Below are 63,085 nucleotides of genomic sequence, written 5' to 3'. Positions count from 1 at the left end.
GACCAGCTGCTATTGTTTCTTCAGTCCTCATTCTCTTCTGTATCAAAGCGTCATCCTTGTCACCCCTGCCTTCAAGGTGCAGAGATCATTCAAGGCAGTCTACCGCCTTGCTCAGCCTAGCTTTCCTCCCGCAGATCCCTGTATATCCATCCACAGCACACACTCCTCCTCTCCTCCCAGGCTATTCTTAAAATTCAGTTCAGTTCAGTTCAGTTGCTCAGTCGTGTCCAACTCTTTGAGACCCCATGGACTGCAGCACGCCAGGCCTCCCTGTCCATCACTAACTCCATGAGTTTACTTAAACTCAGGTCCTTTGAGTCGGTAATGTCATCCAGCCATCTCATCCTCTGTTGTCCCCTTCTTCCCCCGCCCTCAATCTTTCCCAGCATCAGGGTCTTTTCCAATGAGTCAGTTCTTTGCATCAGGTGGCCAAAGTATTGGAGTTTCAGCTTCAGAATCAGTGCTTCTAAAGAATATTCAGGATTGATTTCCTTTAGGATGGATTGGTTGGATCACCTTGCAGTCCAAGGGACTCTCAAGAATCTTCTCCAATACCACAGTTCAAAAGCATCAGTTCTTACAATTAGGGGAATTAAAAAACAAACAAACAAAAAATTCACAAAAAAATGTTATAAAAAGGGAGCATTAAGTAGGATTTTTCTAGTCTTAAAATTCTAGAGATAGCAGGTCACTACTTTCTCACATAAGAGAAAAGTGATTTAAAAAAAAAAAAAAATCTTTTACCAAAAAGATGAAGGCTTTTGAAAAGCCCTCAGGGTTTCTGGCCCTATCTTCCCACACTGTATCACATGGGGCTAATCTGAGCTTCTGCACATTTTTAGATCTGAGGTTAAAGACTGTGGCTGCCTAGGGGCATTGTCTCTAATCAGAAGGGAGGGGGGAGTTTAATGGCTTGTGAGCACCAGCCAGTGTCTCAACTTCTTCTGGTCTCATTTTGCTAATCCACAAAAAAGGAAGAAAAAGGGATTCGACCCAATGAGTTGGTTATGCAACTTAGACAAGAAGAGCCACTTAAAGGAGTCATCACAGGGAGACTCAAGAAACATATTGCTTGAATGAACCCGGTCTGTCAGCCAAGGAGATGCAACAATAGCAATCTAGGAGTTCCAGATTCCTTTTAGACTCAGGCACTAGATGTCACTGCTGATGTTTAGTACTTTATAAGTGGAGGCTGAAAAAAAACGTTCTAAAGGAAAAAAAGCTGGGGGGGGGGCGGCGGGGACTGCCTTCTTAAAAATGTAAGCCCGGAAGCATTTCTTTAAATACCATAATAAAAGTGAGTCAGCTTTAGAAAAATCATGACTTTAATCAACATATTTAGACATCAAGTAAGCCAGTTATGGTCTGCTGATTAACCAATTCAAGTTGGTACAAAAATAAATACTGATGCTATATTTAAGATGCCACTGCTTCTGATGTAAGCTTAAAGCAAAGGAATCAGCCTCAGAAATTAGAGGCTTGGATGAGACGATGGAGAGAGAATGTTAGCAAACAGATGAATAACAGAAGTTAGAAAAACAATAAGACATAGAGCATCCTACTGATTGTATTTATATGACATCTGTCATTTAAATATAGATCTTTCTCTTCCCACTAAATATGTAGTCAATGTACTTAAATATTGAAGCCTTGTTTCAAGTACCTTCTCTGGTCTGTATGTGTGTAGAACATCAGATTAAATGAAAATAATCTAAAACAAAAATTCCCCAATTCAGTATACACCCAAGAAGAATGAAGTTTCCTGCTGTGCTGATTTTGTTAACTGCATTAGAGGTTTGAGAAGGATATACAATTTTAATCGAGTATTAAAAAGAGGGGTGCTTGGAGATCTAGAAGCCTCTGCAGTGGTGGAGGGTCTTAGATCAGGGGCAGCCTTCCACAGTGAGCGTGGCAGACATTTATAGCATTTAGCAAAAGAGAAGGGAGATGGGCAGCTGGCTAAATCTGAATGCTTCTCTTTTGCTATCACTTCACCTCAGAAGTTTTACACTGGAATGCTGTTGTTGTTGTTCAGTCGCCAAGTCGTGTCCAACTCTTCATGATTCCATGGTACCCAACTTGAGTGTGCTGTGCTTGACTTTCCAGGTAAGAATACTGGAGTGGTTGCCATGCCCTGCTCCAGGGGATCTTCCCAACCCAGAAATCGAACCCAGGTCTCCCACATGGCAGTCGGAGTCTTCACCAGCTGAGCCATCAGTCCCTTACACCACTTGGGTGATCACTGATGATCACTAGTGATCACTGATGATCACTAATGATAGTTAATATCTATCGAGCCATTGCTTTATGCTCTGTACACAAATCAACCCATTTGAGGCTCACGGTAACCCCATGATTGCCATTTTACAGATGAGAATACTGAGGAAAACCACATTAATTGCCTAAAGCGTTAGGGCTCCTCAGTGACATTGATAAAATACATTTCTATTAAGTCTAAAACAACCTTGTAAGATTAGACCCGGAGAAGGGAATGGTAACCCACTCCAGTACTCTTGCCTGGAGAATCCCATGGACAGATGAGCCTGGGGTAGCTACAGTCCATGGGGTCGCAGAGCACATTTTATACACTGGTATGTACCTATGTGTACATGGTGTGCCTGAGTTCCCCTCTATCATTTATCATAACTTGGTAGCACACAGAGCACATTTTATACACTGGCATGTACCTGTGTGTACATGGGGTGCCTGAGTTCCCCTCTATCATTTATCATAACTTTGTAGCACGCAGAGCACATTTGATACACTGGCATGTACCTGTGTGTACATGGTGTGCCTGAGTTCCCCTCTATCATTTATCCTAACTTGGTAGCACGCAGAGCACATTTTATACACTGGCATGTACCTGTGTGTACATGGTGTGCCTGAGTTCCCCTCTATCATTTATCATAACTTGGTAGCACGCAGAGCACATTTTATACACTGGCATGTACCTGTGTGTACATGGGGGTGCCTGAGTTCCCCTCTATCATTTATCCTAACTTGGTAGCACGCAGAGCACACTTTATACACTGGCATGTACCTGTGTGTACATGGTGTGCCTGAGTTCCCCTCTATCACTTATCCTAACTTTGTGGCACGCAGAGCACATTTTATACACTGGTATGTACCTGTGTGTACATGGCATGCCTGAGTTCCCCTCTATCATTTATCCTAACTTTGTGGCACGCAGAGCACATTTGATACACTGGCATGTACCTGTGTGTACATGGTGTGCCTGAGTTCCCCTCTGTCATTTATTACAACTTTGTAGCACGCAGAGCACATTTTATACACTGGCATGTACCTGTGTGTACATGGTGTGCCTGAGTTCCTCTCTATCACTTATCCTAACTTTGTGGCACGCAGAGCACATTTTATACACTGGCATGTACCTGTGTGTACATGGTGTGCCTGAGTTCCCCTCTATCATCTATCCTAACTTTGTGGCATGCAGAGCACATTTTATACACTGGCATGTACCTGTGTGTACATGGTGAGCCTGAGTTCCTCTCCATCACTTATCCTAACTTTGTGGCACGCAGAGCACATTTGATACACTGGCATGTACCTGTGTGTACATGGCGTGCCTGAGTTCCCCTCTATCATTTATCCTAACTTGGTAGCACGCAGAGCACATTTTATACACTGGCATGTACCTGTGTGTACATGGGGTGCCTGAGTTCCCCTCTATCACTTATCCTAACTTTGTGGCACGCAGAGCACATTTGATACACTGGCATGTACCTGTGTGTACATGGGGTGCCTGAGTTCCCCTCTATCACTTATCCAAACTTGGTGGCACGTCTCAGAAGCGTTCTGCTTGCGTGGCCGCACGCTGAATTTTAGTGGCAACAGGTATGCAGTAGTAGTTTTGCGGTAGTTTTGCCCCATGCTCCGCGGTGCCCTGTGGGTGCCTCAGAGTGGTCTGGGGCCCTGTGCAGAGTGGAGGGTGGGTGGGGGCACCAGCAGGAAGGCCTTGGGTCCTCCCCTTCCTCCTGCTTCCCTCAGAGCAGTTGGTATTCAAAAATATCTTCCACCAACTTGCATATTGAGCTTATGTATAATGTTTCAATGAAGATGTTCCTGCTGCTCAACCAAGTTTAAACTAACTATATCATAGCTTATAATTCCCCTAGTGAGCATTTAGATTAGTTCTGTTTTTTATTGTTATAAAAAATACTCCTAAGAACATCTTCTTTTTCTATTTAATTTTTCCCTTTTTTCTTCTAAAATATGTAATTTATAATTCCTCTAGTGAGCATTTAGTTCAGCTCCATTTTTTATTTTTATAAATAATACTCCTAAGGGCATCTATTTTTCCTTGAATTCTTTTCCTGTGTACAAGCCTTTTAGGCAGCAAGCTTCTGGCTGAGGCAATTTACGATGTACCCTGCCAACCACGACGTGAGCACAAAGCCAGCCAACTCGCCACCCAAAGGTAACAGCTTTAAAGAACAAAGCAACAGCCACAGGAAAAGCAAGCAACCCCCAGACAAGCAAACCAAAAACCAGCAACCTGAGTTAGTGTATTTAACTAACCTGATTTAAAAGGCAAGCTGTGCCTCAAACGGGAGGTTGACTGTGGCTCGGTTGGCCTGGCTGAAAAGAATTTTAGCTTGCTGAGAAGCTGTGGGAGGTGGCCAGAGAGCTGAGGGAAAGCAGCCTGACTCTGAATAAGGGGTGTATTGAAGTAGAAGACGGTCAGGAGCCACTCACAAAGGGCTATTCAGGGGCCACAGGAAAGGTGAGAGACCCTGGCCCTCTGGGAACTGCGAGGGGCCATCCTGGAGGGGAGTCCCACTTGGAGAGCTGGGCTTTTCCAGAAGATATCTTGCCTCTGAAGTTTAGACAGGCAGGATTTAATTGGTGCAGCCCATTCACAGGTTCTACTGGGAAATGTTAATGCATTTATCACATGCAGACAGCAGCTTTAAAATATCATTTATTGAAGACAAGATAAAAAAAGAAAAAAAACACACTCATTTTCTTACTTCCACACTAATAACACTCTGACAATTTTGCCTTTTTTAGTATTGAGACAATGACTCTCTAGTGCATCTTGCTTTTATCAAGTTTTGATAGTTTGTTTTACTTTTTAGAGATCGGATAATGCAGTGGAAAATTGAAGGTATCAGATAATTGATTGTGACTCCATGCTTGTAAGTTCCAGATTTGCAGAAACTTACAATGTATTTTATAATGTGAAGGATAAAGGCTGTTTTTGTTTTTGTTTTTAACTCCAAAAGCTCTAGTTTACTTTCCTCAGTGAAACAGAAACCCTCCAGCTGGCATCTCTGCCTGCAAGCTCAGCAGAGAGAACGGAGGAAAACTTGTTCTGCTTCCTCAGCTCCACGTGACATCATCCGTGGCAGGGTGGTGGCAAACGGTAGAAGGATGTTGCACAGTGCCCCGCGGCGCTAATCTCTCTTCTCATAAAGCAGAGATATGCAGCCTATGCTGTCACACAGGGTCGGGATTAAGGGTGGAGCAAACAAGGACAGAACATGCCTTTTTCATTACATAGGCGTGCAAAGAACTGCCAGGATTTTGACTGGCAAAAGCCATGCGTTTGCCGTTTTGCACAGAGAAATCCGTTTTAAGTTCAGCTCTGTGAGATGCAGTGGGGACTGGACGAATGGGGCTGTTGAATGCCTGTCCTTCATGGCTTCACAAAGAGCCGCGAGCTGGAACGCCGTGCATGCTCCTGCTCAGGGTTTGATCATCCTCTCTGCCCCTTCTCTTGCCCTTGGCCCGAAAGCCTCCCCTCTGTACTGATCACTTCTCTGCCACGCAGACCTGCTGGTTCTACCCCGACTGCACATCTCTGATGGGGGCGACACAGCAGACAGAGCGGAGGCTTAGCATCAAGGCTTTTTGCCTTCAAAGGCTGCCCTCTGCCTCCGACCCCCTTTCCAGCCTCATTTCTCTCCACTTGGTGGCAAGCACCTCTCCCCAACTCCCAGTGTCTGGACTTCCCAGACAATTTGCAGAGCTCTAAGCAAGCCCTGTTCTTTGCTCCTTTTGTTTGGGCTCATGCTTTTTTTCTTTGCCACTGGATTCCTTTTCTCTATTCCTTTGTCCAGTAAGGACCAGCGCAAGGAGCCTCCTCTCAGGATCCTTCTGTGAGCATCTCTGTCTGCTGGGCAGAACTAAGAGCTTTTTCAACTCTGCTTCAGTCTGTTTCATTGGCTGCCCTCGTCCACCTTATAACACAGTTCTTTGTATTTGCCTCTCCCACTGCTGGGCTACTGCCCCAGGGCTGTGTCAGTTTCATGTTTTTATCCCCCAGTTTTAACACAGTATCAGACACATAGTGCTTGCTGAATGCTTTTGAACAAACTCATTTATTTATAAATAGGTTACAGTTACTGATGAATTAATAAAAAGTAAATGTTCAGTTCAGTTCAGTTCAGTCTGTCAGTCCTGTCTGATTCTTTGTGACCCCATGGACCGCAGCACACCAGGTCTCCCTGTTCATCACCAACTCCCAGAGTCCACCCAAACTCATGTGCATTGAGTTGGTGATGCCATCCAACCATCTCATCCTCTGTCATCCCCTTCTCCTCCTGCCTTCAATCTTTCCCAGCATCAGGGTCTTTTCCAATGAGTCAGCTCTTCGTATCAGGTGGCCAAAGTACTGGAGTTTCAGCTTCAACATCAGTCCTTCCAATGAACACCTTACCAATGAACACCTTACCAATGAGCACCTTTCCAATGAACACCTTACCAGTTGGTATATTCAACCATTCTTTCCTGGTCCCTACTATGTGTCAGTCATTGTGGTGGTGCTAGTGGTAAAGAATCCACTTGCCAATGCAGGAGACGTAAGAGACACGGGTTTGATCCCTGGGTTGGGAAGATCCCTTGGAGAAGGGAATGGCAAACCACTCCAGTGTTCTGGCCTGGAGAATCCCATGGACAGAGGAGCCTGGTGAGCTACAGTCCATGGGGTTGCAAAGAGTCGGACACGACTGAAGTGACTTAGCATGCAACCATTCTTTCCTGAGTCCCCACTGTGTGCCAGGCATTGTGATGTGCTCTGATATTGGAAGGTGACTAAGACATTGCTCCTGATTTGAAAGGGTTCACAGCCTTGTGAGAGAGAGGGCCGTATAAGTGTGGAGTCTATTCATTTATTTGTTTTGTAAAATAGAAAAACGTTCTTAAACTTGAATTTTTTTTTCAGCATGAATTTAGAGTCAGTAGTGGCATTTTAAGAGTGTAAGTAGCAAAAACGCATAAACTATATTTAACTTCTGGGCTGTGCTTCTCAGAAAAAGATATATTTGTGAGTAATTCCTCTTTCTTTTATCAGCAAGAGTGCAGTGCTGGGTGTTGGTACAGCCAGGGAGAAGACTAGTGGAGCTAGAAATACAGAAAGAGACCCAGAGAGAGAGAGACAGAGAGAGAAAGTTTTTATCCTTCACTGCCAGAGCCCTGTTGAGATTCTCTACTGTTCCAGGAACAGCAACGAAGCAACTGTATCTCCACAAACATCCCCGGCCTTCTCCTGGTAAAGTGAGAATTTAACAAGATAACTATAAAAGAGTCTTACACCAGGCGCTGCTTTCGGTGGAAGCCGGCCTCACAGGCTAGCAGGGAGGGCTTGCGAGAGGCTTCCTCTCTTTGGTCAAGCGGCAGGGGGAGTCCTAGTTGTTAATGACCCTTGACATGTGAAAGGACAGCCCGAGAGTCAGCTGGCGTTTAGGAAAGGTGAGCGGTTACTATAAAGGACCTATGACACAGCAACCCCACTTCTGGGTATATAGCTGAAAAAAAGCTGAAAAAATACAGGCTCCTTGTTGCAGATACTCAGACTCTGTTCATGGGTGCCGAATAGAAACACGAGACACAGTCTTGGGTGAAGTGGAAAAGAGTTGCTTTTATTGCTTTGCCAGGCAAAGGGGGCCCCAGTGGGCTGACGCCCTCCAGGTCGTGTCTGGAGGGGGCGGTGAGGGGTTTCACGGCATTACCGGGGCAGGGCATAATTAGTCGGTGGGCAGTCCTTGCACTGGTTGGCATCAAGGTGAGGTTCCAAGCATCACCACCCTTCGGGAGTCAGCCAGTCTAGGGTTTATGCTCTCGTGGTCAGAAGTTTCCACCTGGAAGTGGGCCTGCTGCCTGTAAAAACAGTTTCGGAATGTGTGTCCAGCCCTTATCTATTCTTTCAGGGAACTGGGATTCTGGTCATTCTGCTGTGTGGCTGAGTTGTGATCTAAATTGTTACCGTTCCCTTCTTTGTTTCTACATCCTCACAATTCCCAATCACTAATTCTTGAATCAGCATTGTACTTTGAAAGACAAGGACACAGGGGCATGTTTCATCCTCAATGTTCATCGCAGCATTATTTATATCTGGCAAGTTATAGAAGCAACCAAAGTATCCATCAACAGACAAGTGGAGGGCACTTCCCTGGCAGTCCCGTGGTTAAGCATCCGCCTTCTAATGCAGGGAGCTTCGATCCCTGTTTGGGGAACTAGGATCCCACCTGCTGCTCAGTGTAGCCAAAAAAAAAAAAATAATAATAATAATAATAGATGAGTGGATAAAGAAGATGTGGTATATTTATATCACGGAACACTACTCAGCCATGACAAAGAACAAATGTTTGCCATTTGTAACAACACAGATGGACTTGAGGGGCATTATGTTAAGTGAAGTAAGTCAGACAGAGAAAGACAAATACTGTATGATATCACTGAACACGTGGAATTCTGAAGTTTCAACAAATTAGTCAACATAATAGGAGAGAATCTGCCTCACAGATGAGGAGAACAAACTGTGGTTCCTGGTGGGGAGGGGCAGGGGCCATACGGGGCGGGACACTGGGAGGACCAAGTCGCTGGGCATAAGATAGGCTCAAGGATGTGTTGTACAATGTGGGGAGTATAGCCAATATTTTTTAATAACTGTAAATAGTAACTTCTAAAAATTGCATAAACAATAAAAAATTTAAAAGAGAAAAACAAGGACTTGTGCAGAGGCAACAGTCTTTTGCCCACTACACAGGGAGTAAAATTCAGATGCATAGACTCATTAGACTACAAGGGATACCAGAAAGAAAGACAGTTCAGCCCCTGCTTCTAACAAGGAGGGCATGCAGTCATTCAAAAAACCATGAGTAAAGAGAATGAACTCTATAAACCAGGTCCTATTTTTGGAAGCCAAATGTTTTTCAAGTAAATGGCTCAGTTAACACCTGTGTGGCATATCAGCCTGTGTTCTAGTATAGCATGGAACTCTGAAGGCATTTTACAATTTTCTTATCAGTGTTATCAGTTTTCTTGAGTGGGATTTTTTTAATTAGGAAAGATAATGCAAATCTGCGTCTCTTATATCAGAGCACAATACAATACAATAGTGACATGCATGCTCTTGAAGATTCCGTAGAAATAAATGTCACCCCACTGCAGGAGGAAGTGAGCTGCTCGTCTCCTGGGAGGAATGGGGTAAGAGTTCGCTCCAGGTGTGAAAAAGCAAAACTACAGGCCCAGAGTTACTGGAGCATCAGGAGAGTCTATTATAAAGATTTTTTTTCTTTTTGCATAGGCACAGTTCAGTTCAGTTCAGTCGCTCAGTCGTGTCCGACTCTTTGCGACCCCATGAATTACAGCATGCCAGGCCTCCCTGTCCATCACTAACTCCCGGAGTTTACTCAAACTCATGTCCATCGAGTCGGTGATGCCATCCAGACAGCTCATCCTCTGTCGTCCCCTTCTCCTCCTGCCTTCAATTTTTCCTCCTGCCTTCAATCTTATGGTGCATAGGCACAATAAGCTCTTTATAGCATTAGGTAATGATACTTATTAATTACCATTTCTGTGGTGTTATTTTCAACTGTTTTAATGTATTGTCTTTCTTCTCTCCCTTGTCAGCTTTCTGAGTTTAATACAGCTTCTAACAAAGTTTTATGCCTCTATCATTTTCCAGAAAAGAGTAAAAGGCACATTGGAAATTAAGTCCATCAACCTGTGATGTAAGAGTCTGTAAAAAATTGACCTGGGTAATGACAATAAGGTAGGTTTTGGTTTGGTCGTAGAAGACTGTAACTTAAACCAAGGCTTATTTGGACTAGGTTCTGCGTTTGAGATCAGAGCACCCTATTGGATGTATGGAGACGCACGCTCAGAGCAGGCGTTGCATGGAGGTGTATATCCTCACTGTTATAAAGTGACCCTGAAAGATGCTTATATCCAAATGCTCAGAAGCTGCCAATAGATTAGCTCACATGGCAACAGGGACTTCACAAATGTGAGTAAACGAACAGACATTGAGATGGGACAGTATCCCGGATAATCCAGGTGGGTTCAATCTGATCACACGAATTCTTAAAAACAGAGAACCATATCTGCATGTGGTTAGAGACAGAGATATGATCGAAGAAGAGATGCCACATTTTGTGATTTATATTAATTAAAATTTTAAAATAATTCCCTTCCCCAGCTTTACTGAAGTATGACTGACAAATAAAAATAATATATCTTTCAGTTTTTAAAGATGGATAATGTAATGACAATATATGTTATATACATGTGCATTGTAAAATGACTACCACGCTCAGGTTAATTAGAATATCCATCACCTTACATCATTATCTATCTTTTTTTTGATGGTAAGAACTCTAAAAATTTACCATTTTAGCAAATTTCAGGTATATAATGAAATATTATTAATTACATTATTAACCATGCCGTACATTAGATCCCCAATGCTTCTTCATCCATTCATGCAATGAAAAGCTTTCACTCTTTGACAAACATTTGCCCACTTCCTCACTCCTTCAGCCCTGGGAAGCCACCATTTAACTCTTGGCTCCTATGAGCTTTACATTTTTTCAAAATATTTTTACTGGAGTCTTGTTGATTTACAATGTTGTGTTAATTTCAGGGGTACAGCAAAATGAATCAGTAACACACGTCTCCTTTTATAAAGATTCTTTTCCCATATAGGCCATTACAAAGTATTGAGTAGAATTCCCCGTGGTATGCAGGAAGTCCCTATTAATTATTTATTTTATATATACTACTGTGTATACGTCAATCCCAATCTCCCAGTTTACCTCTCCCCACTTATCCTATGCATCCATAAGTTTGTTTCTACATGTGTGACTCTACTCCTGTTTTGTAGATAAGTTCGTTTGTGCCCTTTTATTAGATTCCACATATAAGCGATATATAGTATTTGTCTTTCTGTGTCTGACTTATTTCACTTTGTATGACAATCTTTAGGTCCATCCATGTTGCTGCAAATGGCATCATTTCATTCTTTTTTATGCTGATTAATATTCAGTTGTATATATGCACAGCGTCCTCCTCATCTATTCCTCTGTTTACAGACATTTACATTGCTTACATGTCCCGGTTATTGTCAACAGTGCTGCAATGAACATTGCACATATCATTTTCAAATTAAGGATTTCTTAGTATATATGCCCAGGAGTGGGATGGCTGGACCATATGATAGCTCTTTTTAAAAGTTTTTTAAGGAACCTTCATAATATTGTCCACAGTGGCTATATTGATTCACATTCCCACCAGCAGTGTAGGAGGGCTCCTTTTTCTCCGCACCCTCTCCTGCGTTTATTGTTTGTAGATTTTTGGATAATGGCCATTCTGACTGGTATGAGGTGATACCTCACTGTAGTTGTGATTTGTATTTCTCTAATAAAAAATCTGGAGAAGGAAATGGCAACCCACTCCAGGAATCTTGCCTGGAAAATCCCATGGACTGAGGAGTGTGGTAGGCTACAGTCCATGGGGTTGCAAGGAGTCATGACTGAGTGACTTCACTTCACTCAATAAAAAAACGAAAAAGATCTTCATGACACAGATAATCATGGTGGTGTGATCACTCACCTAGAGCCAGACATCCTGGAATGTGAAGTCAAGTGGGCCTTAGGAAGCATCACTATGAACAAAGCTAGTTGAGGTGATAGAATTCCAGTTGGGCTATTTCAAATCCTGAAAGATGATGCTGTGAAAGTGATGCACTCAATATGCCAGCAAATTTGGAAAATGCAGCAGTGGCCACAGGACTGGAAAAGATCAGTTTTGATTCCAATCCCAAAGAAAGGCAATGCCAAAGAATGCTCAAACTACCACACAACTGCATTCATCTCACACACTAGCAAAGTAATGGTCAAAATTCTCCAAGCCAGGCTTCAACAGTATGTGAACTGTGAACTTCCAGATGTTCAAGGTGGATTTAGAAAAGGCAGAGGAACCAGAGTTCAAATTGCCAACATCTGCTGGATCATAGATATAGAGAGTTCCAGAAAAGCATCTACTTCTGCTTTATTGATTAAGCAAAAGCCTTTGACTGTGTGGATCACAACAAACTGGAAAATTCTTAAAGAGATGGGAATATCAGACCACCTGATCTGCCTCTTGAGAAATCTGTATGCAGGTCCAGAGGCAACAGTTAGAACCAGACATGGAACAACAGACTGGTCCCAAATCAGGAAAGGAGTACCTTAAGGCTATACATTGTCACCCTGCTTATATAACTTATATACAGAGTACATCATGTGAAATGCTGGGCTAGATGAAACACAAGCTGGAATCAAGATTGCCGGGAGAAATATCAATAACCTCAGATGTGCAGATGACACCACCTTTATGGCACAAAGTGAAGAGGAACTAAAGAGCCTCTTGATTAAGGTGAAAGAGAAGAGTGAAAAAGCTAGCTTAAAACTCAACATTCGAAAACTAAGATCATGGCATCTGGTCCCATAACTTCATGACAAATAGATGGGGAAACAATGGAAACAGTGACAGACTATTTTGGGGGGCTCCAAAATCACACTGCAGATGGTGACTGCAGCCATGAAATTAAAAGACACTTGCTCATTGGAAGAAAAGCTATGACCAACCTAGACAGCATATTAAAAAGCAGAGACATTACTTTGCCAACAAAGGTCCGTGTAGTCAAGGCTGTGGTTTCTCCAGTAGTCATGCATGGATGTGAGAGTTGGACTACAAAGAAAGCTGAGTGCTGAAGAACTCAGCACTTTTGATGTGTTTGAACTATGATATTGAAGAAGACTCTAGAGAATCCCTTGGACTGCAAGGAGATCCAACCAGTCTATCCTAAAAGAAATCAGTCCTGAATAATCATTGGAAGGACTGATCAGTTCAAGCCCAATTCAGTCACTCTGTCGTGTCCGACTCCTTATGACCCCACGGACTGCAGCATGCCAGGCCTCCCTATCCATCACCAACTCCCGGAGTTTACTTAAATTCATGTCCATTGAGTCAGTGATGCCATCCAACCATCTCTGTCGTCCCCTTCTCCTCCTGCCCTCAATCTTTCCCAGCATCAGGGTCTTTTCCAATGAGTTAGCTCTTTGCATCATGCGGCCAGAGTATTGGAGTTTCAGCTTCAACATCAGTCCTTCCTTGGACAGCAAGAAGATCCAACCAGTCCATCCTAAAGGAAATCAGTCCTGAATATTCATTGGAAGGACTGATGCTGAAGCTGAAACTCCAATACTTAATACTCTGTTATGACCTACTTGGGAAAAGAATCTAAAGATGCGTGGATATCTGTATATGTATAACTGATTCATTTTGCTGTATGCCTGAAGCCAACACAACACTGTAAATCAACTATACTTCAATAATGACTGATGTTAAAAACAGTTCTGCTGGAAAAAGGAGAAAATAAAACCTTTAGCCACTGCTTGAGACATTTAAAAATGATCAAACAAATCCGCATGAGCTGATTCTTACATGGTGTTCCTTGTTCACTGCTGAGAATAACATGCTATTGATCACTTTACAAAGTATTTCATTTAATCTTCACGACTACCCTAATTTGTATTATTCTTTTTTTTTGTATTATTTTTATTTCATATAAGAAAGACTATGGATAAGAAGTTAAGCAAAACTGAAAAATGTTAGATGGTCCATCCAAAAAGTAGGAGAAGAAGGGTCCAAAGCCCATCATGATGCCCTGCAGATTGTCTGTCCTCCTCAATGTAGATGTTTTTCCCATACATTTGGGTCAGTCTTTTTCCTAGTCTTATTACATATCCTTGGGTATTGAAACATAATAAAGATTTCCTCCAAAAGTTGTGCTTTGTTTTCTGTGTCTGGTGCAAAAATGGGTAAATATTATTTTCCCCAAACTAGTTTTTGAAAATATTTCAAGAATTAAAAAGTGGGAGTTACCTCCTCAGCCTTAGGTCAGCTGATTTTTGCTTCCATCATTGAGAGTGGTTTTCGCCCTTTTCATAGCACAAAGTCTGTGTGCTTAGTCACTCAGTCGTGTCTGACTCTTGCGACCCCAGAGACTGTAGCCTGCCAGGCTCCATCCTTGGAATTCTCCAGCACGAAGCCGAGCTCTGATGAAAACCATCCGTATCAGATGCTGTGTTACTCAGGGCTTTCCTGGTGGCTCAGTGGTAAAGAACCTGCCTGCAATGCAGGAGACTCTGGTTCAGTCCTGAGGTTGGGAAGATCCCCTGGAAAAAGAAATGGCTCCCCACTCCAGTATTCTTGCCTGGAGAATCCCATGGACAGAGGAGCCTGATAGTCCATGGGATTGCAAAGAGTTGGACATGACTGAAGTGACAGAACATGAATGCTCCCGTAGCCTAGTGCAGATAAGGCGTTTTTCTGTACTACTGGGAACTGTAGGTAGGACAAAAAAAAATAAGCCACTGAAACCTAATTTTAAAAATATGTTCCAATCTGCCTGTGCTTTCTTAACAAAAGTAATTCAGATGCAAAGAGGGAGAATTTTTATAAGAGAACTTAAAAAATAACACTATTTGGATATAGTCCACATACCATTACAATTCACCCACTTCAGGTGTAAAATTCAATGTTTTTTGGTGTATTACATTTTGACTTCTTTCATGGCAATAAAATATACAGAATTACCATAAAATCCAGGTGGCACTAGTGGTAAAGAATCTGCCTGCCAAAGCAGGAGACGTGGATTCGATCCCTGGGTTGGGAAGTCCCCTGGAGAAGGGAATGGCAACCCACTCCAGTATTCTGGCCTGGAGAATTCATGGACAGAGGAGCCTGGCGGGTTATAGTCCATGGAGTCGCAAAGATCTGGACACTGTTGAGTCACTCAGCATGCACTCAATTTGTCATTTTAATTGTTCACTTCAGTGGCATTAATTACATTCACTATATTGTGCAACCATAACCGCTATTTATTTCCAAAATATTTTCATGACCGCAATAGAAACTCTGTAACCATGAGGCAATAACTCCCCATCCCTCCCTCCTCTCAGACCCTGTAACCTCTAGTGCTTTCTGCTTTTACAAATTTGTCCATTTTAGATAGTCCATGGGAGTGGAGTTCTTTTGTGTCTAATTTGTTTACTCAGCATAACATTTTCAAGATTTATCCATGTTACTGCATGTATTAGAACTTCACTGAATAATATTTCATTGCATATATGATGCATTGATCTGTTTATCCATTCATCTGTTGATGGACACTTGGATTGTTTCTACGTCCTGACAATTGCAAATAATGTTGTAGTGAACATTGGCATAAATATCTGTTTGAGATCCTGCTCTCAATCCTTTGGGTATATACCTAATTGTGGAATTGCTGGATCACATAGTAGTGTATGTTTTGCTTTGTGAGGGACAGTCAAGCTGTTTTCAATGCTGCTTTACTATTTTATATTCCACCAGCCATGCACAAGCATTCCAATTTCTCTGTACCCTCATCAATACCATCCTGGGAGATGTAACATGCTATCTCATTGTGGCTTTGTGTAAATTAACTTTTAACTCAAAGCAATTGCTGAAAATTTTGAGTACAATCAGCAGGAAGTGTTTATGTTGTTTTCCATGATGCTTGCTAGTACTCCCCAGGTTACCCCCAGATCTTTAGCGATCCCGTTCCTCCCCTTTCTCAGAAAGACTCGGGTCCTCTGGAAGGAGACTCACGAACAGGGATTAAATATAGATGTAGGAATTTTGTGCAATAGGGAAGTGCATGTGGTAAATAAAAGAGGGTGAGAAGGGAGTGTCCACAGAAAGGTTTATAGTTTAGAAAGGATTATAAAAATTACATAAGAGAGAAAGCATGGGTGGATTCTTGGAAGCATGATAGAGAAAATGGTAAGTATAATGCAGTTGCACTCTGTGAATATAAGTCACAGCTGGGAGAACCATGCTCCAAAGCTGGCAAGTCTGTGATCTGAGGCTCTATTGTAGAGAGAAGATGGATTTGGATTTCCTAAATCCCACTTAATGGAGAATGACAATGTTCCCTTTTTCTCCCCTAGGGCAGGCAGGTAGTTCCTGGCACCTTGTTGAAGATAGGAATTTCTCATTTCTCCAAGGCACCTTCAACTACCACAGGTGGTCAAACCTGGCCCAATGGGTACGCTGAGGGTGCCAAGGCTAGTCTGCAAGGTTTAGGGAAGCTCAGATTTCCTTCGAATGAGGCAGAAGCCTGAAACATTTTTTCTAAGGAGATTCCCCATTCACCATATTTGGTTGATTGTTCCTGAGCGATGGCAACTCTGGTCCTAGGACACCAAGCATGCCTCTTAGAGGAAATGATGCACCAAAAGCTTGAAATGGCCCTATTCTTCCAGCTTTTGTAAATTTACACCAAGGAAAAAGAAGCTAAGTGTGTAAACATTTATGTACATGTTTTGCAATATGATCACCACACAGTCGCCTGTCAAACGAAACTGACAACAATCCAAATGTCTAACTCTAAAGGATTTGAGAAATGAATCATGGCACACGACATACTAGAAAATGGTTTTGTCATTAAAGATTACCTGATAGAAATGCATTAATTGATATGGAAGAACATTCAAAAATTACTGACAAATGAAGCAAGCAAATCATAGAAGAATGTCTTAACTTGTCCTCCTTCTCCCTCTTCCTTCCTTTCTTCTTCCTTCTCTCTCCTTTCTCTCTCTCTCCAGTTGACTTTGCACATCTAGAGATTGTGTACCAAAATCTGAGTACATGTCTTTGGGTAGTAAGATTACTATGGTTGTTCAGTCACTCGGTTGTGTCTGACTCTGCATCCCCATGGCTTGCAGCACGCCAGGCTTCCCTGTCCTTCACTACCTACTGGAGTTTGCTCAAACTCATGTCCACTGAGTCAGTGATGCCATCCAACCATCTCATCTTCTGTTACCCCCTTCTCCTCTTGCCTTCAATCTTTCCCAGCATTAGGGTCTTTTCCAATGGGTCAGCTCTTTGCAGCAGGTGGCCAAAGTATTAAAGCTTCAGCTTCAGCATCAGTCATTCTAATGAATTTCAGGGTTGATTTCCTTTAGGACTGACTGGTTTGACCTCCTTGCTGTCCAAGGGATTCTCAAGAGTCTTCTCCAGCACTACATTTCCAAAGCATCTATTCTTTGGTGCTCAGCCTTCTTTATGATACAACTCTCACATCCATACATGACTACTAGAAAAACCATAGCTTTGACTATATGAACCATTGTTGGCAAAGTGATGCCGCTGCTTTTTAATATGCTGTCTAGCTGGATCATGGCTGTTCTTCCAAGGAGCAAGCGTCTTTTAATTTTGTGGCTGCAATCACCATCTACAGTGATTTTGAAGCCCAAGAAAATGAAATATGACACTGTTTCCACATTTTCCCTGTCTGTTTACCATGAAGTGATGGGGCCAGATACCATGACCTTTGTTTTTTGAATGTTGAGTTTTAAGCCAGCTTTTTCACTCTCCTTTTTCGACTTTATCAACAGGCTCTTTAGTTCCTCTTCACTTTCTGCCATTAAAGCGGTATCAACTGCATATCTAAGGTTATTGATATTTCTCCTGGCACTCTTGATTCCAGCTTGGGATTCATCCAGCCCAGTATTTTGCATGATGTACTCTGCATATAAATTAAATAAACAGAGTGATAATACACAGCCTTGACATACCCGTTTTTCAATTTTGAACCAGTTTGAAGATTATGGATAAGTTTTATTCATTCATTAGGATGATTTGCATTTTACAAAGTGAACCTGTATTACGATCCTACTTCCTGCACATCCTGGAAAATGCCAGAGGGTGGCAACTTCACAGTTCTGCTTAAGAAAGGGAATGCTTCTCCTGCACGTATATAGCATCACATTTCCTAGTCTCCATATGTTCAGAAGACTAGCATGGTATTCTGGGTCTCATTTAAGAGAGATCTAAATTCTTCTTAGAGAAGACCGGCAAGCTACCATGACACAAGGCAGCAAATGCTGATGGGGAGAGCAGAAGTGGAGATGGTTCAGCAATGACGAATCATACTGTTTTGGTTACAGAAAAGGGTAGCATTGCCAGTCCTCTAGTCAGGATGCCTTTTGTGTTCTGCATCGTGTTTTTAGCTCAGGGATTATCAGAGTAAGGTTCCCACGCCAGAGCATTCAACACGGCATACCCACCCAGATTCAGAGCTCACTGCTATTGCTACCAGCTTTGAAAAACTTTGCTAGATACGGACTAACTCTTGCCAACAGACTCCGTTCTTAAGGACAATGTTTGTTCAGGAAGTAAGCAAACAGTATTATGGTGACTTTAATGCACCACAAAGGCATTTGTTCCGAGTCAATTTCAGCAGAGTATAATCTTTCAGTTGCTTTGCTACTAAAAGGTCCAGATTGTCTTTTCCACACTGACACTTTACATACTCAGCTCTCAAAGTCTGTGGGTGTCAAGGAGACACACAGGACCTACTGATCTAATTACGGTTTATGCTACCAGTAAGGCGCAGTAGTAGAAATGAGCTCAATATCCCTTAGTTCACCTGATACTCATTTTTAAGATCTAGAGAAAATATCACAACTCAGTTTTTAAAATGTTACACCACAGAGCGGAATGTATAGAGTTTTTAAAATTAATTTTGAAACTACTGGTGAAATGTCCCTTGAAAGAGGCTGGGTTGAGCCGATGTTTAGTCTCAAAACCTGTTTTTCCAGAGGTTCCCATTAAAAGGGCTTCCCTGGTGGCTCAGATGGTAAAGAATCTGCCTGCAATGCTGGAGACCTGGGTTTGATCCCTGGGTCTGGAAGATCCCCTGGAGAAGGGAATGGCCGCCCTCTCCAGTATCCTTGCCTGGAGAATCCCATGGACAGAGGAGCCTGGTGGGCTGCAGTCCACGGGGTCGCAAAGAGTCGGACATGACTGAGCAGCTAACACTTTCATCTATTAACAAGCTCCTGAAGGGAACCGTGACAAATCTCAGACCATCAGGTCAGAGATTGAGAAGGATGTTCCAAAATGACGCTGCACAGATAGGAGCGAGGGTCTTAACTCAGGCAGGTTGAGTGTGTGAGGAAGCATCTTTATTCCAGTAAACTGGAAAAGGATTGGAGAACTTTCCTCAGGGAGAGTGATCTGGGAAGTTCCTTAGCAAGCACTTGAAAATGGGGATCTTGGAGTTTTCTATATTCTAGTTCTCATGTAAACTTCAGGCAACTTTCTCTCTTCCTCCTGGAAATATTTCTTCTAAAGGACAATACTTGTACTCGTTAGATTCAGTGAGATTTATTGAATGTGCACTATGCATCAGTTTCTTTTATACCTGAATATATATATATATATTATAATCTAAAATTTATTCTTTTAGAATAGCCTGTAAAAATCACTGCTGTCTCAGAATAGTCTCAAAAAATTATCACCAGTTTGCAGCTGAGAGAATGAGGGGCAGAGATCTGTCTGCTAAATGGTTTTCCTTCCTGCTGTCTTTGTTGTTGCTTTAGTCGCTAACTCGCGTCCAACGCTTTTGCGGCCGCACAGACAGTAACCAGTGAGGCTCCTCTGTCCGTGGGATCTCCCAGGTGAGAATACTGGCGTGGGCTGCCGTTTTCTCCTCCAGGGGATCTTCGCGACTCAAGGATTGGACCTGTGCCTCCTGCATTGGCAGCTGGATTCTTTACCACTGAGCCACCAGGGAAGCCTGTCTCGCCCAACTCCAATCCATCCTTTTCTTGCTGGTCATTTTCTTTCACTGGACTTGTTCCACATGTGCAATTTAGGAAATGGAAGAGTTTGGAAGTTAATAAAGAAAACCAGGATGTTCTCTGTGGAAGCCTTGCTACCACCATCCTAGAATTCTGGCAGCCCTTTCCTGTATAATTTCACAAATATGCTTTTTTTCCTCCACCAAGAACAATAAAATTTCATTCAGGACAAACACAAAACAAATTTACCTACTGGCAAACAAATTGCCTACATCAATGAACAAATATTTGTGGAGTAACTACTATGTGTCAGGCAGTTGGAATGTGTCAGCGAAATGACAAACAAGGCCCCTGACCGCACGGGAATCTCAGACATCACCGCATAATCATACGTGTGATGAGTGCTGGGAAGGAGGGCAACGTGGGACCATCTATTGCCTTTTCTCTTTCTCCTCCTTTAGTGGCTCCCCTTAAGAATTAATGCTGCGTCTTATGCATCTGTGGTCTAGGTTCTACACTCACTTTGTGCAGCAAATGAATTCTTAAAGAACATAAAAGGAGCTTATAACTATTGTAGAGTGACTCTGAGAATGTAAGGGTAACAGCCCAAGGCAGGAAGAGTACCTTTTATTTCTACAATGGTGGTATTGGGTGTTTCTACTGTGGCATCACCATCTTGACCAAATCTCATTCATCTGGACGGTTCTTGCTTCAACAGGGCAAGTGGCTTGTGCTGTTCCTTCATTATGATTCCTCTGTTGCCATTGGCCTATTTCTTAGTGTGTTTTTCTGACTATATTATTTAGTTCATCCTGCCAGGGTAAACACAGAGTAATGCAACATCACTATGTTTATACGTTTAAATTTTTCCCATTTCTGGCCATGTTAGCAGTACACTTTATGTTTATACTGCTTGTTTCCTTTTTAATAAAACCTCTGCCTGGCTATTTTGCCATCCTATTACATTATAAAGTCATTAACAGTAGAGAATACCTCATGTCATGTTTATAAGCTTGAGCACATAAAACACAGTGACAACACCCTCAAATCTCATAAAGTCACTTAGTAATACAGACCTATGGTGTTAGAGCAATTATAATTCAAAGCTATTCATTCAAATTCAATTCATTGTCTAAGCTCCAAAGATGACCTGACAGAAATCATTGCATTTCATTTTTTTCCACCAGGAAACTATCCGTAATTCTTATATACTTCCTGTACCACAAAATAAGCATGACAGTGCTCATAAAATCCTTCAATATCCAAGGTCTTTTAGGCGGAGCATACTGCATTTCTAAAGACTAATGACATAGATATTTAAGCTCATTTCTTTTATTCACATTTAACAATAAAATATATTACCTTCTTTGACTTGCTGCCTACTAAACTTTTATTGATTTGTTGTTAGAATTTTAAAAAACTTTCCTTTTGAAATCTTTTTAGAACATCATGACAATTAAAAGATTAAATAAAATTTGGTTTTAAGAAAGCAGTTTTCTTAAATTTTCATAATTTATATATATATACATATATATATATATATATATATATATATATCTGACTCTTTGCAACCCCATGGACTGCAGCACGCCAGGCCTCCCTGTCCATCACCAACTCCCGGAGCTTACTCAAACTCATCTCCATTGAGTTGGTGATGCCATCCAATCATCTCATCCTCTGTCGTCCCCTTCTCCTCCTGCCCTCAATCTTTCCCAGCATCAGGGTCTTTTCTAATGAGTCAGTCCAAATCAGGTGGCCAAAGTATTGGAGCTTCAGCTTCAGCATCAGTCCTTCCAATGAATAGTTGGGACTGGTTCCCTTTAGGATTAACTGGTTTGATGGACATGTATTTCTAAGTGATCATACCTGGAAAGAAAATTCATTTGGTAGTTAAAGGTTCAGGCTTTGCTGCCACAAAATTGGAATTCCAATCCTAGTTTTGCTAGTTTTTGGTTTTAACAAACACCTAAAGCCCATTAAGCTTCAGTTTCTTCATCTGTAAATAAGGATAATAGCTGTACATAATTCATAGGATTGCTGTGATGAAATGAGATAGTATGTCTAGTGAAACCTAAGCAAATGTTATTTGATTTTATTTAGGGATTGATTTTGCAAATCCTACCTAATGTGCAGCCACAATTTTAAGTTTTTGTAAATAAGAACTCATTTATCATTGCATTTACTACTTCAATGCTAATAACAACCTTATGAAGTAGGCACTCTTGTTATTTCTAATTTGTAGGTGAGGAACTCAAGGAGATGACGGGTTGAGAGGTTACTACTCTGAATTAAGAGACAATATCAGAGTTGGGGTTGCAACCTGGGCGGTTAGGCTCAGTAATTTGTGTTCTTGGAAGATGCTGCCTTGTTTTGCTTATATATTAATTCAACCTATTTATTTAACTTCTAGGTCCTAACACAACTGGGTTACAAAAATGAAGTCTCTGCCCTGAGACTACCACAGTTAGAACCAAAAAGAGGTTTGTGAAAAAAGAAATTGTAATACAATGCTGCACATCCATAGAAAACAAATGGGCAGCCTTTGAAGAAGCACAGCAAAGAGAAAGCTTAACCCAGGCCTGCTTGGAACATTTGCTGGGCTGGGAACAAGGACAAACGGAGAGCCACACTCCTTATGCCAAAATATTTAAACATTGAGAACCAAGTTTCACAACGCTGCTTTTGTGATGAAAAAAAATGGGAAAATGTTTAAATCTATGCATTTTTATTACTAGAAGCTGGCACAATATCAAAATCAGCTGAATTAAATATTAGTGGGCATGTCTGTGTATTCTGCAGAAGAGCTGGAAATATTTGGATGAGTAATAAAATAAAAATAAGCACAATTAGTAAATAAAATGCATATTGGTTCAGTTCAGTTGCTCAGTCGTGCCTGACCGTTTGGAACCCCATGGACTGACAACATGCCAGTCTTCCCTTTCCTGGTCTATAATAAATACTATATTCATATATAGTCCATGAATGTATTTTTGGACTTAAATTTAGCAAAATAACTAATGATAATTTGATGATTGAGATTTTCACATACTTTGTATACTGTTGATGACTTAAATGTCTCAATTTACACTGTTTTTAAATTGCATAAAATTTGCATATTTTCACCAAATTGTATGTTTAGGGCTTCCCTGGTAGTGCAGCTGGTAAAAAAATCCACCTGCAATACAGGAGACCCTGGTTTGAATCTAGGGTCGGGAAGATCTCCGGGGGAAAGGATAGGCTACCCACTCCAGTATTCTTGGGCTTTCCTGATGGCTTAGATGGTAAAGAATCTGCCTACAATGTGGGAGACTTGGATTTGATCCCTGGGTTTGGGAAGATCTCCTGGAGGAGGACATGGCAACCCACTCTGGTATTCTTGCTTGGAGAATCCCATGGACAGAGGAGCCTGGTGGGCTATATGTCCATGGGGTCACAAAGAGTCAAAAATTTGAGTATATTTTCATCAAATTATATGTTTAAACATGTACAAAATTTAAATTTAAACCATTTCCTTTCATATTTTTTTGAAAAATTATTTTCCATGTATTCTAAGTTATCTATTAAAAATAAAATAGAAAATAAAAGCATTAAAGTTTTTATTTAACTACAGCTAATATTTCTTATTCATTTTTTGAAAATGCAATGAAATTGTATTAAACATTTTTATCTATAAAAATCAAAGGAATCCCCATTCTAACAATCAATAGTCACGTAGCTGCTAATTGGATTGATGAGCCACACATATTACATCTAGACTTATTTATATACAAATTTAAGAGTGATATGAATTGCAAAATTTTCGCAGCTGTCATGTGCAACTGCTGTGAATACTCACTAATTTTTGAGTAGCTCTGGAAGCATAAATTTGAGGCCACAGACAAACAAGAAAATGGGTCTTTGGCTCTGCTGGGAACAGCAGTTTGTTTTGCAAGGACGAATGCCATCTGGAAAAAGCAATTGCGGTGGCCTTTCTCTTGTCTAAGCGTGGTCGCTGCTCAAATCCTCCCCACACTGCAGCAGTGGTAGAACCCACAACCCCAGGGACGTGTCTTTGGTTTCAAGGAAGCAGAGCTAGAGCTGTGGAGGTCTCCTGGGGGCCGAACCGTGTTGGGCAGGAGAGTGGACACCTAGGGCTGTGGATCTTGCTGTGTCAGCGCTGAGTCGCAGACCCCAGGGGACAGAGGTGTCCACACGATCTTTCATAAATTTATTTTTTTTGTGATGTCTGTAGTGTGTTAGTCATTCAGTCATGCCCGACTCTTTGTGACCCCACGCACTGTAGCCCGCCAGGCTCTTCTGTCCATGAAATTCTCCAGGCAAAAATACTGGAGTGGGTTGCCAGTCCCTTCTCCAGGGGGTCTTCCCGACCCAGGGATCAGAAGACCCTGGCCTCTGCAGGCAGATTCTTTACAGTCTGAGGCACCAGGGAAGCTCTTATGATGTCTAACGGCCTCCAAAGGACAGGGCCCAGCCCAGGGTCCTTCCAGCTTGGGTCTAAGGATGGCATGACGCTGTGTAACTATTACCTCTGGGCCCAAGGCCTGTCTTAGATGAGGGAAGTATCTGGTTGAATCTTGAAGGAAACAGCAGCAGGGGGCATGCTGCTGGCAGCAGGGGCAGAGGCGCTGAGGTTCGCTGTGTGGCCTCCGGGGAACTGCAAACAAGCCCGTCCGGCTGGAGCACAGAAGGCCTGAGGGGAGCGGCGGGCGGTGAGGCGGGAGAGACAGGTGGGGACGCCTCACAGAGGGCTCGGGGCCATTGAGAACTGAGCCCGAGACAAGGAGGACGCGTGAAGGATTTCTTACGGGGAGGGACTTGTTTAGCTTGTACTTGGTTGTAGAGAGCAGGTACCAACTGGGGTGGCAGTTATTCCAGTGAGAAACCGATGACCTTAAGAAAGCTGTGGTGGAAATGGAGATGATGAGAGACGCTGAGAGGGATCTGGGACTTGGCAAGAGGCCGGAGCTCTGGGTAGTCCTGGCACATCGTAGTGGTCTGATAGATGTCTGTTGAAGTGAAGTGTGCTCCCGTTTCCATCGCCTCCAGCATTTTAACTACTTACACTATCACACGCCTTTGTCTCCCTGCAAATTAATTTGAATATATTATTTTGATACTTTGAATTGCAAAGTGGGTGCATTCTTACTAAGAAAAGACGGATTCCAGGGAGACTCAGAACCAAGAAGTTCTCAGGGAAACTGGTCTGATGCTGTTACGCAATTGTGTTCAGTCCCAGGATGAGCAGTTTCTTGGCTGCTGTCTCCTTGAGTCCAAGATGTTCATCTCACAGGCCCGTCAGGTCAGAGATAATTGGGTTTTAATATAACCGCTCATCAAAAAGTTTTCTGCACGTACGACATTGCCCCTCCGTTAGTTACTTTTGGTAAGAGTCTTTGTCTGCTTTGCTCAGTGGGAAGTAGTTGGAATCCTTCTTGAGTTTTCTGAATAGACTAGCTTTAGAGAATGTTCCTTTGTTCTTAAAAAGTGCTGAATCATGTATTTACAAATCCAGTTTAACCTAAAATGACTCTTTTGGGTTGTTTCGTTGTGTTTTATTTGACTTCATGTAACTGTCAAAGGGATTTCTCTGGCAGCTCAGTGGTAAGGAATCCACCTGCCAATGCAAGAGATATGGGTTCGACCCCTGAGTTGCAAAGATCCCCTGGTGAAGATACTAGCAACCCACTCCAGTACTTTTGCCTGGGAAATCCCATGGACAGAGGAGCTTGGCAGGCTACAGTCCACGGGGTTGCAAAAGAGCCGGACACAACTTAGTAACGAAACAACAACAACCTTTCAAAACTGACTGGGAGCAGATTTATGATACATGTAGCTTGAAGTTGGCCTGGAACTTTGATAGTCACAGGCAATGAGGATTATGCTATTTATCTCTCTTTAAACATTCCTTCTTATCCGTGCTTAGTAAGTCTTCTCATCATAGCTGGAACCACTGGACCTCTTGATGCAAATTTAATTCTGCTGGTCTCTAAAACTTATCCTGACCTTAAGTAGAGGGATATGATAAATCTAGCCTTAACCCGGCTCCCCACACCTACAGGCCTGCTACTGACCTTGTTACTACAACCTCAAAACTACTGCTTTTCCCAGACTCTGTAGAGTGAATTCCAAGCAATGATAAGACAATTCTCTTAGGATATGGATAATAATTGCTTTAACCTACTTTTTATTTCACTCAGGAATTGAAACCTGGCTTCTCAGTCTCTGGTTTCTGTATGGGGATCTTGATTTTGTGACTGTGTTCTAAGTTATCCAGCTGGTTCTGGATGGCATGGCACTAGCTCGTGCTTTATCTTTTAGCACAGGTCCATTACTTTTCGTCTGTGTCTTATCTTTCACATATTTTACTTTGTGTGACGAGATGCATCTCTTCATTTCACTGAGTTAGTCTACTCTCTCCTAGCACATTCTTCACTCCAGAAGACAAGACTGAAAATAGATTCTAAACCCTTCTATTATGTCCAGCTTCTTGAAGTGGGTGCCTTGGTGGTGCCTGGAGGTTGGTGGTGCCTGGAAAGACATGCAAATTTGGACCTGATACATGTTCAAGCTGGATTTAGAAAAGGCAGAGGAACCAGAGATCAAATTTCCAACATTCGTTGGATCATAGAAAAAGCAAGAGAGTTCCAGAAAAGCATCTACTTCTGCTTTGTTGACTAGGCCAAAGCCTTTGTGTGGATCACAACAAATTGTGGAAAACTCTTAAAGAGGTGGGAATTCCAGACCACCTGACCTGCCTCCTGAGAAATCTGTATGCAGGTCAGGAAGCAACAGTTAGAATTGGACATGGAACAAGAGACTGGTTCCAAATAGGAAAAGGAGTACGTCAAGGCTGTATATTGTCACCCTGCTTATTTAACTTATATGCAGAGTACATCATGAGAAATGCTGGGCTGGGAGAAGCACAAGCTGGAATCAAGATTGCTGGGAGAAATATCAATAACCTCAGATATGCAGATGACACCACCCTTATGGCAGAAAGCTAAGAAGAACTAAAGAGCCTCTTGATGAAAGTGAAAGAGGAGAGTGAAAAAGTTGGCTTAAAGCTCAACATTCAGAAAACTAAGATCATGGCATCTGGTCCCATCACTTCATGGCAAATAGATGGGGAGACAGCGGAAACAGTGGCTAACTTTAATTTTGGGGCTCCAAAATCACTGCAGATGGTGATTACAGCCATGAAATTAAAAGACGCTATCCCTTGGAAGAAAAGTTATGACCAACATAGATAGCATATTAAAAAGCAGAGACATTACTTTGCTGACAAAGGTCCATCTAGTCAAAGCTATGGCTTTTCCAGTGGTCATGTATGGATGTGAGAGTTGGACTGTGAAGAAAGCTGAACGCCAAAGAACTGATGTTTTTGAACTGTGGTGTTGGAGAAGACTCTTGAGAGTCCCTTGGACTGCAAGGAGATCCAACCAGTCCATCCTGAAGGAGATCAGTTCTGGGTATTCATTGGAAGGACTGGTGCTGAAGCTGAAACTCCAATACTTTGGCCACCTGATGTGAAGAACTGACTCATTGGAAAAGACCCTGATGCTGGGAAAGATTGAAGGCGGGAGGAGAAGGGGATGACAGAGGATGAGATGGTTGGATGGCATCACCAACTCAGTGGACATGAGTTTGAGTAAGCTCTGGGAGATGGTGTTGGACAGGGAGGCCTGGCGTGCTGCAGTCCATGGGGTCACAAAGAGTCAGACATGACTGAGTGACTGAACTGAACTGAACTGAACTGATAAAGCAGAACAATCTTGCTAGATGAAGCAATAGGAAGTTAAATCATTCTTCCTTGTCCTTCCCATAGCATTTTTTTGTATTTATATCATATTATATATTTAAACCTACTTTGATTTATGGTTGTTTGCATAGATGTCTCCTCCAATAGACTGTAAACTCCTCTCTGACAGGGTCTATTTTGCTTATTTCTGTATTTACCCAGCATACACAGTGTTCTCCAAGTGGTAAACACAGAGTAGATGGCTGAAGATAAAATAAACACAAAATTAGACTTTATAAGATGTTTATTAATAGGATCTGTGTTCTATTCATTTCTTGATCCCCCACACGGTGAGTGTAGTGCTTTCAACATACTAAAATACTTTGTAAACATTTGAAATAAGAAGGAATAAGAATTCTAATTCAAATGTCTGAGTTAATAATTTACTGTTTTATATTTTTCCTGCATAGAAATCAGAAACCATATCAAATTGACTATTTGTGCTTAATTTTCACAGGCAATGTATTACTCCTTTTTTATTGCCAGAAGAACTACTTTTTGTTCAAATCAAGTGCATTAAATATGCATTATATGCTCTAATGTTTTGAGTTCTTCAGGGGACACAAATGAATCACTGCCTTTTTGCTTTATTTTCTCTCTTTCTTTTTGTGAGGCTATAGTCTAGGAGATAAATAACGTGTAGAGAAATTACCAAACAAGACAAGAAATAAGAATTCATGCAAGTTTTTTGAGGAAATCCATACCAGGGAAGATGTGTATCCAGCTGTGGCAACTCAGGAGGCTTTCTAGATGAGTGACATTTGAAGTCAATTTGTAAGTATGGGCAGGATTGTAATGGTAGACAGTCATAAGCCATTGGAAAAGGGAAGGGCGTGAGCGGAAGCAGGGAAGCAAAATGTCTGGAGAGTGTCACCTGGGTTTACCAGGCTAAATCGTAGTGTGCAAATAGTAAACACGTGGGGGGTAACCTTACAAGCTAAGGTGGTGGTGTAGCAGGGGGTGGCTGGGTAACATGATGTGAACTTTAGGGGACTTGCACTTTGGAAGACAACGGGGAACCACATGCAGTAACAGTAGCAAGTTATCATAATCACGTGGGGGATCTTTGAGAAAGATAATGCATCAACTCAGGTCCGTAGAATGAGAACATTAGGGTGACTTACAAAACAAATGAAAGCTCCTCAGATGGTTAATATTTTCCAGATTTGGGAGTCACTTTTGAATATAGATTCCCAGCTAGGGAATTCTATTCTTTCACTCATGGAAAGTCTATTAAGTGCTTATAATGTAACAGATACTAGGCTAATAACTGGAAATACAGAAAGGAAGTCAACAGATACTGTCATTGATCTCATGGTTTGTGGTCTGGTCAGGTTAACCAACACAAGATGAATAATTGCGCACATTACAACTGCATGAAGTACTGTCAAGAAGTCTAGGGTGCCGTGAAAGCGTGTAACGAGTTGGCCTGACAACTCTGGTTTGGGGAGAAGTCACCCTCAGGAAGAGCAACTTGAACTAACCTCAGGGCTTAGGTAAGGGAAAAGTTTGGAATCTGTTTTGATAATTTAGGGTAAAACAATAACGACCTGTGTTACCTGCGGGCTTCCCAGGTGGCGCTAGTGGTAAAGAGCCTGCCTGCCAATGCAGGAGACTCGAGAGACATAGGTTCAATCCCTGGGTCGGGAAGATCCCCTGGAGAAGGAAATGGCAATGCGCTCCAGTATTCTTGATTGGGAAATCGCATGGACAGAGGAGCCTGGCAGGCTACAGTCTTTGGGGTTGCAAAGAGTCAGACATGACTGAGCATACACATGCATGCAATACAGACCTGAAATAGGAAAGGAGGGGATGGGTGTGCTTCAGTTTCTGTTTGCTTAGCCTTGTGAAACCAAGGGAAAACTATTACAAGAAAGGAACTGGGAGGTAAAGCAAAAAAAATAAATAGAAAAGCATGAGCAACAGGCAAGTGAGCCAAATTCCTCATGGGACTATAGCTTAAGCAGGTCTTTAAAGAGAATTGATACCATTGTCTGAGTGCTTAAATTTTGACTTGGGACTTTGCTCTCTGGAACTAAGTCCTTTTTTAGTGCAACAGAAAACTGCATGCCTACTGGAGTTAGGAATTAAGAGTTTACAAATCATTCTTGCACAATGCAGATTTACAAAAATACAAAAAAGGAATACATTCCTTTTCCAACTTTAGAAAGGAAAAAACATGGCTAAACAATCTCTTAGTTTTGCGATTTTTCTCTAAATACCTCTTTTCTCTTTAGCTTTCATTGCGTCTTAGCCATCTAAGAAAGTGATAAGTGTTACCAAGGATGATTCCTGTTTCTTTACTTGTTTTTCAAGTTACAGAACTTTATGTGCTCTAAATTTCTGTGGAACCAAAAAGGCCCCTGTTTGATCTATGTTCCGTCTGAGAGCTTAGATTTCCCTTTTAGTTAGTTTTCGGAGGATCATAACTTGGTGTGGTTTTTTTTTTTTTTTTGGACCTGGCTTAATGATTAGCTCTTGCACTTACAAAATAAACATAATTTCTTTACCTGCTATTTTATTTTTATTCATTTTTTTCATTCTATTTTTATTCATATGGTGAGTGACAGGAAATTGCTGCTTTTGATGCCCAAATGACGTGGTAAGTTTCTGACATTGCATATCTTAGGGAACATTCGAGATTCCGAGTTGGAGATGTCTTTCTTTCCTTTTTTTTTTTTTTTTTTTGGAGATGTCTTTCTAAAGTAAAGCCAGTTTAAACTTTACCTAGAGTCTAAAGTTTTCTTTTCTCTGTTCCTAACATTCGGAGCAATGGTAACCCATTTTGGGGTTTCCATTTGGCTCACAATGATGTTCTAAACCGCATCTGCTCCCAAAGCCTATGAGTTCTTGGAAGCCCCTGAATTCAATGAGAACCTCACCCAGTGCCCAGCCAGAGTTTACAGGAACAAGGCTGAGCTCCATCTAAGCTGGGTCAGTTGGAGTCCTTTTCCTAGGAATCTGGAACTGGGACTAGAAAAATGCAGGGAATTTAGCTTTGTCTGAGAGCACTTTGCTTTCAATGACAGTGTTGGCCTAGAACAAATAGAATTCAAGCTATTTCTTCAGAGAAAAACGAGCGGTTATTTGGGATCAGCAGAGAACTACATTTCAGGGTCTGCAACCACAGTGAGTCTTGTGCAAGTCCCCACACAGCAAAGGAAGGAGAATTCTTTTATAAAAAGGAGAAGACAGTTGGGAGGGCTACGGTAAACAAGAAGTTCATGGTTTTCGTTGGCTGAGTTTCTTCAGAGAAGGAAGAGGTGTCGGTCTTCTTTCTTGCTGGGCTCTCCCTTCTGATCTCCTCATTCTATTTGATAAGGTTTCTATTAGTTCATTTTTTACATTTCCCCATTTGATCAAGAGCTTTCTCTGAAAGAGCAGTGTTGACCAAGTGTTAGGATTCCTGGTGTCAGTAACCTTCTGTCCCTCAAGAATAGAAACACCATTTCCTAGTGTAGCGTCTCATGTTGAAGGGAAAGTGCACAGATTGGAAACTTACTGAGGTCACATTTGAGTAAGAAGGAAGGATAAGAGGGAAAACTCTCCAGCATGTTTTATCTAAAAATCCACACATTATCACGATCCAAGGACAGTGTCTAACTAGAGATCGCCTAAAGCACTATGTCATCATTGCAGGCCTAGGGACACCCTTCTCACAGGCCTGGTCTAGATACCCCTGGAAAGCCATGTCATCAGATGTCATCCACTTCAGTTCTGGATAATGTTTACTTTCAGGCCCCCAGATGGTGTACTGGTCCAGTTGGGATTCAGTACTTTCTCTAGGTGTGTACCTTGAATCCAGGTATCTATTCCGTGGAGTCTGATAGCGTAAGGGTGGGTTAGCAGTACCTGATAGGAAGCCTGGCTGGTAAGACTGAAGAGAGTTCTAGAGGTGCCTTTTCCAATAGACAAAAATCTACAAACTGTGTGGTTTACATCTCCTGAGAGCATCCTGTGAAAAGACTGCTCTACCAAAGCCTGGTTATTTTTAATAGAAGCAATCAGGCCTTTGCAATCACTGAAATGGCTCTCTTTTTATGGGTTGTGGGTCGAAGAAGGCAGGAGAGAAGTGCACTGCGCATTCTGTGACTATCTCAAAGTTTAAAAATTTACGAACTCCAAAAGGTGTGGATCCAAGACTTCTAAAGACAAATGACAATTCTTTCAGTTGAGGCATTTGGAAGGCCTCTGCAAATGTTGCCAATTGTGTTCTAGTAATGTTATTCGTGTATTAGACTAAACGAGGATTAAGCGTGGTAAGCACAGGAAAAGTGTTGTAAAACTGTCCAAACAGCACATACTTGTCAAAGTATCTGATCAGTAAAATGGTTCTTTGATCTCTATGATGTTCCAGAGGGTTTCCCCAAGTAGGGATAATCTTTTCTAAAAGGACTTTAGTCATATAAAAGGCTGTCTTTAAGGGAAGGCTTCAGACCAGTGTGAAAACATATAGACCATGACTCAAATATATCTGTTAGATAGAAGACAATGTATGAAACCCATTTGCCAAACCCCAAATTGTTCTTTAAGCAGTTTAAAATGTTTGGGAGCAGCAAGAACAGGCTTCCTTGGGTTTTACTTCAGACAAGTGGAACTAGTGTGTGCTAAGCTTCAGTCGTGTCTGACTTTGCGACCCCATAGACTGTAGCCCGCCAGGCTCCTCTGTCCATGGGAGTCTCCAAGCAAGAATACTGGAGCAGGTTGCCATGTCCTCCTCCAGGGGATCTTCTTGACCCAAGGTTCAAACCTGTGTCTCTTATGTCTCCTGCATTGGCAGGTGTGTTCTTTACCACTAACGCCACCTGGGACCTAGTGAGGTAGGCACTTTTTGTGGCTTTGTTAACGTTTTCCCACCAATATTGATTCATGAAGGCTATCACTTTGTAGTAGAACAATGATTTAATGCATGGACAGTTGTGAGGAGTGAGAATTTTAAGGTGTCCTGCAGGACTATGTTGTCATTTAGTCTAAAACAGAGTTTTCTCTTTTTATAAAACCAGCAATTGTTGAATTTTCATTTTTTTCCCCACAAGATGAATTGTTGAGCTTCTCTATTAAGTTTTTCTAGTTACTTGGGGAAACATCTCTTTGGAACATGACTGAGGTTTGACTGCTGTTGGTCACTTTAAGGGCATAATTCCTTGCAGAAATATCAGGAAGGTGATGTCCTTTAGCTTCCAGAGTCAAGTTGAGAATGCCCCCAGATCTTAATATCAGCTAAAGCAGCAGGTAAAAGTATTGGGTCTAAGAATTCCTGAATATGGGTGCTAATTAAAATTTTATTTTTATTGGAATTACAGAGCTATGCTGTTTCCACATTTCAAAGTCATGAGATACTCCAAAAGTATATCTACTATTAGGATAAGTGCTGGCAGTTTTGTTGTTGGCTAAAGCACAAGCCTGTGTAAGAGGGTATAATTCAGCCTGTTGGGCAGAAGTAATTATAAGTGAAAGAGCTGCCTCAACAGCATCAAAAGGAGTTGCAATAGCATGCCTGGCACAATAGTCACCATTGTCATCTTTTAAATAGGAGGCACCAGTGAACCATGAAAAGCTAGCATTACCCAGAGGAATTTCCTGCAGATCAACACAGAGAGTCCGGAGGTGACCTGTCAGTACTGAGCAATTGTGAAGGACTTCATCAGCAATTGAAGGGAAAAGAGCAGGAGAATTAAGGTCGTCACAATGTATGAGATTCATGTTAGGAGGTGTTAACAGAAGGACTTTGTAGAAGGTGAGGGGGCTGACTGAGAAACGTTGAGTGAAACTGAGAATTTGGGACAGCTTCTGCAGCGTGAGATACACAAATGACTAAAGGGGAGCTCACAATGATTTTCTTGGTGGCCATAATAAAAAGGGCAGAGGCCATAATGGTGATAAGGAAGAGGGCAGCCATATCTCACCAGCTCCATTTGCTGGCTAAAATACTATGCTGGTCAGTGGTGGTCCCCTCATTTTGGGGGTGAGTATCCAAGGGCATCCTCTTCCTCTTCATACACAAAATGTAAAAAAGGAATCTGATATTTGGGATGCCCAAAGACAGGTGGCTTCATCAAACTCTTCTTTAAAGGATTAAAAGTCGTGTTACCTAGTTTTTCCCATTAGATTGGGTCAGTGTTGCTACCATTTAGTAAAACCTGCAGAAATCAGGACAGGAGAGAGAAATTGAGAATACGATTTTGGCAACAACCAACCAGCCCAAGAAAGCCTTGCAGTCGCCACTTCGTTTCAGGTTTCGTGAAACTCGGGACACCGTGAAGTCTGTCTGCATCTGGGAGTAGCACTTGTTCTCATATCAGATGCCATAAATACTGAACCCGGGTTTGCAGTTTTTCTTTGGTGACTTTATGTTCCTTTCAGGCTCCAGGCTTCAGCAAAAGGATGCAGTCTTCCTGTGAAGAGGTCTGGAAAGGAGAGCAAAGAAGCACATTATCTGTATATTGCCACAAAGTAGGACCCCTAGGGAACCCTGTATCATACAGATCAGCCTTCAGGTCAGTAAGAAATGAGGGTTCTCAGGCCAGGTGAATTGTTTTTCTTCCAAGAGAAGGCGAAAAAAGAAAAAGTATTGGCAAGCTTCATGAACTAGAATACTAAAGAATGCACTGCTTAAATCAGTTTCAGTAAAAATTTTATTTCCAGTGGGAAAGGATGTCAGTAGCAGAATGAGGCTTAGGAATCGCAGGGTGTGAAAGAATAGCAATGTGATTTGCTGCTCAGAGGTTCTAGGCAAACTCCCACCATTGGCCCGCAGGTCTCCTCAGTGGTAGAATGGGAACATCACAGGGACTAGTACAAGGAATAACGTGGTCCTGCGCCTTGTAAGCTTCTGTTACCGGCTTTATGCCTTGAAGAACTCCTATATTCACAGAACATTGATTAATTCTGGGGAGAGGTTTTGAAGGATGTATCGGACTCTTGAAGGGAAGTGAGCTCTGAACGTTGCTTCAGTCTGGGGAATATAAAAAATTAAAGGTTTAACCTCTGGATCCTCAGAAGGCTTAATTTTAAAGGGAACAGGCTCTAATAAGTTTAGAGAAAAGGGGAGTGGGGAGAGTTTCAGAGAAAAGGGTAAGTTTGATGAGCGAATTAGCACAGGGAAACGATGTCCAGAAGAGGTGTAGGCAGCACAGATGAGAAGGAGGGTGCGGGCCGCGGGACGGACCCCTGAGGTCGGGGACCCGGGGAGACCCGGCGGCCCCACCAGCGAGCCTGAGGGAGGAAGTCACAGAGGAGACGGCGGGAGGCTGCGGGAGCCATTTTCTCTTTCTCTAAAAGTGCAGTCGCCTCAGTCACTCTTAGAATCTTATTTTGCAGAGAGGCAAATTTAGGCTCCCGACAATGTTTGGACAGCTCCAAATACCAATCAAAACAAACATCCTGTTCAGTTCTGGAAATTTTAACACTACTCTTGTCCAATTTAGCTTTAAGGAATGCAAGCCTGGGGATTTCCAAAGTTCCCCGTCGCGGCCATTGATACGGTAAATTGGCTTCAGTCAGATACGTCCACTTAGCTAGAAACGCACACGCGGAAAGACATGTTTTTAAACATAAAACCCACTGGACTTTCTGTGAGAGGGGGGTGCACCTTCGAAACTGTGATTCCATTTCTCAGAGGTTTTTTTTTTGCTCAAGGAAAATAAGCATTTTCAAAATCTTCAACAACTCAGATTGAGCTTAGAGCTCAAACAACTCAATTCAAACAGCTTAAAATTCTAACAGCCTGCAGACCTAAAACCAGTCATTTCTAAGGGAACAACTTGGTTTTACAGGAGCCAAGCCAAAGGCTTTTCAGCTAGTTTCCATAGAATGGCCCCTATTTCAAAGGCCTGGGCTGATGGCTTAACCAGCACAGTCGCCCTTCAAACAGTCTTTTATCAAAATCAGACCAACGTGCCGGATGAGTTATCACATATAGAACGAAGTCTTAACCAGAAAGGATGAAACCTTGAAACAGATTCTGGATAAAGCCTGAAGAACTTCGAATACCCGAATTGTGTCAGCGTGGACCCAGGAGAAAAGCAAACCTTCATGCTCCAGGGTCAGCGAGACAAGCAGTGAGCTCAGTCAGCTCAACTGGGGGTGTCCTAGCTGTTTGCTCACGGGCCCCACAGCCTATGCGGGTCTTTTCTGGTCCCTGAATGTTGACCTAAACCAAAGAGACTGCCAGCTATTTCCCCACGAAAAAAAGAAAACAAAAGTTTATTTAAGATCAGCAGAGAACTGCAATTCGGGCTCTGCAAGCTTGGCAAGCCACATTCAAGTCCCCCCTGCACGGCAAGGGAAGAAGGCTTTTAAGGGGAGGGGAAGGCAGGCAGGAGGCTGCAGGAAACAGAACCCGCTGCCTTCCATCCACCGAGTCCTCGTCAGGAAGGTAGGCCTTTGGCTCCACTTCTTGCCGGGCTCTGCTACGGTCCCAGGATGCGAGAGCGCCCTATTCTGGTCTCCGGACTCCGTTCTGTTGAGGTTTCTGTTTATTAGCTTTTTGGAATAGACATAGAGGGTTACAGTGATAAAAGGAAAGGTGTTTGAAAAGTCAGAACCAAAGGAATCACTTCAAGCCCAGAGGTGGCACCGGTTGGTCAGGGCCAGGTTTTACCTTTTTCCACCCTGCTGGTGGCTCAGTGGTAAGAATCCTCCCGCCAAAGCCGGAGGTGCAGGTTAGATCCCTGGGCTGGGAATAGCCCCTGGCGAAGGAGATGGAAACCCACTCCAGTATTCTTGCCTGGGAAGTCTCATGCACAAAGGTACGTGGTGGACTGCAATCCATGGGGTTGCAAAAGAACTGGACAAGACCTAAACAACTAAACACCACCACCAACAACCGTGCAATTGGCCCCTGGGCTATGAGCAAATCCCCCTGTCTGTCAGCGCTGGCCCCACTGGGGCTGATAGGTGCCAGGTCTGGGGGCACTCCAAGGGTTGTGTTTTGAACAGGTTGAGATGTCCTTGTGACAACTATGTGGAGACAGAAAGTGAAAGTGAAAGTCACTCAGTCGTGTCCGACTCTTTGCAACCCCATGGACTATACAGTCCATGGAATTCTCCAGGCCAGAATACTGGAGTGGGTAGCCTTTCCCTTCTCCAGGGATCTTCCCAACCCAGGGATCAAACCCAGGTCTCCCGCAATGCAGGTGGATTCTCTACCAGTTGAGCTAAAGTGGAGACATCAAACAGGCAATTGGATGAGAGCATTCGAACCTTGATCTCAAATGAAAATATAAATTTGAGAAATCATAAATGTAAAAAAATAGAATTTTTATAGCCTTTGGAATCAGAGTAATAGAAAAGTTAACCACATTACAGCAAGTCTAGAATTCTACAATTTAAATTTCCTTTCCTACATTGAACCTACAGTTTACTTAATTTTTGGTCATAAAATTTCCTCTGGAATACAACTTTTGCATTATTCATGAATGGACTGACTATGCTCTTTCCAGCAATTTATGGCAGTTCTTATTTCTTTACATCACTGACAACACTGTGTTTATTTAAAAAATATTTACCAATATTATATGCAAAGAATCAGAGAACATTGTTAAAGCTATACTTCTTTGATTATTAAGATTGAGCATTTTTTCATATATTTGTAAGTCATTTGTCTTTCTTCTTTACAGAGTTGCCTGTTTATATAGTCTTGCTATTTTCTCTTGAGAATTCAATTTTTATGTCAACAAAAAATGAAACCTTTTTCTATAGCAAAGACCTTGTTCCTGTGACTGGCATTTCTATTGAAAACTTTCCTCCAGTTACCACTTTCCTTTTCATTAAAAATTTTTTTGTTATTGTTGCTTGACCTACATATTTGGGTTATTTCTCAGTTTGTGCCTTTGGTATTTGAGAAAAAAGTTCTTCTCCTATCATATATTTAAATATTTGCTTATTTTTTTTAGCATATTATTTCATTGAAACATCAATCCAGCTCAGATTTATTATGGTGTAGGAGTGAGATGCACCAAAGTAACTAATTTTCTAACTAATTTTTTCTGAGTAAGTAAACATTATTCCTGCATGGTAGGCTTGTTTGTTCTTTCTGGCAACTTAGGTGATTTAATAACATGATGGAAAATAACACATCCAAATAGCTTGGCATGTACTTGCTTCTAAAAGGGTATTCGAATATTGCTAATGGTTTGGGGAGGTTATATTCTCTAGTCTTTGAGGGGAAAAAATAAGGCCACTTAAACACTATTCCTCTCTGACATAATTGCTATTTCTACCTTCTCATACTAAGGGGATTAGCCCAGATGCCTTTCCGAGAAACCTCTAGCGAGTGCACTTGGCTCTGAGCACTCTAACGCTTGCAAACCTTACCCTTTGTCCATCAGTTTACTTTTAAGATAAAGGTACTAAAGATGCTTATAAAGATACAAGATGAGGGTATGCACATATATTTAAGACTCTAGTTACTCCTAAGAGTTACTTCTCTATTAAAAGTGGTATTTGTAAGCAGAAATACGTGAGGCCATTTCTCCTAACTTCTTTCAAGTATGTTACATTTCTATTAAGATCTTTTTTATTTTATACAGTTTCCCCTTAGCTTTATAAATGTGTCCATATAGGCCTAGGAACATAAAATCCACTATTTTCTTGCAGTAGGTTAAATATCCACATCCATGTTTCCTTTATGTCAAATGGAGCAGTCCTGGAATAAATGAAGTTTTTCATTTTTATCTATGCCTGTCTTTCTCCTTGTCTACCTTGTGAGATTTAAAATAGCCAAATCTAGTAAGAGTAATAAGGGAATCCTAGTACAATGTCTCATAGAGAACAGGTGGTAAATAAGTATTTGGTATTTATAGATAATCATGAAGATAGTGTTCAGAATATAAATAATTCCTTATGCTTTCATGGTCTTAGATACAAAGTGTTGATGACTTTCAGAGTGATTTGAACCCATTATTATCTGATGATATCTTCCTCAAAAGATTTTTTTCCTCCTAAGCCTTTTTACTCTCATTGTAATTCTTGGTTAGTCTGCCCACGAATAAATGAACAAATGCACGGAGGTTTGGATTATCTTTCTTTTTTTATTTTTCATCTCTTTTACAATGGGACCTCATACCAGCCCAAAACAATATTTGGAAAATAGAAAAACAGCAAAGGGAGCTATACTGGAAATACACTGTTATTCTATCTCTAAGGACCTGCTATAAAAAATGAAGCACAAAATCAAAAATAAATGTTAAGAAGCGAGATAAAGAGAGACCAGGAGTCCATTGTAGCTCAGTTTTGTTTTTTTGTTTTTTTTCAATCGTCTAGAGTCAGGATCTCATCCTGGGGTCCAGGATTGACTTTGTTATGAGGAACCAAAGAAGGGAATGAGTCCCTAAATACTATAAAAATCGATGTAAAATTTCAGATATATATATAATCCTTTTCATTTTGTGGGGAGGTAGGGAGAGGTTTCATAGCTTTACTCACATATTTATAGGAATCCATGATCACAAAAGGGTGAAGAACCACTAATATGGAACAACCAGAATTATAGTAAATGAAAATTTTCTCTTTTGAGTTCTGTCAGGAAATTAAATCTTTCAACATTTCCCCCCTCCCTTTCCTTTGCCCTAATTCTCTTTGATTAATTTAATGCTTTCAGAGCTATTTTGCTGAAGCTTATAGAAACGAATAATTTAGAAAACAGCTGGAGCTACCTGGGACTCACAGATGAACTAAAGGGTTTCATTAAAGCTCAGCATGGTATTTATGAAGAGGGTGGTCCTGAGACAAAAGCCACCAGCGAGTAGACGCGCCTTTCTACTCTTGAATCTATTGCTGAGCCCGTCAGCTGGCATGGTTGTTCTGGGTGGTTAGAGGCCCAGCAGATTTGGCAGAGAGAAAGTCAGTGGCCAAACATCGTGGAAGAGACAGAGAATCCTTGCAGGACATTCAAATCCTCCACCCAAGTTGGCAACAAAGGGAGAGGGCACAAAACAGGAACGTGAGTCAAAGAAACATTCGAGCTGCATGCTTAGGTGATCCGATGTCTTGTCCACATGTCCCCTCTCGGCAGCTGCTTTTATCGGCTACTTCAGAGAAACGTGGACAGCTCCCATAATGCACCTCGTGGGCTCTGCCAAATATGTGAAATTCTGGCAGAAGCAAGTAGCCGGGATCCACGCTTTCCACCTGGCATTTAGCTAAGGGATGAAGTTTGATGACCATCATATATCTTCTGTCACTTCTTTGCCCTTTCCATAATAAGACTTACAGATGTATTTAAATCCTGGAATCCATTTTTAACTTTCTTAAAAAAAATGTGGGTCATCAAGTCGAGTCCTTTATCTTATCCTTGCCTTGAGATTTATTTTTAAATTGTTCAATTTATTTTCGGAAAATACTTTCAAACGTTGTAGGTCCTGAGCCTCTTTTGCAAAGGTATTTCTTAAAATCATACTCCTCTTTCTTTGGCCCTCGTGATGACCTTTGATAACTTTAGATGAAAAATTTATCAAGCCTGTTTCAGGCCTCCTCAATATCTGGCAAATATATATTAGTACACACAGTCAAAGTACGCTTGCAAAGAAAGTATTTAATTCTTTAGAATGTTTATGGGGGCTGAGATAAATGAAGTGCTCCTTGGCCCTCACATTTTTAATAAAGAAGATTCACTTAAATTCTGAGCTCCAAATAAAAATTTCCAAAGATGTCTCCTAGGATTTTTAGGTACAACGATGTCTCCTAGGATCTTTATTGCCCTCAGAGCAATAAAGAATCTGGTTTGTCTGTCATTTTAACCATGATTACAGTTGTGAGGAGTTTTGACTGATTCTGTGACATTAGACAAGACTAGAACATGGGAATGGATGTGGGTTTTGATCACCATTACGATTTCTCAGAGAAGAGAAAGTAAGTAAATCACAAAACTAAACACCGGACACAAGATTTGTAGAATTCTGAGTGTAGATATGGCTTCAGAAAGAACTGACTTCAGGTTAAGTACACACCAGACTAAATGACTATGTGATGTTTCTATATGATTCTAAGTCAAGCGATTCCATCATTATTTTTATAAATAATTCACAGGTGATTTTTTTTTCCAAATTTGATGTACAGATTCTTCATGTAAGCTAACTAGTTATAATAATGGGACAACCCCCTTGGCTTTGCTAACGGGTGGAGGAATAACCAGAAGTGTCAGTTCTTATATGAGATGTATCATTTTTATAATAGAGCACACAAATGGTAGCAAGGTTGGGCCCTTTATTTTGTAATGATATAAAACCCAGTTGTCCTCTTAGCTGCATATTGGTCTTCAAGAGTAAGCAAATGAACTCCTAACATTTCATCTCAAGCTGCTCTTAGATCATCACATTTGAGTAATAGACCTGACATTGCATCAAAATAATGTTTCAAATGAAAGCATTTAAGATTCTTGAATGTAAATGGGGTAGAAACCTAATACCTTTTAGAAGTACAGTACATAATAGATAAGAAGAAAGGGATAACATGATTTTTGGTTCAATTAAACTGAATAGAATGCAAAGGGATAAAAGTCATTAAGAAATGAAGTATGCCTTGATTGCAATGATAAAGAAATCAATGTAATAGATTTGAATTTAAGCACAAGTTTAGTGAACTTACAGATTACTATTTGAGATCAACATTAAGCACAAAAAATAATTTTGCATTCTGCAGAGTAAATTCGCAAGTAGGCTATCTTACTAGTATTGAAAGAAACGTGTTTCTTAAAGCTTGTTTTGTTGGATTATGTCAGAAGCAGAGCTGTGCTTCCTGAGGGAAGATGAGCTTCCTCTTGGGCCCGTCAGCGTGAAGCTCTCACTGTTCTGCCCTTCAGAGGCTGGGGCGGCCTGTTGTTGCACTTGATGGGGACTTCTCGATCACCTTCAGCGTTTGCTAGCAGACAGCGGAACTGCGCCAGCTTGGGGCAAGGATAACATGTTTAGAGAAGCAAAAGCTATTGATGTCACACAGAACACTTTTTTTGCCTAATATGATTGATGCACCGATATTTAGAAAATCGGGTTGAAGACTGCAGTGGTTTCACAGATGGAAAGGGAGGAAGCCAACAGTTCTTCCACATGTCTTTGTACCAAGCATTTGGCTTCAATTATCCATGACTGACTGGATTAGAATCCCAGCTTTCTTACGCTTGGGAAAGAGACTGCCCTGCTTGGCGCCTCAGTTTCCATATGGTGCTATTTCATTGTGTGTTGGTGAAGGCTAAATGGGCTGACACACATCAGGTTCTTAGAATGGCATTTGGCATTGCTAAAGAAGTGTTAGCTCTTACACCGACAGGCCACACTGCCTGTCCTACAGGCTTGCTGTGCGACTTGACCGACGAAGCGTATGTAAGGCACCTGATAAAAAGAGTTGCTCAATCAGTGGTGCTGCTGCTGCTGCTAAGTCACTTCAGTCGTGTCTGAGTCTGTGCAACCCCATAGACGGCAGCCCACCAGGCTCCCCCGTCCCTGGGATTCTCCAGGCAGGAACGCTGGAGTGGGCTGCCATTTCCTTCTCCAGTGCATGAAAGGGAAAAGTGAAAGTGAAGTCGCTCAGTCGGGTCCTACTCTTAGGGACCTCATGGGCTGCAGCCCACTAGGCTCTTCCGTCCATGGGATTTTCCAGGCAAAAGAACTGGAGTGGGGTGCCATTGCCTTCTCTGCAATCAATGGCAGTTTTTATCATAATTATAAACAATAATCAATGAGATATTTTGCTGAATATTTAAGAGCTTAAGCTTTAAAAAAGAACGAAAAACCAATGTCAACGATCAAGGTACGCCACTCGAGCGTCACAGTTCCCAAAACCTTAGTGGCACTCCCAGTGACCGTTTTCTTTTGTTGTTGAAGCTCTTAGGAAGATATGTAACAGGGTTGGATTTTTCCTTATTAAGGTGAAAAGAATAGCGGGAATTCTGAATCTCTACATAAAGAAAAAAAAGTGCTTATAAACACACTTTACTTTTTGGTTATTAAATAGACCTTATGTCACTAATAAATCTTTTTCAGTTGAAAGGAAAAGGGAACTCTCCAAAATCAAATTGCAATAAAAATTTCCCTCAGTATGAATTGAGCTAATATTCCTGCTTTGCACTTCCAATTTCTGTGCATGCACCTCTGATACTCTACCTGTTCTGAGCTCACACTGATGTGGTCTTTAAAGATGATCCAGGTGACACTGTCATGAAGAGGGGGGTGAGTCAGTGAACCAAAGTAGGTCCAGTATTCCGGGGATGAAGGCAGGAGGACAGAGGGGTCGAAATTTGTGAATGGAGCTTGCTTGTTCTGAGAGAAAAAGAAAAGCAATATATTATTGTGCCATGATATAAGATATTTACATCATTACATATATGACATACATATCATTTGGTAGATAGGTCTTAGCAAAGCATTTAATCAATGTTTCTACTACATAGTATTTCATGACTGGTATGTGAGTGGTGGTTCAGCTCCCCATTAATTCAGGAGACACAGGTTCGATCCCTGGGTTGGGAAGATCCCCTGGAGAAGGAAATGGCAACTCACTCCAGTATTTTTGCCTGAAGAATCCCATGGATGGAGGAGCCTGGTGAGCTACAATCCATGGGGTCACAAAGAATTGGATACCACTTACTGACTAAACAACAACAACAACAACATGTTTGTAAATATAAACAGTAAAAGTAATAGATAACTGAAAATGTGCTACATTAGAATTGTGACTGATCTGTCTTCTTCCTTCTTCACTTGGCTAAGTATAAGCAAAGGTTAAAAATTTTTTTATAATCTATATTCTTTATTCTTATTTCTTTACTGATTGGTCATATTGGTGTATAGAAAATAAATTGATGTTCATATGCTACTATTTTATGTAGTCAACTTTATTAGAACTTGTGTATTAAGTATGTTTATTTTGTAATTTTCCAGGTGGATGTCAATGATCATACCTCTACACTTGATGATAGTTTTGTCTTTGATTTTCTAATACTTATCCTAATATGTACTCAGGTCTCTCGTTATTTAACTACATTGATTAGGACATTCATTGGAATGTTCATTTGTGGTGGTCACAATTGACATCCTGGTTTTATTCTTGACTGAAATGAAAACGTTTCAAATATTTCTCTACTAAGTTTGATGCTTGATTCCAATTTCTATTTGGTATTCTTTCTTAAGTTCAATTTAAGTTTTAATAGAATTTTTTTCTTTCTCTCTTTTACTCTTCAGAATGGACACTGAATTTTAATCAAATGTTTTCCAAGCATCTAACAAGTGAAATTTGCTAATGTAATAAATTATATTGGGAGATAGTCTAATATTGAATCATCTTTGCATTCCTTGGATAAATTCTACTAGTTTGAAAGCATGACTCTTTTAATATACTGTTGAATACGATTTGCTGTAATCTATTTTAATATTTCTTTTAGCTATATTCCTAAGTAAGATTGGCCTATGATATCCTTTTTGTGGTGTTCTTAACCAGTTTGGGTATTAGGTTTCATTAAATTAAATTGAAATAAGTTTTTTTGTCCCCTAATCTAGGCAGTTTAGTTAAAAGTGGCATGACTGTTTATTAAAAGTTGTGTAACGTTTCCCCATAAAGTGGTCTGGGCCTAGAGTTTTCTTTTACTGGATACATTTTTTCTTTTTTACTATTTTTTCAACTTTTTTTTGGATTATTGGTCTATTTAGACTTTCAATAAATTTTGAGTCAGTTTCTCTATATTTTCCCAGGCATTCATCTATGTGATCTAAATTTTCGAATTTGCTTGTGTAGTGTGGTACTGCTGACCCTTGAACAATATAGGGCTTAGGGGAAATCCGCACATAACTTTATGGTCGCCCCTCATAATCGTGGTTGGCCATCAGCAGGTTCAGTTAAGGGACAACTGTGTGGTGCTAGAGCAAGCATTTATCGAAAAAATAATCCACAGTTTACTGGGCCTGCTCGGAACCCATGTTGTTCAAGGGTCAACTGTACAAACTTTTCTCCTTTAAAACCTTCTAATACATCGTTAACTATGACCCATTTCCTTATTTGTAATAATTTTTTGTATTTATACTTTTTCCCCATCATCAAACGTGCCAAAAGTGTCTTTTTTTGGTTATTTTTTCCCAAAGAATTAGCTTTTCATTTTATTAATAAAATTTTACCTATATTTATTCATATTTTCTCTTATTTTATTAATTTTTTGCTTCATCTAAATTAATCATTTCCTTCTACTTTCTTATCATATATAATTTTTTATATTCTTGAATTGAGTGCTTATTTATCTTTAAGCTTTCTCACTTTATAAAATACTCATTTGAAGTTTAATTTTTTTAAATTACTCAACATGAACTCAACATGAACTAGATTTATTTTATATAAAAGTATGATAGGTCTCCAAACTGTGAATGACAATGGCAAATCTCTGACATACGATTTAACTCTTTATTATCAAAATGGTGAAGCTAAGGTTAAATATATCAGAGAAATTCATCTTTTTCTAAGCTGACAGTGGGCATCATGGTTATGATCTGTGAAACAGCTATGAAAACCATTCTTCTACAGGCTTCATCTTGCTTAAATGGATAAGCAGTAACTATGAGATACAAAACCAAAATAAATCACTGAGTCAGAGACCTCAGAAATAAGGAACATGATTTTCAGATTGATGGTTTTGCTTAGGACTTCCTACTCCTTATATTAAATATGCAATTAAATAATTTCCATGGTTCTGTAGATTCTTGTTCTCTGATTTAAACTAACTTAATTAGTCTATTTACCTTAGTTTTAATTGCTTGTAGAGCATCAAGTACTTTCTGCAGATTTGGGTTGGCCTGACCCACCTAGAGATTTAAAAAAATAAAGTGTGAGATAAAAATTGTTATCAAGTAAAATCCTATTTAGTTAATTTTTTAAAAATTAAAAACAGAAAAGATATGCAAGTCAAAATACAGGGATTTAGCAAAACTAAAATACAAAAGCAAATCTCTTTGGTCTGTTCTATTAATTAAAATGAATGGCATGTTATAAGTGTTCAATAAAGATTAACTAGAATTGCTATAATTCCAAAACTTGGTAACCCAAATATACTCAATTTAATAATAACTTCCCTATAGGACTTTTCAGGGACTCTCCAGTAGAAGATTTGAATCATCCATATTAAACATCAATTGAACTTTCTTTATGGGACAAATGTCCTCTTCATATTTTTTTCCTGATGAAATATTAAATTGATTATCTCCTGACTCTGTGATGTAGAAAGTTTAGAAGGAAAGTGAAAGATGAGCTGAAAAATAAAAAAATTAGTCCCACCATCAACACCTTCCCATTTCACCTCTGCCTGAAATTTATTTCTCTCTTCAGGAGGGGGAAGTCAAGAGAAAGCAGACATATATTAGAGACCCGCTTGTTAACCTGTTCTGTCACTAGTAGAAGGGGACATTTCAAGAAAAGAAAGATGCAAATATCCCTCTGCTGTATTTCATCCTATTTTGAGGTCTGATTGGTAAGGAATAATTTTAGCATAGCTCTGATACTCTCTACGACTCACCTTCACCAAAACACCAATAATCGCCAAACCATCAGCCTGCGAGGCGGCATCAGCAAAGCTGGAGTACTTGGCAGAATTCCAGTGAACCAAATGAAGCTAAAAACACAAGGTGATTGAGCAGTTACTCATACCACTGTGAAGGTAAAATGCAAGTTAGACCTTAACAGGTTGATATATAAAGATTTATCTTGGCTTGGATAGATAAAACTTGTGTGACCTTTTATTCAGGGCATGGGAAAGGCTATGCTTGCACTCTTAAGAAGGGTTTTCTTAAGAAAATAGAGTTGAATAGAGTGGGCACATTGCAAATCCTGGAGCCAGTAAGTAAAACTTCTTTTTTCCACAATATCATAACTATTCAATATTACTTCTTAAAACAAAACAAAACAAACAAACACCTCTCTGTTTATTGTGAGAAGATCAAGTATTTCTGGCTAACTAGTTTGGAAACAAAAACTGAAATAATTTTCTAACTTGAGGTACTGGATAACTTTGTGAGAAGGGGCTCCTGAGATATCTGGAGTCTTGGCCAATGGCAGGTTCTCTTGAGCATATCCAGACACCTTTCAAACCAACATCCTCAGCCTAAGTCCTCTCTGAAATTCTAGACCTGTATATCCAAGTATATATGCACGACTTCCTGATACTTTCTTGATATTACCACATGGATACCTGATATGAATCTCAAACTTAACAAGGCCAAACTAGCACTCTTGACTTTCTCTTTTCCAGACCTGTTTCACTTTCCTATTTTAGGAAAAGGCATCACCTTCCATCTAATTGCTCAACTGAAAAATGCAGCAGTTTTTCATTTCTTACTTTTCTCCACTTATTGGCATCCATCCTTCAGCATAGGGCATAGATTTAAGCCTTGCACGTAGTACACAGCTTTAAGTCTTTGCATTACCTGCTGATTTTCCTCTGGGATGTCAAGTCAAAATGGCAGGATTTTGACCGGAATTATGGCTGAACTCAAATGCTACTCCTGAAAAAGTCTTTTTCTGACCACCTAACGTAAAGTGATCAGCGGGTCGCTTGGGTCACGCTAAACCACACCAGTCCTCTCCCCGCCACCCACACTTCTCGTCTCTCTCTCTCCTCTGTCTTTCTCCCCTCCTCTCTCCTCCTGGTCTCCCTCCCACCCTCCCTCTTACCCTCTCTCATACGTCGAACTTAGTGACTGAGTACCTGTCAGCTCTAGCCTGGATTAATTTTACTTTTCTCAAATTAGGTAAGAGAGTCATTGATTCAGATTTCTTAGATACAACCAAATATCCTGCCCCTGACATAATACTATTACTAATTTAGGCTTTCGGCCCATTTGATTTCAGTCCACTTTCAATTTTATGAAAAATAAATAGGAAAAAAAAACATGTAATGAATTTCTGTACCATTGAAAGTTATTAGCCTGGCTTTCCAGTGTAACATAGTTTTATTTGTATACTATTCCCAAGTCTTCTATCAAAATGAATAATACACATGCTTTGTACCTAACAATCCCTCTTATAAAAATCTGCCCTACACAATTGCTTTCACCAGTGTGTAAGATATTTGTACAAATGTATTCATTGCCGATCTTATTTGTAAAAAAACGAACAAACAACAGAATGAAAAGCAAAAGGCATTGCAATTGTTCCTATGTAGGAATTAGTTAATAAATTCTAACATATGTATACATGGAAATACCATACAGACTTCAGGAATTCCTACTGACTTGGAAATATGATCATGATCATTGGCAAATGAAAAAAAAAAAAACATGTTGCAAAACTATGTGTATTACAAATTCATTCTACAAGAGTAAAACCAAAAAGCCAACCCATCTGTATTGGTACAAACATATTGAATAGTCATACATACAAAGAACAAAAATTTTTTGTTTTCAGTCTCTGTACCCACTGTTGAGAGTGTGAGGCACATTTTCTTGATTTTCCCGTGGACATACAGACAGAATGTCTTGAACTGAATCACAGACTTCCATGTGGAGGCAAGTCAAGAGGCCAGAGGGTAGTGGCCTGTGGCCAGGGAACCCCAAACCCTCATCCAGAGTATGCTACTCATTGTGATGACTCCTGAGGTTAAACTGGCCCTCTCGGTAGGATCTTAATGGGGTGCTGTGGCCTGGCTACACCTCTGCTACGGGTGTGTGCACACTGGAGACTTTAAATAAGAACAGAATGATGGTGTGTTCCTGCTGGGGGTCAGAGCTTTAAAAGGAGAGTAGCAGCTCCCTTTGAGGTTAGCCTGATGTCAGGCAGTTTTTGAGACATTCTGAAATGAAAGCGGATTCTGAGGCTCAGGAGTTTGTCTGCAAATTCACCTGCCTCCCTCACATGAAAAATTCTCCTCTATGGCCAAACGCAGCGTGTCTGTGTAAGTTTAATGGAACCTAGGAATTCTTTACAGGCCCAAGAATGCTCATTCCTTTGGAGCCGTTGAAATTGTGTCTTATGTGATAAGGGGAGCTTCCCTGATGGGTCAGAGAGTAAAGAATCTGCCTGCAATGCAAGAGACCCCGGTTTGATCCCTGGGTGGGGAAGATCCCTTAGAAAAGGGATAGGCTACCCACTCTAGTTGTCTTGCCTGGAGAATCCCATGGACAGAGAGCCTGGCGGGCTACTTTCCATGGGGTCACAAAGAGTCGGACACGACTGAGTGGCTAACACACATACACATGTTAGAAGGGAGCTACTTCTGGGAGGACTCGGTGTAGCTTTCCCTCACTTACTAAGCTACATTACCTCTGCAGAATATTTGGCTCCATCCACTAAGTGCTCAGAGCCATAGTCATCTGTGGTGCCCCAGTGAAAATGGAACTGACGCAGCCTGTAGCTTTCACACAGAGGACCACCTTTCAGCACTAGAAGAAAAAGGAAACTGCTATTAGTGTCACAGTCATAAGCTCCAGCTTGTCTCTGCGTTTAAGACAAATTAACATTCGATTGGATTGAGTAGAAATAAAAATAAACAGTAGCGCCAAAGTTTCCATCTTGTTGGTTTTTTCCCCCGTGTCCACAATGATGGTCTTGTGGGGCGCCTTAAGATAGTGCGTGAGTTATATATGGTTCTCAGCACATGGGCTATAACTTTATCTTTTCCTGTTTTCAAGAAAACATAGTGGAAGACGAGTGAATTATAGGATTATAGGCCTTTCCTTGAATCTGCTTTCGTTTATCAGTTCATTCATTCTTTCAACAGACAGTAATGGACAGTATGCCTTAAGGTATCTAGCAATTTATTTTTAGTAACAAATCACTCCACACATAGCTTGTAACTGATCAAGATACAAGAGGGTATTCTGACAGCTTTGCTGAGAATCCCTAGCTAGGGACCAAAAGAAAGTTCCAGCAGGACAGTAGGTTCACTTTTCAATTGAATTTAAATTTAAATTTTAAAATTCTAACACTGAAGGGTCATTTTGCTTTAGAGAGTCTATCCAACCATATGATTAATAAAACACACATACTACCAGACCTAATCCAATATTGACAAAGGACGTAGCCCCAAGATGTCTAAAATTTAGGCTCAGAACCTTGGAAGAAAGACAAATTTTGCCTTTTGACAGTAGAGCTGATTTATTAATCTGTCATTTAATAAATTATTCAGTAAACAGCTTTGAGAATTTTCCTGTGAACGAGGAAGTGTGCTAGATTCTGGGAGATGAAGATAATTCAGTTACTATGATCTTAATAGGGAAAGGGGAAGCTAGACAAAATACTTATGCACAGATTGATTCCATCCAAGATACACCCAAGACGAGTTTTTTTTTTCTTTTTTTTTTTACTGGTACCCAAGCACTTCACGGTTATGGAGCCTTTTTTCTGGCCACACAAAATAAATATACTCTTCATCTATATTTCTTCCCTAATGTGCTCCTCCACCTTCATCTCAATTAGAAAATATTTGCCTTTTCAGTTTTTACATTCGCGAGGGTTCACAGAATTTTGTGAAAAAGCCTGTTTATTCAGAGGGTGTAAAGTTAGCATAAAGACATTGGGAGTCAGAAGAGATGGAATAGAGTCACTGAGAAGGAAAAGAGCTGAAAAAAGACAGAGCTGGGAGTCCCCATAATCACCTTTAACACTTGGAAATGTTTTAAAACTCCAAGATGCCTCAGTAGATGGCATCTATGCTACACGTGTGCACAAAAGACTGAACATGGGTGTTTGTGTTTCTGAAAGCCCTATTGTTTAAATTTCCCCAGTAAAGTCAAAGACAAAAATTAGAAGGCTCTTTTGGCTCACCTGATCTATTATCACTGTCCTCAAAGTTTACATGGAAGGAATGTCCCACGTTGACGATTTCTTTGGCTGTGGCTGGATTGTAGGAGACACTGACAGGTTTCAGAGACTCATCATGTTTGGTTTCACTGGTTTTAATGTCGATAGGAGATTGGTTATTTCCATTTGCGATGGGGTACAGCTTGTCCCAGTGTTCAGGACCTACCAGGACAAGCATATGATTACAATAAAAACTTGATCTAATGCTTGAGTCCAAGTTTTAGGAATATAACTTTACTAGATTAGGATTTACTCAGGTATCTTAAATGATATTCTGGTTAACTTAATGGAAATTCAAGGTTTGAGAATGACCCTTTTCCATGCTACACTAAAAAAGTGTATTTGTCAACAGAAGTAATATAGTCTATGGGATCAGACTATACATATTTTGCTGTTAGCAATAGACCTCTCTATACATTGAGAGGAAGAGAGGAGAAAAAAGGCAGAATACATTTTGTAGACAATCATGGCCCAAAGGACAACTGTTGAGAATGCATGCAAAGCAAATATAAGTCAAAGGCACTTCAAACCATTAATCTATGACTTTACCATTATTTTAAGTGCTCAATATCTCTTTTACTGGAAAAGGGAATAAGCTGCTATTTGATCTACATGAGCAGAAGAATGCTTACCGTTTTCACCATCATATCCCCAGGCAGGACTTGCCATGATCTTCTACTTAGTTTTCTTTTTCTGAAAACAAAGATAACACCTGAAACAACTGACTGTTAACTGAAACCACATTTCGCAGGTTTTTATAGAAACGTCTCTGCCCTTGTGCATGTGTATTAGTCACTCAGGCCACTATTTCATCATCTTTATCTATCAGGAAGTATATGCATGTTAAAAAAAAAAGGTATTGTTTAAAAAAGCTCACAAAGGTCAGGTCAGGTCCAGTTGTTTTATTTTCTTATATTCTTAAAGAGAAATATCAACATCTTAGCTTCTGCAAAACCAAACCCTGTTATTCTCATATTAGTAGAAGATATGGCTGAGTTATCACACATGATTCTTTGAATTTCTAGTTTAAAAAGACTGTGCATTTGAGATTCCCAGCTTTTACCCTTGCTAGACACTAAAGCAATACTAGCAAGAGTAATTAATTCAGGAGAATAATTTGCATATTTACAGGCAGATCAGAACCAATATCATGATGTGAATTTAAAATCAGATAAGAGAATCACTAATCATTTGTAATACACTGGGTTTGTAATTTGTAATATATTGTAAAATCTTATGGAAAAACCCAAACTTTTTGGCCAACTCAATATATTATTCATGACAGTACATTTCAAAGACATACGAGATGAGAGTAAAGTTCCTCATCTTTGAGCAGTATTGGAATTTACAAATGGAGATTTGTTTTATGTGTGAGCACAGTTGTGTTCGACTCTTTGCAACCCCATGAACTGCAGCCCACTCCCTGCCCTTCTCTGCTGCCTCACAGGCTGCCAGCTTTGATCTGTATGCACTCATTCATGCATTCAACAAATCACTGTGTGTGTGCGCAGTTGTGTCCGACTCTTTGCAACCCTGTGGACTGTAGCCCACCAGGTTCCTCTGTCCATGGGAATTTTCCAGGCAAGAATACTGGAGTGGGCTGCCATTTCCAACTCCAGGGGATCTTCCCAACCCAGGGATTGAACCTGTGTCTCTTGCATCTTCTACATTGGCAGGTGGGTTCTTTACCACTAGAGCCACCATTAATGGAGAACATTTTATTAAGACTGAAATTAAATACAGTCCAATGTTTATTTTACACATCAAATATCAAAATAGAAGCCTTTCTTTTGTATAGTTCTATACAATTAGTAGAAAGAAAAAAAAAAAACCTGGCTGCTAACGCAGGAGATGTAAGAGACATGGGTTCGATCTCTGGGTTGGGAAGATCCCCTGGAGGAGGAATTGACAACCCATTCCAGTATTCTTGCCTGGAAATTTCCACGGACAGAGGAGACTTGTGGGCTACAGTCCACAAAGAGTGAGGCATGACTGAGCGCTCACATACGCATATGATTTATAGGGCACGTTCATATTATTTTACCATCAACACCACCCACAAAAATCCCATACAATGAGTTATCATTTTGCAGCTGAGAGATGTTGAGGGTCTTCACCACAACCAGCGAGAAGCCAAGACTCCAGCCTCCACGTCTAGCTGCTTTCTTTGCCTCCATCTCTGCGGAAGGCCGCGCTGGCCGAGCCAGGAGGCGGGTGATCCCCAGTTTCCCGTCTCGGCCCACGATCCTCCTAAGTCCAGCTGAAGCCTGGACTGAGGTGAGGCTTGCCAGCTGTTGAGTGATGAGAAGATTCACAGGACTTGTCAAGGAGGCAATGAAGAGTGATTAATATGTGTCAGATCTTGGCTAGGTCCACATTTCCAAGGTTCTAAATGTGCTCAGGGGAAACACAGCCTGAAAAAATAAGCCTTCCCAGTAACACCTTCCGTGCCCTGGGAGCCATACCTCCTTCCACATTCGGGTGTTGTCTGAGCGCCCTGGGCTTTCGGAAGGAAGTGGGTCTGTCACAGCTCTTAGCAAGGCTTATCAGAGCCACGTTATCTGCCCCTTTTGGGTGATGACTGCTCACTGGCTCAGATACAGAATGGGAAGAGACCTGAGTTTCCATTCCTCACTTTAGTAAGTTGAAAGAATTATTACTTAAAGGGAACCTTTAAAAGACACCGTTTATTGTGGGTCCAGGATATCTCAAATGCTATACTAAAAGTTTATATGCAGCAAATCATTTAATTCTCACAATAACCCAATCAGGCATTAACATCTGTATTCCACATAGGGAGACACTGCAGACAGCCCCTCAGGGTTATAAATGCTTGTGAGTGGACGCGTCCATCGCGTCAGGCCATGGTTTAAACCCAGATCTGTTTGACTCCAACGCTTGTACTCTTTCTTGACTTTCCACTGCCAACAAATACCCACTGATCTCCATTTGATTCTGTTTGCAGGGGGATTGACTTGGTGGATCCAGACTGGTCTGTCTCAAGGTGACCAATAGTTGGTGTTGACCCTTGGGTTACTTTATTTTAGATTTAGAGTCTCAGGTTGCCCAGAAGCTCATAGAGGGATAGAAATAGGCTACTCTTGGTCAGTTACCACTCTGATTTTTTTGTTTAGTTGCTAAGTTGTGTCTCTTAAGATGCCTGCTGACTGATACTTTGTTAAAAGTAACTTTAAGGTGAACTACTATATTAATCAATCAACCTATTTGAGAAAAGGTAACTCCCCTTTTATTACATGATTACATGATAATTCATCACATGAATGTTTAACATTCATATAGGAATGGTAATTTATTTAAAGTTGAGGCACAAAATTGACCTGAATCCTGACCATTATGACCCTGTATTTGATTATATAGCCAGGGTGTGTTTGTTTACTACCACAAGCAGAAAGCTATATAGAGAAAGATGTAAAATTTAATGAGCACCTATGGTTTACATCCTGACACTCCTCTCATTTACTTTTATCAGATTTTCTGCTTACAAACTTCACCTTTCAGCTTAATATCTGTACTAAATCCAAATATCTCACTTTGTGTTCCTTCCACTTTCACCTGTAGCATCCTCACAGGACATTTTTCTAAGCCTATAATCTTCGGACTGCTTTTGCACACCGAAGAGTTTAGTCTACATTGAACTCTGCTCTTCTAATTTAAACACTTTATTCCTTAAAGACCATCAAGGATGTAAGCACATATTGTAGAAGGTTTCCCAAGCCCTGTCCGAACATTCCAAATAAATCCATAGGTACTTGGAGCAGGAGCAAGTAACTGATGGAAAAACATATTTATTTTTAAAAAGCAATGTAAAACTGCATAAATAAATTTTGATAGAGAATTGGTTAACTGCTAAATTGAGAAGTATCAAGCTATATGTCAATAAAATAGAGAAAATAAAAACAAAACTCTGTAGCATTTTAAATAAAAAAATTTAAATGTTGAAGGAATGATGTGCAGAATGTTTAATTTTAACAATTACATTGGCTTAATTTTCAAATTTGATGAAAATGTATTAATAGGCTGGGGAGAGGGAAGAAAGATTGCTTTCTTTACCTTATAAAATGGAATTTTAGAAGTCAAATATTTACTGGAAAAAACTTAAAGCTAAAATGTTGATATTATCTTTAGTCTTAAACCATATGCCCTAATTTTATCTCTTGATTGTCCTTCACAATAAATAAAATTCTTGCAGCAAACACACAAACAAAAGGAACTACAAAGAGGCTAACAGATTCACTGTGCTTCCTATGTGCTGCTAGTGGTAAAGAATCCGCCTGCCAATTCAGGGGGTATAAGAGACACGGGGGTGATCCCTGGGTTGGGACGATCCTCTGGAGGAGGAAATGGCAACCCACTCCAGGATTCTTGCCTGGAAAATTCCATGGACAGAGGAGCCTGGCAGGCTACAGTCCATGGAGTTGCAAAGAGTCAGACATGACTGAGCATCTGAGCACAAAAGATTTACTGTGCTTAAGGTGAGCTATTTCACTATGCATGCCTTTAGGAGTGTTGGAATAATCTAGAAAAGACTATGGTTCATTGAATAATTAACGTTAAAAATGATGACCTAATTCAGTTCTTGCAGTAGACTTGGGGTTAGGTTAGTCTCACTCCACTTTTAAAGAGGAATAACTGAGGCTCAGAAAATTCAAGTGGACAAGACAGGATTTGAATCTAAAACCCATAAGGGAATCCTCTTCTCTATTTTATCACAGGGCCATCTTTAACAAGCTGCCCGTAAAATGCTTGGTTTAAACTTACTTAATAGCTGATAACATTTATTTATTGAGCAGCATCAGTTAACTTTACTGGAGATAATTTTAGTGCCCTAAAATGTTTTCAACAGAGCAGAGACATTTTCTCAGTGTTTCACAAAATTTGAAAACTGTGTTTAGCCAACTCTAAACTATATTTAAAAGTCTTAGTGTTTCTTATCTGATTTTTTTTCTCCTAGTCTCTTTTTTTTTTTCTCCTAGTCTCTTAAATGAACATTTCCCTCTGATTCCTACTTTAATATTTTAAAATTGAGAACACAAATTATTATGAAAGCAAGTAAATTATGATGAGTTCCAAGTTTAACTTTATAATTAAAAATAGTTCTTGGTAGAGAAGGAACTAAGAATGCGAAAGAATGATGTCTCATTATGGTAGAAATCTGTTAAATGCCACTGAAAAGAAATTCCAAAAGACAGTAGCAGTTCTATAATGCTTCGTATTCCAGAGGATACATGGATATCCTGGGACCCATATTTTCCTTAAAATACAGGAATACACATAGAGAAAATCAAGTATCATGTTTGTTAAATTTGGCATAACTTTCACAATGCTCCTTAATTTCCCTGCTTCTCCAGATTTGATACTGCTTAGGGTGACAAGAGAAAGCTTAATTCTAGTGGAGAAGTGGGTCATGGAAAACGGTAACATTATCTTGGACAGTTCTGCAGTAAGACAATTGGAAATTCTGCTGAATCAATTTAAATGGCTGGATTTCACAGCTATTATTTCCTCCAAACTGGTCTTTCTCTCCCCTTGTAACAAGATGTTTTACCAGCTTCATTCTTTCCAATGGAAGTCTGTCTCCACCCATACCACGCTTGTTCCCATTTTAGGACTTTGCACTTGCTGTCCCCTCTGTCTGGATTCCTCTGTTTCCAGATCTTTTCACAGGCTCAAATATCACCTTCTCAGAGACAGGTTTCCTGACCTCCAAATTTAACATAGTCCCCAGTTCTCAGTCACTCAAATAATTCCTTTCATATTTCTTTCATTACATTCGTTGCATCTTGAAATTATTAATTTTTTTTGCATTCTGAAATTTGTTTACTTGCTTAATACCTATAACCATCTCTATAATGACATCTTGATAACAATGGGCTATTTTATTGTTTTTTTATCTCACTATGTTTACTTTAATTATAACATGCATGGTAAATAGTGGTGTTCAGTAAACACTTTAGAGAGAACAATTAAGGGGTCATTTTGAATTTCAGTTATTGTATTTTTATAAAGACTTAGAAGACTAGAGCCGTCATCAGGGACTACGTCCACCCAAACGCACTGGTCTGAACTCAGGTGTGAATGAGCTTTGCTGAAGGTAAACTCATGTTCATATTTGGAACTCAGAAAACAGAGCTTTCCACTTTCAGTTCTATTAATGGAGGAATGAAGTGACCGGACTGTGTCTGTCAGTCAGGGCTGGGAGAGTGAGAATGCTGGTCTTTATAAGTGTCAAATTTTTTGATACTTTGTAAGTGTCAAAACTTAACTCTTCAAATGTGGTTTGAAGTTTTGACATACAAATTTCAGAAATCCATGACTCTTAAAGAAAAACTTTTGACTTTATATTTCCTGCATTGGAACATTTTATTTTTATTTTTGAAGGCAGTTTTAAAATTCATTAATGAATATTTTTCTAATAACCAAGTCAACCCTGCGTAGGTGACTATTTTAATCCATAGCATAGGGGCTTTCGGTTTCTTGCGACTTCTTGCTTTTGAAAACATTACATTTTAAGTATGTCTAATTGATTGTTATACATATTAAAATCAGACTGGAAAGATATATACTGAATACACTGAAAGGATAGGCTTCTGAACTTTAAAGCTAATTGTTGAGTCCCTTCTACTGGATGAATGGGTAACTTGAGCAGGTTAAATGTGTCATCCTTATATTTATTTTTAAAACAGACAAAATAATGTTTATGTCTTATCTCCTGTAATGTTTTGGGAATTGATAAGCTCCTCTATAGAGATGACATAGTTAAACAATATTTTTCATCTAAAAAGAAAGTAACATGCATAATGCTTTACAAAGCTTAAAATACTGCACAAATGTAAATGATTAACTTCAGCCTCAAAAAAGTTTGATTTTTAACTCTCAGGTAAATACATAATATAAATACATGAAATAAAGTAAAATAGTTCAAGTGATTACATGTGGCCTGAAATTCAAACAGTTGTGTAACAGAAATCTGCTTGCCACAGATTAAACTAAATCCCACATGTAAACACGAAAGGAGATAAGTTCTCAAACTTAAATATTAAGGGGGGGTGAAGGTCAGTCACATCAACTGCCTTGTTGTAACATCTTTCAAGCAAACTTTGCTGGGGTCCGTCTACCAAAAAGTTATTTGAAGATTTAAAAACATTTTCTCCTGACTTCCCAAATAGTTCTGTTAGCTCTCAAACCATTTTTATCACAGGCTAGATTTCTAAAACACATTTGCAACTGAATATGTCCTCTCTTGACCCTGTGGTTTTTGATATCATTCTGTAGATCACTGGCTTTAGAGTCACAGATATGTGAATGAAAATGCATGTGCATGTCTCACCCAGCCCCTAACTTTTGGGAGATGACCCGAGCCGGTTTGGACTGCTCGCAAACACCAAGCTCTGTCAGAGGCATCGTATTAGTGGTATCGTGTGAGTGGTACTGCAGTCTTTTCAGATGCATCTGGGGGCTATGTGAATCTGCCTTCACAATCTAATCACCAAAAGATATGCTTTGATGAAAACGTCTCTGACATTTACACACTTTTACAAACACTCTTTTAAGAGAAATGTCATCTTCCTGAGATGCCTTCCACCTTTAGGAAGAATACAAATATTAGCAGCCACTGAAAGAAATATTTACTGTTTTACTTGTTTTTAACCCCTCTAAGATTTTAAAAATCCTTTGATCCTTTTACTAGTACCTGACTTCAGAAAAGTAAATCTTTTTTTTTCATTCTTTTCTTTTCTGATGCTTTTTTATCTATCAGGTCAACATGCTAACAACGACAGAGTGGTGGCTTATTCTGCAGGGGTTTTTGAATCGCGTGTTCAAGTCAGGTCCATGATTAAGTGAAGACAAGCCTAATAACCAAGTGCCTTTTAGTAGTGGAAATATCCACGGCTGCATGCTGGAGGTTGCCATTTTAATTTACTCTCAACTGATCCTTGTCTTACTGAGGCTACCAAAGAAGAGTGGCAAGACCGCTAATTGAAATAGCGGTGTGCAGAGTGACCCGGAGTGCACGGAGGACGCACGTTGCTGAGAGTCTGTTGATTGATCTTAAGCGAGTGAACACAGCCACCTGATGGGGATGAAGCCATTGCTATTAATACAATGCTCCTTAGGTCTCTAAAGACTTTCATTTGCTTCACGGCTATTTTCAGTCATTAGTTAGCGTTAACTAAAACTTGTCTGTCCCAATTTCTCTGAATCATTGTATTACTCATTTTAAACTGGTTTAATGATAGCACTCTTTTGAAGGTTTTCTTTCTTTTTTTTTTTTATCAGAATTAGAGATAAAGGCGCATAGCTGATGCACAGTAAAACACAGCTGTGATTTTTTCCACTGAGTGTACTACTGATAATGTGAAACTGCATGGACTGTGGTTAACTTGGACAGGAGAGTTAAATGTCCATGACACTGTTTCAGTGCCCACACTTCCAACATGTCTTTGGAGAAACCAAGCTTCACATGACTTCAACCCCCTGTTTCCGGTGTAGCTGGTAAATGTATTTCTACATTCACACAAAAATCTACTTTAATTTCTTCTAGTCCTAAGGGTGCAGGATCAGAGCACAGGATGGACCATAACATATCCTCCTCTCTTCTATTCCTAGGGCTAGAAGAAGAAAAAGGAAATTTACATTAGAATCCCTACAACAGGATTTCAGAAAAGATTCTTGTTCTTTGTGCTAAAGGCCAAATAGCAAGATTTTAGTGAAAGTCCCTTCAGGTCTTGTCTCCCATATACAGATTACTTGTTTAGTTGCTAGAGGCCTTATTCTGAATCTGCTCTGCTGTTATTTAAATTTCTCAGTTGTGTCTGACTCTTTGCAACCCCTTGGACTGTAGCCCTCCAGGCTCTTCTGTCCATGGGATTCTCCAGGCAAGAATCCTGGAGTGGGGTACCATTTCCTCCTCCAGAGGATCTTCCCAACCCAGGGATCGAACCCATGTCTCTTACATATCCTCCACTGGCAGGCGGATTCTTTACCACCAGTGCCAACTGGAAAGCCCTTAGGCAAATGATAGCTACCTAAATATGTAACTTAAGTTAAGCTGATCTCTAAGACGGACTTGGCCGCAAGTGAAGAATTTTAAGGACTTTTAAAGATCTCTGATAAAATACTCCTCCTTTAGCAATGACTCCATGGCTAGAGTGCGCAGGGTCTTTCCGTGTGGTTTCTTACGGCTCCTTTTTGGAATCAGAAAATGTTGCAGAGGTTAGCCAAGCAGCAGTTCTCAACTGTGACTTGAAAGGCCTTGAGTTTCCAAACGTCATGGTTGAGAGTGAAAAGGTGTTGATTGCATTCCCTTATACCTACTTTATCTGGCTGGTGGTGGAGTTCCTTAACATGCAATACTTGGGTAGTGCCGTTAACAGTCCTAAATCCTTTAAGACTGCCCGGGAGTGTGCCTTTGACTACTTGGTAAAGTTCCACATAACCTTTGTGCAACTGCCTGATGATTACAAAATGAGGGGATGACATGTTGGCTGGTGCCTTAGTTTTCCATCATCACCCGGGAGGCAGCCGGAACCAGTCTGGTGAGAAAGAACTCCAGGAAAAACCTCCCCAGCTTCATGTCAGTAATACTTTTGAAATGGAGACCCACAGAGTCCAAAGGAGTCCTTAAGGGCCTCAGTGGCTAAGAATGAAGCTCCAGTTAGCATGAAGTTCATGTGCGTGGACTTCCTAGAACAAATAGGGCTGATTTTATGCAGTGATTGGATCTAAGAAGATGAATTCATCCTGTTGCTGATTTCTGGGGGCGCTAGCTGGCTGGGTTTAGGTTTGACATTCTTAGGAAGCGGTCTTTTGTTCCTCCTGTTCCAGGCTCCAAGAGTGCTCAGATATCCGCTTGCAGAGTTGGACAGGATTCAACTGTGCAGTTGCTCGCAGCTGGTACCAGCTGTTGCTACACGTTTCAATCCTAATTTTGTTTTTTGGTGAAGACTGTGTTTCTAGTCCTTCCTCTCCCCGCTTACAATACTACACAAGTAGTGCCATGTGGTTTGCTGGGGAACTTGAGAGTATTAGTAAAGGCCGGAGGCTCCTTCCAAAGGCACACCGACTATTAACATAAAGTTACTTCTGGAAATAAAGCTGACTGTGCTGTTTACTTTGGTTGCTACACTTTTAAAAGAATCACTTTTTCAAAGGAGAGGTGGCAAATAAAACTTTGCTGAAGGATTCAAGTCCTTCAAACACAAAGTTGGAAAGATGAGGAAGAAAGGGATGATCATCTAACAGCAGCTAGATGTCATGAAGCTTGAAGAAAAGATAGGGTGTCTTTTATTAGATCAGATATTAGCAGCAGTGTTCTGGCATGATGAACATGCCTTCTGCATGAGATGAGTATGACATCCACTCAGAAAGCAGCTCCGCGGGGAGAGAAGTGCCAACCATAATAGATGTGACCTTTCAGAGCCTTGACCGTTGGCACTGTGGAAGGGTAATCCTAGATCACCCATTTTTCCATTTAGATGCAGCAAAGACTGACAGGGCAGCTGTCCTGCCTCAACCAACAGATTTATGGTCTGCCCTCGGTCTCCTTCCCGCTTGCCTCTTTCAAAGTGAACTTGAAAGTCCAGTACTTTCCATTCCCTCTGCTGAGATCCTAGAGGTGAGGCACCATTATATTATTTTTGTAAGGCTCCGTCGAGCCAGTGCAAAGATGGATGATAAATGGAGGCACCTGAGAGATTTTTAAATCTATTAGATTTAGGAGGATTGAAACATAGCTACAGACAAGACTTGAATTGCCGTGTCTACACAAAGCTAAACTGAGCCCAGCTTAATCCTCTCATCACAATATGAACAAAGCATAAGACAAATGGTACCACGGCAGTTGGGCACCACATTGAAATGAGCTGTGGATTGAGTGTGTGACTCACCGTTGCGCCCACGCTGCCGTTGAGGTCACCAGCCTGCCTCCTCAGCCGTCAAGGCTGCCCCCAGATCATTTCAACCCAACTTTAGGGGAAGGACAACACAAGTTTGCAGGCTGTGACCTGTCGCTTCTTAGAGTGTAAGAAGCCCTGAGTGAGGGAGGGGAGGGAATCACATCCACTATGTGTTATAAGAAGCACCTACAGAAGCCTGACCTTTCTCATTTTCCTCAGGGGGAAAAGTGCTTAAAACTAGTCCAGTTCAGTTCGGTTCAGTCGCTCAGTCGTGTCCGGCTCTTTGCAACCCCCATGGACTACAGCACGCCAGGCCTCCCTGTCCATCACCAACTCACGGAGTTTACTCAAAGTCATGTCCACTGAGTTGCTGATGCCATCCAACCATCTCATCCTCTGTCGTCCCCTTCTCCCACCTTCAATCTTTCCCAGCATCAGGGTCTTTTCCAATGAGTCAGCTCTTTGCATCAGGTGGCCAGAGTATTGGAGCTTCAGCTTCAGCATCAGTCCTTCCAATGAATATTCAGGACTGATCTCCTTTAGGATGGACTGGTTGGCTCTCCTTGCAGTCCAAGGGACTCTCAGGAGTCTTCTCCAGTCCAGCGGGAATGCTATAGCTGCATTCTGGCATAAACATGTATGAGCCTGTCTTTTCTGGAAGTCGCACTCTGTTTTTAGTGCCCAGCTTGAACGTCAAGCCGACACTGGGCCCCGGGCTCAGTTCTGTCGGGAGCCAGGCACCGGGGCTTTGCCCTCCGCACCTCAGCCCCCGGCCCCTGCCCTTGCCCGAGGCTGCCCGCCCGGCCCCGCGGGCCCGCTCTGACCGCCCCCGCCCGCCAGCCTTGCCCAGCCTCCGGTTCAGGACCTCTCATGCTGCCCTGGTTCAGACGACCACTTAGGCCAGGGGCTGAGAGCTCTTGACCGAGAAGACCGAAGCGGCAGCGAGGGCAGGCTGGCGTGAGCCAGAAACAAAGGCCAGCGCGCGCTCTGCAGGGAGGAAACGAGGCGGAAAGCGCCTGTCCTACGTCGAAAGGAGAAAGCAAGAGGAGCATGCGCCGGACCTGCGTGCCGCCGAGGATGGCACCGGGCTGTGAGCGCGCGCTCCGCTGACTTGGCACTTGCGGCTCCAGTCTCTCACACATTGTGAACAATCATTCATGGGTATGTTTATTTATGACTTTAAGTTTCTCGGTGGATAATAAGCTCATGTGGTTCTACACTTAAAGGTATAAAAGGGTACAAAATTAGAAAAAAAATCTCCCTCAATCATCGCAGAGAGGACCACAGTTACCAATTTTGTTCATACTTTTCTAGTTGATAAATACACATGAAAAAAACTGCAGATTTTCTCTTTCAAAGAATACAGTTAGTATACTCTGTATATGTTTTTGGCCTTCACCTCTCCTCCTTAGCATGTTATTTAATTTTTAAAATTAATTTTTTTTTTCTAGGACAAATAACCCCAAATTTCTCTTGGGATCAAGTACAGCTAATATCTTGAAACCACAGAATGAAGTGGCTTTATAGAAAGCAAGAAAATAAGGCACATTAGAAAATTTCCTCAATTCCTCTTTGGGCATGAGAGGAAAATAAGAAAAAATTACTTCCACTTTGCAAAAGCTTTGTGGACGATAAGATCACTAACAGATATAACAGATTCCCGGTTGCTCATTTGAAATTCCTGGGACCACATGTGTTTCAGA

At 40.8% G+C, this 63,085-nt stretch overlaps 1 protein-coding gene across 1 annotated transcript; it reads right to left on the bottom strand.

Moving 5' to 3' along the window:
- Window positions 1–41,391: 41,391 nt before the first annotated feature.
- CA1 (carbonic anhydrase 1) lies at window positions 41,392–51,215 on the bottom strand. Its single transcript, XM_061122883.1, has 7 exons — window positions 51,099–51,215; window positions 50,431–50,628; window positions 48,928–49,046; window positions 46,187–46,282; window positions 45,417–45,479; window positions 42,798–42,953; window positions 41,392–41,584 (listed from the first exon to the last, which is right to left on the bottom strand). The coding sequence occupies exons 1-7, from the start codon at window positions 51,133–51,135 to the stop codon at window positions 41,468–41,470; spliced, it is 786 nt and encodes a 261-aa protein (XP_060978866.1). The 5' UTR covers window positions 51,136–51,215; the 3' UTR covers window positions 41,392–41,467.
- Window positions 51,216–63,085: the final 11,870 nt, after the last annotated feature.

The sequence above is a fragment of the Dama dama genome, chromosome 21, assembly GCF_033118175.1.
Source record: "Dama dama isolate Ldn47 chromosome 21, ASM3311817v1, whole genome shotgun sequence".
NCBI lineage: Eukaryota > Metazoa > Chordata > Mammalia > Artiodactyla > Cervidae > Dama > Dama dama.
This window is presented reverse-complemented; position numbering and strand designations above follow the sequence as displayed.

Bases quoted from the DNA above. Each gene is read 5' to 3' on its own strand.
- CA1 (XM_061122883.1), bottom strand. From the start codon at position 51,135: ATGGCAAGTCCTGCCTGGGGATATGATGGTGAAAACG. The intron at 50,629-51,098 runs GTAAGCATTCTT...TTGTCCTGGTAG, and splicing joins GGGATATGATGGTGAAAACG to GTCCTGAACACTGGGACAAG. The intron at 49,047-50,430 runs GTGAGCCAAAAG...TTTTTCTTCTAG, and splicing joins GGACAGTGATAATAGATCAG to TGCTGAAAGGTGGTCCTCTG.